The sequence below is a fragment of the Telopea speciosissima genome, unplaced genomic scaffold (assembly GCF_018873765.1).
Source record: "Telopea speciosissima isolate NSW1024214 ecotype Mountain lineage unplaced genomic scaffold, Tspe_v1 Tspe_v1.0014, whole genome shotgun sequence".
Lineage (NCBI taxonomy): Eukaryota > Viridiplantae > Streptophyta > Magnoliopsida > Proteales > Proteaceae > Telopea > Telopea speciosissima.
This window is the reverse complement of record NW_025317350.1, coordinates 550962-603049: the sequence shown is the minus strand read 5'-3', so window position 1 is coordinate 603049 and position 52088 is coordinate 550962. Positions and strand designations below refer to the sequence as shown.

Here is a 52088-nt window from a genome sequence, read left to right as displayed (position 1 = left end):
ATACACTCAATACATACTATGTTTCTTGCAATGGCAGATGCTAGGGCTGTTCTTATTAAACTGGCTGACCGTCTGCACAACATGATGACACTAGAGGCTTTGCCTTTGGACAAGCAACTGAGGTTTGCAAAGGAGACGTTGGAGATCTTTGCTCCGTTTGCCCCAGCCGACTTGGTATCTCAACTGGGAAGGAGCAGCTTGAAAACCTTTGCTTTAAACATCTCAACCCAGATCAGCATGAAGAACTTTCTTCCAAGCTTGTGAAGTCCTTCAATGATGAAATGATGACTTCATCCGTTGAGAAATTGGAGCCAGCTCTGAAAGATGGAGAGATTCCTTATCATGTCCTCTCTGGGTGACACAAGAGCTTGTACACCATTTACCGCAAGATGTTGAAGTACGTATTCTATGTATATGTGTGTGTGTGTGTGTGTGTGTGTGCACGTGCGTGTGTGCGTATGTGACAAAGAAAAACACACACAAAACGAGCATGAGCATGAGCATGGATTATGACTTGAAATGGAGAGTGAAACGTGGGGGTGGGCTGCAAAACTTTGACTTGTGGCAACTGAGTTCGCATTACAACAAGTGTCATGTATTCGTAAGCTGGTTTTCTCTTATAATCATATCTCATGTGGCAAAAAAAAATCTTAAACTGTTGTTTGTTTATGAAGATCCATGACTATTTAAGAGCGCTAGTATTTGTGGATGAGAGGTGGGGCCATGAGGCTTACAATGACTGGGGAACTGAACATGATATTGATCCAGAGGTCTCCCTGGAATTTAGATGGTCCGCACCTGCCTCATCATCACTATAGGTGGCAGAAAACATCATCAATGTAGCTTTTAGAGCCTTGGGCATGATGGAAAACCTTTGTCCATTGTAGACATTCTTTAATAACATGCTATATACTGTACTGTACAATGCAATTACAATATCAATATTGTGTAATTTAATGCTACATTAGGAATTAACTCTGTGGCTTACTTTTCAGGAAGAAGTTAACCATTGTAGAAATGAATGTATTGTCCATTAGTTCAAAGATCTCTCAATGGAGAGAATATAAAGAGGTTACAATCGTGGGATCCTTCTTAGGATACATACAAGGAAAGAGAATAAGATATGGTTACATAAAATATAGAGTAAAGTTGTACTGAACATTATGAGCTGAGTTGCCATGTTTGTATGGATCTCATATCATATGTGGATTGTTGATAAGGAGAGAATTCTCGGTTTCCATTCTAAGTGGAAACCGTGTTGCCCCATGTGCAAGTCATCCGAGAAAGACTGTTATACCCTTAATACACCCCCTCAAGGTGGAGATTCCGGAACGCGAATCTTCAAATTGTCGCGCAAAAATTAAAAACGGGCCGTACCAAGGGCTTTGGTGAATGTATTAGCCAACTGATCCTTTGTAGAGATGAACTGGACCTGAAGAAGCCTTTTTGCAACGCGGTCATGAACAAAGTGGAAATCAATTTCCACGTGTTTGGTACGTGCATGGAAAACAGGGTTGGCTGAGAGATAGGTTGCGCCAATATTGTTGCACCAAAGAATTGGCGGCCCAGACAATGGAAACCCAAGTTCCTGAAAATAGAGATTCTAGCCAGATGAGCACACCAGATGCATCTGCAAGAGCCTTGTATTCAGCCTCTGTAGAGGACCGAGCAACAGTACGTTGTTTGCGAGAGGTCCAGGAAACGAGATTTGGGCCAAGGAAAATAGCAAACCCACCAGTTGACTTGCTATCTAGGGCATCCCCAGCCCAGTCAGCATCAGAAAATGCCTGCAGGGAGTGTGATGGTGAGCGCTCAATTAGCAGTCCATGAGTGTGGGTACTCTTGAGATAGCGAAGGATACGCTTCACAAGTTGCCAGTGGTCCACTGTAGGAGAATGCATAAACTGACAGGCCCAATTTACAACAAAGGAGACATCTGGGCATGCCAATGTAACATATTGTAACGCTCCAACAATTGACCTATATTCTGTGGGGTTTGGCATTGGTGCACCCCCTGAATCCGATGCCTTGGCAGTCATTGCCATTGGTGTTTTGACAAGCTTGCAATCTGCCATTCCAGCCTTGTGCAATAAATCAGTTATATATCTTGTATGGGTCAAAAGAAAGCCTTTAGAGTGAGAAAGAACCTCAATACCCAAGAAGAAGTGTAGGGGCCCAAGGTCCTTAATGGAGAACTCATTCGAAAGCTGATGGAGAAGTGAGGTCACCACCTGTTGGTCATTACTGGTGACCAATATATCACCAACATAAACCAATATATAGCAAACCTGGCTGCCATGGCGCTGAATAAATAATGATGTATCTATTTTAGAGCCTTGAAATCCAAGACGAAGAAGAAACTCTGAAAGGCGTTGGAACCACGCCCTAGGTGCTTGCTTGAGACCATAAAGCGAGTGATGCAGCTTGCACACAAAGTCTGGATGGGCCTTGTCCACAAAACCTAGCGTCTATGACATGTAAACTTCCTCTTCCAAATGACCGTGGAGGAAGGCATTACGTACATCTAACTGACAGACAACCCAGCCTTGTGATACAGCAATAGACAAAACACTCTGAATTGTGGTGGGTTTCACAACAAGGATGAATGTTTCACCATAATCCAGCCCCTATTGTTGGTGAAAGCCCTTTGCAACCAAGTGGGCCTTGTATCGTTCAAGGCTGCCATCAGCCTTGCGTTTAATTCGAAACACCCATTTGCACCCTATTAGATTGTGATGGGGTGATGGGGGAACTACTGACCACGTGCCATTCCTGATTAAGGCGTTGATTTCTTTAGACATAGCAGTGCGCCATTCAACGGACTTAGATGCCTGCTAGAAAGATGGAAGCTCAACAGAAGCATTAGTACAATTAGTAGCAATCAAAGCACGGGGTCCTGAAGTCGGGTTTATGGGCTGGGTCTGAGCATAAATATCACTCAGAGGGCGGAGACACAGTGGTGGGGAGGTGGGAGAGGGTTCGGCCAAGGGTGAATGGGGCCGAGAAGTGGGTTCGGCTAAGGGTGATGGGTCAGCCAAAGGAATGGGAGAGGGAGGTGGTGGGTGTTGGCGTGGTAAGGGTTTGGTATGTAGGTCCGGTGCAACACGGACAGGGGCAGCAGCCCAAGGGGCCTCCATCGTAGAGAGTGGCTTAGGTGGAGGACCTAAAATGGACTTGGAGAGTGGAAAGATGGACTCATTGAAGCCAACGTGACGAGCAATTATGAACTTACCAATTTGAGGATTAAAACATCTATACCCATGATGAGAAAGACTATACCCAAGAAATACACACGGAGACGAACAGAAATCCATTTTGTGGTGGTTATAAGGACGCAAGTAAGGGAAGCATAAACAACCAAAAACACGCAAAAAATTATAATCAGGCACCTTGTGAAAAACAAGCTGATAAGGAGAAACGCCACCAGAAACAATAGATGGCATACGATTTATTAAAAAGACTACAGTTTTGAAAGCAAAATGCCAGTAAATTTGCGGGACACCACTTTAAGCAAGAAGGGTGAGCCCCGTCTCAACAATATGTCGATGACAACGCTCAACAGCCCCTTGTTGCTCATGGGTGTGCGGAGCAGATAACCTGTGCGAAATCCCAAGCTGTAAAAAATAAAAGGGAAGATTGCGATACTCCCCACCCCAATCAGTCTAAACAGATTTAATTTTTCGGTCAAAGAGACACTCAACAAGGGCATTAAAGTGAACAAAAATTTGAAAGACTTCAGATTTACGCACAATAAGATAAAACGAAATAAATTTAGAATGATCATCCATAAAAATTACATAATACCGATGTCCATTACAAGAAGGAACAGGGGAAGGTCCCCAAACATCACTGTGAACAAGATCTAATGGAAAGAGACTCCTACTATTAGTTACTGGTAAAGTGAGACGATGGGCTTTACCCTACTGGCAAGCACTACAAAGAGAACCCAAACAAGAAGAGGAGAAAGGCAAATTATTTTGGCGAAGCATTAACAGAAGGAGACGTGCATGAGGGTGGCCTAGACGACGATGCCACAAATCAAGGGAAGTGCAAACAGACGCATGAACAGATGGAGAGGATGACAAAGGAAACTCGTAGAGACCACCTTTACTCTGTCCGGACAGCAGAGTTGACTTGGTGACTTGATCCTTCACAAGAAAATGAGAAGGGTGAAACTAAAAAAAGACATTGTTATCACGAGTAAACTGATTAACAGACAATAAACGCTTAGAAATAGATGGAACGTGCAACACATTATGTAAATGAAAAGAACGATCCGAGAAAGAAGGCAAAGTTGTGTAACCCAAATGGAAGATTTGGAGACCCTTACCATTACCAACATGAAGCTGATCCAAACCTGTGTACTCATCATACTGAGACAATGAATGCAAATCTGGAGTCACATGATGTGTTGCACCGGTGTCAGGATACCAGGGGAGAGCCGTGTGTGGGTGTGGGGTCTGTAGAAGAGGTGGGTTGGCCATAGGGTGGGATGGAAGTTGGGTATGTATAGTGGGCCGTGGGATAGGGACCAGATGATGGATAGGGCTGGTTTGGGTTAGGTGGAAACCCTTGCTGTGGACGATAGTAACAATGATCAGTGCTGTGATTAGTCCTGCGGCAAATGGAGCACCAAAAATGGCCTGAAGACTGGCCAACATAACCACCACGGCCACCACAGCCACCGCAACCACCCCGATTGGAAGGGGCAGCATCACTAGTGGGAGAGGTGTGCTGAACAGTGTTGGCAGAAGGAGATGAGGCAGCAGCAGATGTATCAGTAATAGTGAGAGCGGTCATAGTGGTGCCATGAAGAAACTCATGGCTGAGAAGCATGGCGTGGAGATCATCATACACAATCGGCTCAGTGCGGGTGAGTAGAGAGGAAACCATGGCACGGAAATCCGGCTTGAGTCCTTTGTACACATGAAGATTGAATGCACTGGCACGCAAAGGCTGTCCTGCAGCCGCAAGTTCAGCAGAGATCTGTTTGGCACGCTATAAAAATTGCGAGACGGATTCATCAGATTTTTGGGTCAAATCATGCATGGCCATAATGAGGGACATGATCCGACTCTCAAATGGTGCAGAGAAGGCAGTGCAAAGAGCAGTCCATATGTCACGGCTGGTACGCTTTCCGAGTACAATAGAAAATACCTATTCAGTGAGGGAGGAGAGAAGGAGACTCTGGATCATGGAGTCCTGACGGCGCCATGTAGCAGCTTCAGTGAGATCCGCGAGGCATGGTTTAGTACCATCAAGATGACCAAAGAGGTCAAGACCATCAAGAAACGATTCAACTTGAGATTGCCAGTATAAAAAGTTCTTAGAAGTTAATTTAATGGAGATGTAATGGTTTGCATTAGGGAAGGTAGGAGACGGCATGCTCTCCGAAGACGAGGAGAGAATGCCAGAAGGGGTAGAGGAGAGAGCACTTTCAGTCATTGTAAAAAAAAATTCTATTAGGATCAAAGAGAACTCGTGGGAGTCTTTGTGGCTCTGATTACCAGGTTGAAATGAATGTATTGTCCATTAGTTCAAAGATCTCTCAATGGAGAGAATATAAAGAGGTTACAATCGTGGGATCCTTCTTAGGATACATACAAGGAAAGAGAATAAGATATGGTTATATAAAATATACATAAAATATAGAGTAAAGCTGTAGTGAATATTATGAGCTAAGTTGCCATGTTTGTATGGATCTCATATCATATGTGGATTGCTGATAAGGAGAGAATTCTCGGTTTCCATTCTAAGTGGAAACCGTGTTGCCCCATGTGCAAGTCATCCGAGAAAGACTGTTGTACCCTTAATAACCATGGATGAGATCCATGATATCCATGGCATGAGACTGATCATTAAGAATGAAGAAGCTTGTTATGCAGCACTTAGAATTGTTCATCAAATCTGGCCAGAAGTGCCTGGAAAATTATTGACAAGATTGTTGTCTTGGTTCCTTCTCTTTGTCTGACCTGGAATTTTATTCGCAGTTACCAATCTCTTCACACCATGGTAATGGGTGAAGACATGGTCCCACTGGAAGTTCAGATTTGAACAAAGGAGATGCATTTGCAGGCAGAATTTGGATTTGCAGCTCACTGGCGATAGAAGGAAGGGGACTGTAAATACTCTTCTTTTGTGCTTCAGATGGTGGAGTGGGCCAGATCGGTGGTCACCTGGCAGTGTGAGACAATGAGCAAGGACCAGACCTCATCCCATGGCAATTCCAACTCCATTAGGCCCCCATGTTCATTTCCTTCTCATACTGATGATTGTCCATATTCTTATGTACCTTGCTGTGGAGAAGATGGACCTGTTTTTGTCATCATGATGGAGAATGATAAGGTGGGTGCCTATTTATCCTTACATAGATTCACTCCTGAATTCTTTGCCTACAAGGGCATACCCACAGTGCACGAGGCTCCTGCCAGTGCGGGGTCTCGGGAGGGTCATAATGTACGCAGCCTTACCCCTGCTTTTGCAAAGAGGCTGTTTCCATACTCGAACCCATGATCACTTGGTCACAATGGAGCAACCTTTACCGTTGCACCAGGGCCCACCCTCACTCAAATCTTTGCCTGCTCAGAGGAAACAGCAGGTTTGTAATTTGTTTGGGTGTCGCTAGGACTTTCATGGCTGGTTGACTCATTTCAAGTCTTTCGAACCTCATTTAACCTTGGGAGGATGTTGGTTGTGCGGCTCTATGATGCTTCTTATTTGCCTCTAACTTGTTATTCAATACATAGAAGCTGAAGAGCTGTGGTAGCATACAACATCAGTATGTAGCACCCTTGTCTACAAATATCCAAATTTGGATGCCTAATACCCTATAGATAGTTCGAACTGTATAGGAACAATGATCAATTTTAGCTTGAATGGTCTGTAGGGGAACCCTGCCTTCTCTGATCCATTTGACACATGTAATTTGTACCTGAATTCCTTTTATATTTGTTTGTTCAGTTAATTCAATAGCCTTTTTCATTGCCTGAATATCAAGCCAGCTGCTGTCAGTGTACTCTCATTTGAACTTCACAGAGTACTCCATTATTTTATTGTGGGTGTTGATTTTGCAGATGTCTGTTCAAGAGTTTCCGGCAAACTCAACTATGATGGATCTAATGGATAGAGCTGGGCAGGGAAACTCAAAATGGTATCCATACTGGTTTTCTGTTAAGGAAGAGTTGAGACCTAGACTGAATCGCGAGCCTGTGAGTGATCCTACATGCAATTTGAAAATGGGGGATGTGGTGGAGCTGACTCCAACCATACCTGATAAATCCTTGACGGTGTACAGTGAAGAGATCCAGCAGATGTATGACCGTGACAGCAACATATCTGTCAATGTGGCTGATGCCATGCAAGCTTGCAAACTTACTACCTCTCAGAATGACCTTGAATCTTGGGACAAAAGTTTGAAGGCCTTTGAGCAACTGGGTATGAATGTTGGCTTTTTACGTACTCGACTGCACCAGCTTGTGAGCATCCTCACCTTTGACTCAGAAGAGGCAATGGACACAAAGATGTACAAAGAAACTATGTTCAAAAGGGCTTGTTTGGAAGAGGAGATAAAATAACTTGAAGTGATATTTATGGAACTAAAAGAGGCTCGTGCAAGTTATGACAAAGAAAATGAGAATCTGAAGTTGAAGGGTGTAAGATATGAGATGAAGTTTCAGTCAGAGGTTCAGGCACCTTGGTGATCTTCTTTGTGAATAGCAGTTTCTTCCTTTTTGAGTAGCCTGGCGTGTAGTTAGTTGACTTAGTTATATGTAGACAAGGAGTCTAGCACAGAGAGTAATTTTTTGGTGGGTATAATTCTAGATGTATGCTTTTACGGAATATATGTTGATCAGAAATGTAATTTCCGGTGAATCTGTCTATATGTACAGTGTCATCATGTAAATGATAAAAGATTAGGTTAAGAGGAATACAGGGTATAATGACAATGAAGATTGTAAGTGGGAACGATTTATCTATAAAGTACTTAGTTATGGAGAATGACTAAATGAATTACTGGATTGCAGAAAATGTCCTGTAATGACCCTTACATGTAACGATAAATCTTTAGTCGAAGAGGTTTATACCCTTGCAAATTGTATCCAAAGCTTTTGAATGACATTGGAGCCATTTGGGACATTCAAAAGGTCCTCTTTTCCCCATTTCACACCGTAGCAGGGCTCCAATTTAACCCAGCCAAGTCTAGGGTGTTCTTCTCTAATACATATCAGCATTTGAAACTCTCTATATATGCGCGTGACATTCTCAACATTGAACAAGGTTGTCTTCCTCTCAAATATCTGGGGTTGCCTTTGAACTCTAAGTAAATTGTGTGGCAGGAACTGTGGTCCTCTAGTTTCTAAGATTTCCAACAAATTAGGTTCTTGGAAATGTGAGAAACCTATCATTTACAGGGCAGCTGGAGCTGAATAAATCAGTCATATATGGGATTTATCCTTTTCAGGTTTAATGTCTTCCTAATCCCAAAAGAGGTCCAACATAATATTCAAGAAGTGATATCTAAATAATTATTGTGTGGACACTCAGATAGGAATTTACAAAGTGGCATGGCATGTAGTTTGCAAACCTTAAAGTGAAGGTGATCTCAGCATCAGAGACCTGGAGGAACTTTATGTTCATTTTAGGTCCCTTGTTATGTGCCTAATGGGGCCTACTCTAGTGAATGTGTGCTAGATTGGGCCAGCCTATTATGGAATAGGTTAAAGGGCTTGATTTAATATGTCCCGTCAGCTCTGGAGCCTTTGGCATATCGGTCAAGTACCTAACATTTCTTGAGAAAGAATCGATTTGGTCTCTTAAACCTTCTGCTTCATGTTATCCATGATTCAAAATTGCTATTCCCTAGTTTAGCTTTGTTAAGTGGGTTGCTCTTAATAATGATGTGACCGAGATACGGAGTTATTGGCCGAGATCACAACAAAAAATAAGAAGAAGAAAAAAACTAATTTTACTTTGGCGGGAGGTGTTGATCAATCAAAATCTGTTATTTGGTTGGAGCTTGAAGATACAAGAAGAGGTCTAATAGTGGCAGCAAAAAAGGGTTACAGAAAAGTTCTCTTTTGGGATATTCATTACTGTTTTGTGTATAGAGAAACTAACAGAGCTGCAGACCTTGTCACAAGGGTGACGTTCGATGTTGATGTTGGACAGCGGTTTTTGGACATTGGTGATTTACCTTAAGAGCTCAGCAAGAGAGTATCTAGAGATTCTTCAGGATCAATGTTTATGAGAATGTAATTCTAGTTGTGTCGCTTAATTATTTTCAATATTAATAACATTCTCTTTCCTTTCTCCAAAAAACAAAAATTAAATATATGGTTAAATGTGCAATCTCAAATTGGAGTTGAGGAAGACTGAACTACAATGAAGAAACAATCTTTTATGTTGAGATGGTCTGAAATCCATAGGCTGATGAAGTAACAACTTTTTATGTTAATATGATTGATTAATCCTGTCTCTTTCTCACCTGTTTCTTGAGGTGGTTTAGGGTTGTCACATAAACTGCCAAGTGTCTGACTTGTATATTCATCTTTTATCCATCATGGGTGGCCACTTGGCAAATATCAATTAGTCCATGTGATAGAGCCATTGAGGACCTTGTCATGACTTGCTGGTTTAACGAAGAATCTTAGGCTGTGTTTGGTATGCATTCAAGATCGATTTCGCATTCTTGCCCCCCCCCCCAAATACACACACACACACACAGAATGTTACAGGGAAAGGCCGGCCCAGGAAAATGCTACTATAGAATATAGATTCTTTAGAAAATTTTGTGGCCTTGCTGAGCTATTTGGAGCCTGTCCCTTCTCATTTCTTCATTTTTCAAGGTCCCTCATGACAAGATTAAAGTTCAAATCTTGCTAAAGAAAGATTAAAGATCACAAATGCATGATACTAACTTTCTGAATCAATAAGTGACTTTCTAGAGCATGATAAATTACACAGGCAAGAGAAGGATGCATGGCCCATTGAGCTCCATCCATGCTCAGGGCCTCCCTACTTAAACTACCACATTGAACTGTTATTCAGTAGCTAATGTTGACTAACTGAGTGGAAATGGGACCAGTATTCCCTAACAAGCCGGCCAAACAAAGATCCTTCTCTATTCATCAACGTTGTTGGTTCATCATACTCCACTACTTTACCTGAAAAAGGAAAAAATAGAAGGTTTTAAACACTCAGACAGTCAATCGAGCACTTGATAATTATTTAATTTTATGGGAGAAATTAAGTTGACTAGGTTGGCATTGGATTAATGCTTTCATCAGTAATTTCATTTTTATAAAACAGGACAAAAGGTGTACTACTTTTACCCTTTTGATGGACAAAACTAAGGAGTAAACTGGTAGTTTAGCACTCCCCCTCCGCCTCCCCTTTTTTTTTTTTTTCTTTGGAGTGAGGGGATTAGCATAATCTTAGAAGACTTTATAAAACATTGGAATATGAAGTAGAAAAAACCACTTGACATATGTACATTCATATATAATCCTTGCACATCTAGCCCACCTGCTCATTAGTCTGCACGGTGTCATAGCCCGCCCAACAAAGGCCCACGAACCTAACTTGCAAGCCCATGGACTTGGACATTGGGCTAAGACCAAGTCCATGGCCTAGAACTCTCTATACTTGAAGGGAGTTTAGATATGTTCTAGAACCTCTAGAAGCAAGGATGGTTAAGGAAAGTTCTAGAGAAGCTTCTAGAAAAGCCTTGTAAATAGCTAAGGAAGGAGGAGACTTCTAGAGTTCTCCAAGTAGCTAGAATCCTCCACAAAAGAGGTGGGAAGATTCTCGTCTCTTAGGTTAGAAATTTCCTAGCCATTGGATAGATGACACATGTAAAAATCTTAGACATTCTTTGGGTCCTTGGTTGCCTATAAATAGAGGTGGCCTCATTTGGCCAAGGCACCAAGCAAGTGAGCATTCAAGCCTTGTACTCAAAGCTTAATAGTATAATACAAGTTCCATTCTTTCAAACTCTCTTGTGTTCTCTTCTCAAGTCCCTCAAGGAGTGAAGAAAGGCTGACTTAGTGCTAGTGTGAGTGCTAAGTGCCGGCACGGTTGCTTAGAAAGGTCTAAGGCCGTGACAGCAGGCACAACAATCTGTGAGCCCCCTCTACTGTGGAGTACAAAGCAGAAACTAGATGGTGGCCTAAGCTTTCTGCCAGGAAAATATTCACCTAAAAAAGATGACTTGAAAATCTAACTAGTGGGATTGGTGAATTGCAGCTTCCCTTCCCCAGCTAAGGACCACACCCCCAAATAAAGAGGTCATATGTTCAACTCTCCTTGGGGCCTACCTATCCAAAACCCCCCCCCCTCCCAAAAAAAAAAATGAAAGGAAAAGAGTTTTCCTTCTCTGATATCTATAAAACATTTTAATAGCATTCCTTCTATATGGCAGGGACTCTTCTTTGTTGGTTGCTACATAGGCTGAAGGTGAGACTTACCATACTCATGGCGAGCACCTTTGTGCAGTCCATTACAGTTGGTATTCTGTGGGCCACCGTAATAACAGTGCAATCTGCAAATTCAATCCTAATGGTTTTCTGCAGTATTGCATCTGTTGCATTATCTATGCATGCAGTAGCTTCATCAAGCACCAATATCCGACTTCTTTTTAAAAGAGCACGGTCCAAACAGAATAACTGCCGCTGTCCCATGCTCCAATTTGATCCATCTTTAATTCCTGTAATTTCAGGTTGTTAAATGATTCATAGCTGATAAAAATGATAGAGAGAAAGAAAAGGCAGTCCATATATGAAACTTACCTGCAGCATCCATGGGGAATGATTCATAGCTGATAAAAATGAAAGAGAGAAAAAAAAAAGGCAGTCCATGTATGAAACTTACCTGCAGCATCCATGGGGAATAGGAGATGATGGTCTTCTTACATTTTGCAATGATGGAGAGCATTGCATTTTCTTTGCGTGTAGAAGGGAGGAAAAAAAACCAGACATGTTGGACTTGGTAGCCAAGGAAGGGGAGATCAAAACTCTTCAATATTGCAACTCTCCCCTTATCACTCATTTATAAAGTATTCACACTGTAGCAGGGCTCCAATTTAACCCAGTTTAGTTGCAAGGGTGTTCTTCTCTAATACATATCAGCATTTGAAACTCTATATATGTGACATTCTCAACATTGAACAAGGTTGTCTTCCTATCAAATATCTGGGGTTGCCTTGGAACTCTAAGTAAATTGAGTGGCAGGGACTGTGATCCTCTGGTTTCTAAGATTTCCAACAAATTGACATGGTGTGGAATCCATTAATAAAGATTCACTATTCTTGTAGATGGGCATGACAATTGACATATGACACTCAAATTCTTCCAAAAACCTGAAATGACAATTTAGGCACTGTATTGGATCTTACAAAAGTTTGGTTTTTCTATTCTTTTTTTCTCATTGCCTAGTGCATAGGGCATTTAATGAAGTAATAATAAAAAGATGTTGTGCAGCCTAAAATCTTCTTCAGCCAACAAACTTTGAAGTATGATTTTATCTTTTCAAAACTCTGCAGATCAGCAGCCCACAGTCCTCTCAGAAAATTTGTAAGTATGATTGATTAAAGCCATGAAACAATGAGAAGGTGTGGGACTGTGTTCCCCAGTCTTCTCTCTCTCTATCTCTCACTATGCAACTCACTAGAGATTATAAAAAGAGAAAGAGCAGCAATAGATTTTAGCTACAATCAGATGTTTCTTCTTCAACATTTAAGACTTCAACCATTGGGGAAAGAATCACTTGTAACAATTTCACTCTTTCTATCTTTAAGTTTATACAAAATTTCAGTTAAAATCTGATAAAATCCATTGGCAGTGTTGATCATATTCTTTATGAAGCCCTGAGATGTTCAAAAAGCAATTTGCCAATAATGCCATTTCTTGCTTTTAGAGACCATGAAGCTAGCCTCTAATTTATACAAGGTCATTACATTAAATCAAAACGATCCTATTACAATACAATATCCCATCTTCCTGGGGCCTCAAATAAAAAAGCTGCTTATGTCCACTTAACCCACCCCAAAGAAAAGACCTAAAAAACTGATCCAGCAATTGTATAAGAAGAGAACAAAGGGAGCAGATTATAATGAGCAAATGTTGCCATTCCTCCTGACTCCACCACTGGAAATGAGAGCCCCACCACCCATCAAGACTCCACCTCGGATGGTCTGTTTAGTTTCCTCCTCTTAGCATCTGGAGTAGTATGAGAAGCATTTGCACATGACCTAACTGTTTAATCTGTTTTATAGCTCAAGCATGCAGCAGCATCCAGCACCCCAATTGGGTTCTGGGGAACTGATGGAGCTGAAGCACTTGGAATTTTAAAATACCCACTAATCAATGATACATCTTGGATTAGTTCAAGACACTTCAACACTCTCTCCTGCAAAACCAAACATTAAAGACCCACTTAATGAAATTGTTCAGATTGCTAAAAAATGGAAATAATTGCAATTTGCAAAAGCAATAGACACTCTTTTTGAACATGTAATGAAAAGTGATCAGTGTGCTCCACCACCTACTTTATCTTTTTAACATGTAAGAAACAAGATACAGCCTTATCAATGTCCACTGTTTTGTTTTCTGAGTATACAGATATAGCCACTGCTACTGCAAGCCTGCAACCTCTGATGGTCTAAAATCTAAGAAGTCAATCCCTGCATTTTATTCCCACCAAAACCTGTTTGGAATCCCCGATCTCATATTAAATACCCATATCACCAAAACCATCAATTCCAAAAGAAAAACAATTTTCAGTAATCTCTCAGTTAAGCAGAATGGTTCTCCAAATAATACAATGTAAGATTGATATGGTTTTTCACCGGTAAATCTAGGGGCAGAGGCACTTCTTTCTCATCCATTTTGGATGCCAAAGATAAACAAGCCACAGCCAACAACTGCATCATCCAAGATTTCCCTATCTACAACAAATAACAAAGATTAGGTTAATAATACTGAACTTATAGGAAGTTCATAGGCTGAAAGGAACCGATCCAAGTAATTTATTGATACATAAGCACTCAGAGGTCCAAAGCTGTAATAGGCACAAACTTGCTTAAGACCAAAATAATAACATTAGAGATCAATGAAAATGACAAATCAAATTCAATCTAAAAACAATAAATCGGAAAATAGAAAAATTCCTCCAGGAGGATAAAAGATGTGGAAGAATTAATGGCAGTAACCACTCATAGCAACCATGCTAAGCCATCCTTCATGCGTACAATATGTGAACAGAATAGATATTTTAAATTTAAAAATATAGAGTAAAATACAACTCATGCTCCTCCAGCAATAACAAAGACAAGACAGTAAATAAATTAAACTACAAGGATCATTCAAACTTCAAATTCTTTGTTCCTCCCAATTTACATCCGGACAACGTCAACATTAAGTCTAAATTAAGATCAAATCAAATGCATGATAAATGTACTAAGGAAAAGCAAAATAAAAAAATCTAAATAGACTAAATAACTATCCCTATATTCATAGCCATTCACATGCTACATTTTTTCTATTTTGACTGCCAGTAGCCCCTTGAATTTAACATTCTCCTCTTTCAGCTTCATCTTCCGTTCACCTTCACTGTTGAAATTATCGTTGTCATCAATTATTAAAATTGGATTTCTTTGAGAATCATCGACTCTACCCAAACTATCGTTGTCATCAACTAAGATTGGATTTTGAAGAGAGTCACCGACTCTACCCAAACTGTCGTTGTCATCAACTAAGATTGGGTTTTGAGGAGAGTCACCGACTCTACCCAAAATAAAACCCGCTGCATTCGATGGAGCATTCGAAGGAGAGGCATCCTGCCACCTCTTGTAGTCAGCCAAGAGTTGCTTGAGAGTACTTTTCTTCTTCTTTCCCCTGTTGCTGGACGACGGATACCATTCACTCCGGCCATTCTTCGATCAATCAAACCTACAAAGATAAAACTATTAGACGACTATTAAAGATTTGTAAAATGGAACAAAGATCCTCCATTTATAATGAAAGAGAGCTGCAGTGGTGGAGGGAACCATGATCCCCTCTCACTCTCTATAATCCAAATAATGGGTAGTCGGCAGTTCGACTGTTGTACTTATGCTCCCTTTTCCCACTCCTTATCTCCCTCTCTCATAGAGTCCCGATCCTCTCCAACAACATGTAACAAGTTTTCTTTCCGTGAATTTGAAGGTGGCATAAGAAGAAGGTAGTTGGAGAGGATCCAAACTCCTCTCTCTTCTCTCTCTATAATCCAATTATACAAAACGTGGTATAGGAAGAAGCTATTACTTGGAGAGAAATCCTCATTGGAGAGGATCTTCTCTCTCTTCTCTCTCTATACTCCCATTCCTATTACGGTTTACCAAAAAAAAAAAAAAGGGAAAATCCTATTACGGAATTGGCATTTCCTAATGGCATAAATCTGCAATTTCGGTTAATAAATTCTTGGGTAGCTTTGCTGCCCTCCCTTGATAATATATATATATATATTTTTTTTTGTGAAACCTATGTACTTATTTCCTTAGTTTAATATACGTTTCTCTTTTGATCCGGTTCTTGTACTTATTTTATACTAAATATATAGTATGATATATATTATACCATAATATAGTAGTATTATAAAATCTATATTAATACTAGTAAAATATATATTATAATATAGTAGCAGTATAGTGTATTGATATACTATAATATGTTAGTATTATTATAATTTAATATATTGGTACCCAAATTTGGTTCAGTTCGATTCCATTTATTGATTCGTATGTTGGATCCGGAAAATAATCAAGTCCAGCCTAGGTTCTATTCCTTAGTTCCGTAGTATAACCAAATTCTATTTGGTTGCGTTCATTCAGATTATTCGGTCCAGATCCGGTCTCGATTTTCGATTTCGGTTCCAAATTGACACCCTTACGCACAACCACCCTAGGTTAGCGATCACAATAAGTTGGTTCAATCCAATTTCCGTAACATTTGGGTGTACTAATTTCTCATCACTCGGCGGTGGCAATCGGTTCATTCTTCTAATTTCTTCCATAAGATTACTCAGAAAAAAGATCATCTGTTACTTTTTCCTAACAGTTAGGGTTGTCAATTGGTCGGTTCGGTCCAATATCGGTCTAATATTTATCCAAACACAAATAAATCTAATAGAACAAGTTTTGTTCAATTCAATCTTTATCGGGTTTTCCTAACGTTCTCTAATCGGTCCAATGATTGGTTAATTACATATGGGCGAGGCCAATAATTCTTAGATCTCAATTGCACTTGAACCTAACTGTGTAAATCGGACTGAAACTAGGTATTCAAACTAAAACAGTTTTGAAAATCGATATTCAAACCGAACCTGGATTCAGTTATGATATTTGATTTTCAGAACTAATTCGGTTCTCAGATCGATTCCATATCACGTAAACTATAAGCCCAACTGAACTGAACCAAATATTTGGTTTTGGAGCGATTTACACCCTTAAGTTCAAGTGCAATTGAGATCTAAGAATTATTGCCCGAGCCCATATGTAATAAACCAATTATTGGATTGATTATTTTGGTTTCGGTGCTTGTACTCAATTCATATCCTATAATATATTAGTATTACAAAATATTTATTATTTTAATATACAATATATAGTATACTATATTATACTATAATATATTTTTTTGGGTAATAGTACTTTTAGATTGTTAATAGTTTAGTTTTGGTTTTTCAGATATACACGTTTCAATTCGTCCACTTTTCTTTGCTACTTGTTTTATAAAAGTCCAGATAGATAAAGATTTGGTTTGATCCGATTGTTTTTTGATCAATTGATTGGTGGTTGTAAGGGTTGTCCAAAATCATTGAAGCAACTGGCTGAGCCTTGTCAGGTCTAGTTTTGGGTTAGTTTCACCAGTTTCGGTGTGAGAATGAGTGAGTCCAAAACACAATCCAATAAGGGTTCACTACTTTTGGTTTGGTTTGGATTTGGGTTTAGTTGCCACATGAGCCGACTTGTTGAAAAGGTTTATAGATCAAATGCCTCAACCCGAGTGGATCATACGATGCGTGCTCTGTTATTGTGGTAAACTTTTTAATAAATTAAACACCGATGGATTTGTTAATGCAAACAATGTGACATAGTTTGTTGGATTTTTTTTCCTACCACTTGTCACAAGTGTCATGTTGATTAGGGGACCTAATCCAAATGCCGATCCAATGATTTTATATTGCATTCTCTATGATTTCATTAAAATAAAACAAGTACTAAAAAATCAATGGATTTCTTTTGTGAGAAAACTGTGGCCTCGTGCTTTGCTTCTTTTTTTCCTACCACTTGTCACTAGGGGACCTGATCCAAATCCTGACCCAACCTAAATAATCTCATCAAAATGAAAAATGTAATAAGCACCAATGGCCTATTTAGGGGAAATCATTTGACCTATATGATTTTTTTGGCGACTTGTCACATAAATCTACGTGTACACAAGGATAACCAAGCAAAATGCCCGATTGGAGTGGATCTTACTACGATTCCTTTATTATTATCCATGAAAGCTAAAAAATATATAATAACCATCAATATTGTTTTTAGGGGAAATTGTTTTTTGGTCACTAGTCACATGCACCAACATGTTGAATTGGGGAACTAATCCAAATGAACCCAAATGGATCCTACGATACTCCCTCCTTTATTAAAAAAAAAAAACGAAAAGCACCAATGACTTATCAACATTTTCCCATATTTTCAATACAATTGTCATTTGCAGTCATGCCATTAGAATATATAACATTAGCCATAAAAAAATTCAATGAGTCTTGACGGATTCGAACCACCATCTCTTGGGGAATCCCCAAGTGCTCTACCAGTTTAGCTTGAGCTAAAGACTCACAAATAAGGAAAGCAAATGAGAATTTAAGACTACAGGTTACAAGCAAGAGATTTTAGCTACAATCAGATGTTTCTTCTTCAACATTTAAGACTTCAACCATTGGGGAAAGAATCACTTGTAACAAAAATTTTTTTTTAACTACAAAGAAAATTCAAATTCATGCCTTAAGCAATCAAACGGAATCTATACATCAACTCAATTCCTAAAAAACAAATCTGAAGTGTTATTTGAGTTAGAAAAGATCTCCACCTCCACCAGCATGTGGAGGCCTTGGAATCTTAAATCTCTAAACTACCTTCTTTTGAACCGATACTCAACTTCATAACCCTCTCTGTAACACTAGATCTTACTTGTTAGCTTGGGATACTAAAACCATCCAATCAAAATTTTGCATGTACACCACCTCTCTATATCATGCAGTTGTCTCCTACATTCAGGACATTGGATCCACAATAGATAAAGCTTCATGCTCCAACACATTTTTGTATGATGTAACTTGATTCTTTGAACTCACAACAGAACTATACTAAGAAAAACAAAGCACCCCAGATCTGTGGATCAGCACTGCTACCATTGTCCATGGAAATAATTGGGTCATCTACACTGGAATGTTGTCCATGAAATATCCATCAAAGTTATACTCGCTTTCAACCGGCCCAACTCCTTGCTGCTGTTAAAAGAAAATATGGGAATAGTTTTTTTTTTTTTTGGTAACGAAAATATGGGAATAGTGAGACTGGTGATTAGAGTGTCGTCCAAAAATAAGAAACTATAACTGAAGGTATGGAAAATACACTGCAATTAGGTAGCCACAGAAAACTGATCTGCTGGAGCTCAGATTTGAGGCATTCCTCTTCTTTTGTGGCTGCTCTGATGTTGCAATTGGGAAAAACTACTAGTTCATATACCTTCCTTCAATCTTTCTCATTCTTCACCATGGGGTTTAGTTATGTAGGCACATTTTGTCCCCAACTCATAGAGGGATTGGTTAGCTGAATACATTCATGTTGGTATATGTCATGCCATGCCTCTCTCTCCCTCTCCCTCTTCTCTAATGTCATCGGTATGGAATTTCTCAGCAGCATTTTTTGCAGTTGTTACTGTTTCATAGCTCATAAGAAGAAGGGCCGGTCAAGACTCCAATTAACACCTACTACAAGAAATATGACTTTTCACGACGGTAATAAACCTTCGCCAAAAATAGATATCCGTCGCTGAAAATATAGGCGACGGTAAATTTAACCGTCGCCAGTCCGTCGGCTAACTGTCGTTGGGGAAAATCGCGACTATAAAACTGCTTCCGTCTAGCAAAATCATTTATGGCGACATTTTATATTACCGTCGCTAAAAATATATTTTTCACGACGATTTATGTTTCCGTCGCTAAAAATATATTTATGGCGACATTTTATGCTTTCATCACCAAAAATATATTTTTCGCGACGGTATATTTTTCCCTCGCTAAAAATTTATGTTTTACGACGGTTTTAATCGTCACTATAAATGTAAATATTAGACGACGGTCTTTTGTATACCATCAGGGAAAATCTAATTTATACGACGAACATTTAAATAACCGTCAGTAAAAATAAATCTTTAGCGACGGTATTATATTTACCGTCGGCAAAAATTCTTTTTTTTTTTTTTTTTCTCATTTATATGGTATTCATTGTTTGTAATTCAGAAAATGAAATTTTCACCTGCAATTTACATCCATATATAATATTCATTTCATAAAAGAAAAACTATTAACTACAAAATCCATATAAACATTGCATTAATGCATTGCTTTCCATTAACACAAAAAACTCAAAACGATTCCTTTAAAATTCACTATCAATCAACTCTCCACCAATGTTGTTAACTAATACACTAATAAAAAAAAAACCCAGAGAGAAAAAGTTTCTAGCCAAAGGAACATCATAATCTAGTACTCCTTCCAATAAAATACTTCATTACCGTTGCTCTGGACATTGCAGATCAGGAACATCATAATCTAGTCCTCCTTCCAATTTCCATCATTTCGAATTTCATAGTTGAAACTTTCTAGCTTTTAACTTCATTGCACCTGAAGGAAACATAGATGAACAAATTACACAAAGTTAAAATCCTTTGAAGGGCTAAAAGAAACAAAAAGGGATCATCTTGACAAGTCATCATCTTCACACTAAGAAGTAGCAAACGATATCCAACCTGCCAAGTCATCATCTTGACACCTTAATTTCATTGATAATGCCAAACCAAACTACCATTTTTAATCACTAACACCACATTTAAGTAAATATAGGTTGTATTTTCGACATCAATTCCATAAAGTTCAAACAACATGACCAGAAAAATGAAAAAAAAGGAATCATGATATATATTCCAACAGTAAAAAGGAAACAAACACTTCTATACAAGTGCGAAAATCTACTTACCAAGGAAGACTCCAAGGAGTGAGATTCAAAACCTACTTACCAAGGAAGACTCCAATAGCTGCTGAGATAGCTATTGCATCCCATTCAAAACCTACTTACCAAGTAAGATCTAATAATATCTTAACCTGTCTCAAGCTGACTCAGTGGGTACTAAGGCTGTTAAGGAGAATATGAAATGTTGAATAAAAACTAAAGTAGGCCTACAAAGATACTGATACTCAATTTCACTTTCTCAAACGGATTTAGTGCATGGATTTATACCCCAATTGAAAGCTTTCCAACTCACATTCCCCCACTTGGATCCCATAAAAAGAAACTAATGGGGGAGAAGGGGAGCATGGCTGTCTTCTTTTCACTTTCAGATAGTGCCATTGCAAGCTTGCATCCTCCATCCAAGGAGTGGAGATCACAAAAGGGTCATATGTTTAATCATCAAGGAAAAATTTAAAATTTTCATATTAATCTCTTTCTTTCTTCCTCTTTCATGTGATAATCAATTATATAATGCCAAATCCATGCACTATTAATGTCAATTGCTTAAAACTGTTAAAGAACTCATTTATGGATTTCAAGAAGGGTGAGGAACCCTCTTAATTAAAGTAGTATTAGATTTTCTAAGCCAATCAATTCCTTGTTGGGAAGATGAGAGAACAGGTAGGACCCCAAGAAATGGGAGTGCTACTAAGCCCTACAACTGAGCACACTCCCCCCCCCTTTGCCGCCCAATACCTGAGCACACACACCCCTTGCTACCCAATTTGACCTGAACACACATCCCCCCTTGCTGCCCTACCTAAGTTCTCAATTCACAAATGGTTTGAAGTCTTTTACTTAGTACAGGCCCGTAAGCAGCCTGCATAATCTTGAATTCTGAGGATTTAAGCTTCAATGGGGCCGAGGGTGTAAAGTTCCAGGAAAAGCTACAACTCCAAACAATGAAGGTATACTACAAGAGTACAAGTTAAAAAAAAAAAAAAATACTAAAGCAGTGCAATCATTAAAACTACATGACATCCATATTTCGTCCTTTTCCCACAAGGTTTTACTTTCCCCTCTTCCCAATTATAATTTCCTTTGTATATCTCAAGAAAACCTTCAAAATTGAAAGCCTTAATTATGAAACCTTTTATGTGAATATAATAATGACTGATAAAACTTATGATGGTTGCAGAAAGGTTTTACTTTAAAGAATTTGTTCCTATAAAAGTTGGAACTTTGAAGGAGAGGAATCATTGGTCTTTTCAAGAAAAAGTCACTCTACTTTTGAATCAAGGGATCAATAATGACATCAATAATGACGTGAGGAGGAACTGGGATTACATCAATGTGAATAATTGCTTGGATGAGAGATTCAATTGTATGGTTGTGATTCTACACATATCAATATTGTCTGACCAAGTAACTTCCATATATGGGGCATGTAATTAATCCTTCCCTCAGTGAAAGGAGAATGATAATAGAGCATCAAACTATTGCGAAGGTAAAAGACAAAAGCTTACAAGTTTTATGTACTTGGTGTTATCATCCAAAGTGCGATCCAGCGGAAGCGACTACAAGATCATGGATATCGATGGGAGATGTCATTCAATAACAGAACAATACAGAGATCAATCATTACCTAGAGCCTCACAGTTACAAGACCTCCAGTCGACAATAGCCCTTTCTCGATCGTTCCACACACCACGCGAAGCTTTGCGTTCCCCGCACGGTCAAGCTAACTCCTCCACACTTCCAAGAGCGCAAGAGCTTGGACTATCTCTAAGATCAAACACTAAGAGAAGGAGAAGGAGAAAACGGCTTTAGGAGGGAGAGGGAGAGCTCCACGATTGGGTGCCTTGTATGTTCTCTTGAGTTTTTGACAATCTTTAGTAATGTATAAGATATGCCCAACTCTCTTCCCAAATTGGCAGCTCACATAGGCGAGGCATATTGAGTTTCCAATTGGGATTCAATTGCTAGCCCATCAAATCTTTTCCAACAAGGAAAGATATACATTGCTAGGGGAATCAAATATTGGGTTGAATATCCAATATTCGCCCAATAAGTTTCTTTTTCTAACAATCTCCTCCATCCTACTGTAAGATCCGATCTTACAAGAGGTTCCACCTCATGATCCTCCTCTATGAGAAGGTTCAAACGAGTTGGTGGCCGGATAGACCTCCCACTCCATCTAGGCTCTTGAGGTTGTTCTAGGTGGTTTTGGAGCTTTGCAAAGGCCATTTGCCAAATTTTTAATAATAGTTGAAAGGAATATGGTAACCTGGTGATTGGTAATATAATTGATGAACTTTTGGAGTCCAGTATCTTTTGTGGGAGCTATTTAATTGTGAATCCAGACCCTTGCATGACTTGTATGGTTGCACAATTGATACTTCTCACTTCAGATTGATGAGAAAATAGATTTCCATGTGCCATAAGTGATGCTTCTATATTGACTTCATTTGCTTTTGAATGAAATCTGTATATTTCTTGTACCCACAAGATTTGCTTTAACATATAATGTCTTTTTTTCTTTTTCTTTTTTACCAGGGGTCTTTTGGTGAGATTGTGAAGGCCTCTTGATGTGGAACACCTGTAGCTATGAAACGCATTCTTCCTTCTCTTTCAGATGATAGATTGGTGATGTAATATCCTCTGTATACCTTGGTTGTTCCCTAGAGCAAGTTAAAGTATTTTGGTTCTATAGGGCTTAGTTGATCCATGATTTATGTTTCATCTATCATTTCTTTTTCGTTTGTTCCGAGAATATTATTTCCTTTGTAAAGCAAAGCCATCGACACCACAAATTCACCAGAAGGAGATAATTTTCTATGCCACTTGGAAGTGGCTTTACCTGGCATACTCATGCCATATGGCAATTCCATAGATGTTTACAGTTAATCTCCAAGAACATTTGATTTTAACAGGTTGAAATGGGATTTATGAGAGATTATTGGATTAATCCTTTTTATCCACCATGGAAGAGATGGTGTTGCTTTAATTAAAAACTACTGCATCAATCATTCAATTCCAAGAAACAATGATTTTCCATTGAAATTGAAACTAATTTATAGTTCACATTTTAAATTAATTGGATTAACTGTTATAATAATGGGTTTTACAGGCGTATGTTTCCTAGTTTATTTATTTCTGCTTTTAAAGTACAAGTTCCTTATTTGTTCTATGCTCTGTTGATTCAGCCAGGATTTCAGGCATGAGGTGAATTTGCTAGTGAAGCTGCGCCACCCCAATATTGTCCAATTCCTTGGAGCAGTCACTGATAAGAAGCCGCTGATGTTGATCACTGAGTATCTACGAGGGGTAACATTGATTCTTAATTCTAGTTGATATTCCAGTTTCCCCTTTTTTTCCTTATAGCTGATTTTTAGATAACCGGGCCAAGTTTTTTGCTCAACTACCCGCTTTTCAAAATTATAGTTACAATTATATGCTGTGTTAGGGTGATCTTTACCAATACCTCAAGCAAAGGGATCACTAAGTCCATCTACAACTGTTAACTTTGCTTTAGATATAGCCAAGTGTTAGAAAAGGAAACTTATTGGGTGAATATTGGATATTCAACCCAATATTTGATTCCCCTAGCAATGTATATCTTTCCTTGTTGGAAAAGATTTGATGGGCTAGCAATTGAGTCCCAATAGGAAACTCAATATGCCTCGCCTATGTGAGCTGCCAATTTGGGAAGAGAGTTGGGCATATCTTATATATTACTAGAGATTGCCAAAAACTCAAGAGAACATACAAGGCACCCAATCGTGGATCTCTCCCTCTCCCTCTCCCTCCTAAAATCGTTTTCACCTTCTCCTTCTCTTAGTGTTTGATCTTAGAGATAGTCCAAGCTCTTGTGCTCTTGGAAGTATGGAGGAGTTAACTTGACCGTGCGGGGAACGCAAAGCTTCGCGTGGTGTGTGGAATGATAGAGAAAGGGCTATCATCGACTGGAGGTCTTGCAACTGTGAGGCTCTAGGTAATGATTTGATCCCTGTATTATTTTGTATTGTTCTAGGTTTTCGACTTGCAGTGCATCAAGATCATGGATATCGATGGGAGTAACCATCACTGTTGATTACTCTCATTATGGTTACATATACTTGATGCACCGCAAGTCGGAAACCTTTGAGAAATTCAAGGAGTTCTTAGCGGAGGTTGAAAAATAGTTGGGTAATAGCATTAGGTGCCTCCGATCCGATCGAGGAGAAGAGTATTTATCAGATGAGTTCAAGGATTATCTGAAAGAAGCTAGGATTATAACTCAGTGACCACCCCAGGAACACCTCAACTGGACAGAGTTTCAGAAAGGAGGAACCGAACCTTGTTGGACATGGTTCGGTCCATGTTGAATTATTTAGAGCTGCCATTGAGTTTTTGGGGTTTCGCACTGGAAACTGCCATCTATATACTGAATAGGGTACCAACAAAGTCTGTGACCAAAAACACCTTTTGAATTGTGTTATCGGTGCAAGTGTAGTCTCCAACATCTTGGCTTTGCTTTACAAAGGAAATAATATTCTCGGAACAAACGAAAAAGAAATGATAGATGAAACATAAATCATGGATCAACTAAGCCCTATAGAACCAAAATACTTTAACTTGCTCTAGGGAACAACCGAGGTATACAGAGGATATTACATCACCAATCTATCGTCTGAAAGAGAAGGAAGAATGCGTTTCACAGCTACAGGTGTTCCACATCAAGAGGCCTTCACAATCTCACCAAAAGACCCTGGTAAAAAAGAAAAAGAAAAAAAGACATTATATGTTAAAGCAAATCTTGTGGGTACAAGAAATATACAGATTTCATTCAAAAGCAAATGAAGTCAATATAGAAGCATCACTTATGGCACAAGGAAATCTATTTTCTCATCAATCTTAAGTGAGAAGTATCAATTGTGCAACCATACAAGTCATGCAAGGGTCTGGATTCACAATTAAATAGCTCCCACAAAAGATCCTGGACTCCAAAAGTTCATCAATTATATTACCAATCACCAGGTTACCATATTCCTTTCAACTATTATTAAAAATTTGGCAAATGGCCTTTGCAAAGCTCTAAAACCACCTAGAAGTTACGTTAGTTTAATCTCTCTCTCTCTTTATCTTTATCTTTTTTTTTTTTTGGGGGGAGGGAGGGAGGGGGGGGAGGGGAGTTACCACAGGAGTATAAACTTAAAGCATCTTAAATATGAACACTAGGGTGTTTCCTAGAAGTGAAGTGCTACATAATGCTCAAATTCAAAACGTAGAAGGTCTGCCCACCGAAGGCTTAAAATTAAGTGAAATTACAAGAAAATATTTGTGTACCCAACCCAAGGTAGTTAGGGACAGTGAACAAGCCTTTGAGTGCTTGACTCATTCAAGAAGTACTAATTGGTCAAGTATCTTCTAGGTGAATCTAGTTTGATTAGGAACTTGTGGGTCATGGAATTCTAAGGGTTATTCAATGTTTGCATGTCTTCAAAAAATCTATACGAAGGGGAACTCATCCTTATTTGTAAGCACAACGGTTAATTGAATGAATTTATGTTTTCCAGTGGATCTGTAGCAGTTTCCCCGCAGATAGATCTCCTTTACCTAGGTGGATCCCCAGGCCCCTTGGCTCTCCCTTCTTGATAGACCCCAAAAGGCAAGTAACTCATATTCCTTTCCTGTTTTCATACCTTCAAACTATTTCACTTGGTACAGTTCATAGGCCATGCAGTCTTATTTTCTCTTTAATTAATGGACTCCAGAACTTTATTTTCTGGAACATTATTCATACCAGTTCCAGTACTCGTTTCTGTCTGGCCTGTAGGAACGCCTAACCCATGCTAACATTGAAACAAATCTCATCACATATGAAATGCATTCTGCAGACACATGTTGAGAACCTAGGTACAACAAACTTGTTAGTTTTCACATGATATCTAACACAATATAGAGATGAAGCACCATATGAGGTCACCATAATATGAGATTACTGAGTTAGTATCAGTTGAAAGCTTAAAGAAGACTGACTGACTGTGTTAGGACACACATGATTGAGTTGAAATTCCTTGGATTACCTTGTATTGCATGAGGTTTAAATAATGCATGGGCACCCCAATCGGTTGGGTGATCTCTACAAATCTTTACAAATCTTTACACCTATTATCACATGTGACAATAGAATATTATACAAAGATATTGCACACATGGCTTGCCTTAAATTTATTCAATCACAGCTCCAATGATCTTCAATTTGTCTTCAATCAAATCCAATCAAATCTTCAATTTGTCTTCAATCAAATCCACTGGGTTTCTATATTTGTCTTCAATCACATCCTTAGGGAGTTGAATACTCATATACGTCCATACACCCCCTCAAGTTGGAGGGGAGAGATAATGGACCTTCAACTTGTCACGCAAGAATTGGAACTTGGCCGTAGGCTAGTGCCTTGGTTAAAACATCAGCTATTTGATCAGCGGTGGAGATGAACTACAAAGATAGTTGTCGTTTAGCGACTCGATCCCGAACAAAGTGGAAGTCAATTTCCACATGCTTGGTTCTAGCATGAAACACTGGGTTTGCAGACAAATAAGTGGCTCCAATATTGTCGCACCATAAAATTGGAGGACCACTTATGGAATGACCAAGCTCACAGAGCAAAGATTCCAACCATACAAGTTCCGTAGAGGCATCGACTATGGCCTTATACTCTGATTCGGTAGAGGAGCGTGCCATAGTGCGCTGCTTTCTGGAGTTCCAAGACACTAAATTTGGGCCTAGATAAACTGCATATCCTCCTGTAGACTTACAGTCCTCAGAGCTGCCTGCCCAATCTGCATCAGAGAATGCTTGTAGGGTGTTATCAGCGGACCGTTCTATAAGTAGACCATGAGTCCATGTGGCTTTGAGGTAGCGCAAAATGCATTTTACCAGTGCCCAATGGCCCTCTGTGGGAGCATGCATGTACTGACACACTTTATTGACCGAAGAGGCCACATCCGGTCTAGTGAGGGTGACCTACTGAAGAGCCCCAACAATGGACCGATACTGAGTATCATCTCTGAAGGACTCACCCCCTGACTTAGATGATGTTACTGTGGTTGATATAGGTTTTAGGAGGGGTTTGCAATCATCCATCCAAGATCTATTTAGGAGGTCATCAATACACCTCATTTGACAAAGCAAGATTCCTTTAGGATGTTGATGAGCCTCAATCCCAAGAAAAAAAATGTAAAGGTCCCAAATCTTTGAGACTGAATTCTGTGCCCAACTATTCAATCATGGTAGTAACCTGTCCCATATGGTTGCCGTTGACCAATATGTCATCAACATAGACCAAGACATACATTCTAGTGGAGCCACTGCTGTATATGAACAGGGATGGGTCAGTCTTGGAGGCATTGAATCCCACTTTTTCAAGGAATTGGGATAACCTTTGGAACCAAGTCTGAGGGGCTTGTTTGAGACCGTATAGGGAGCGATGTAGTCGACATACATGAGTGGGGTAATTGGGATCTGTGAAGCCTTGAGGTTGGGTCATGTATACCTCCTCTTTGAGGACACCATGGAGGAATGCATTTCGAACATCTAATTGACGAATGCCCCAGCCCTGTGAAACTGCTATCACAAGAATGGTGCAAATTGTTGTGGGTTTCACAATAGGGCTAAAAGTCTTAGTATAGTCAATTTCTTGCTGTTGGTGATATCCTTTGGCTACCAACCGGGCCTTAAACCTTTCCAAACTGCCATCTGCCTTTCGTTTAATACGATAAACCCATTTTGAACCAACTATATTTAGTCCAGGTGTATGTGGGACTAAACTCCATGTTCCATTTTGAACCAAGGCATTGAATTCTTCTGCCATTACAGCTCTCCATTCTAGGATTTTTTTGGCTTGGGTGTAGCAAGTGGGTTCAGCCATTTGGACAGATGAGGTGAGGGCTGTGGGCGCACCATGCTTAGATCACAGCCTCATTGGGTGGGGACGTGGTGGCGGGTTCCAAGGTTGTTGTGTATTGATATAGGTCAGTGAGGGACCGAGTCGCTGAGGTGGTGGTGTCGGGCTGCCACTATCAAGGGTGATAGGACTGTGTTGGTCATGGTGGATGGAAGCAGGGTCGATTGGTTATTGGGCATTGGTGAATTTGCAGCTGGCGTGGTAGGGTGGGGGATGGTGCAAGGGTGAGGAGAATTGAGATTGTGGACACACATGATTGGGTTGAAATTCCTTGGATTACCTTGTATTGCATGATGTTTAAATAATACATGGGCACCCCAATCGGTTGGGTGATCTCTACAAATCTTTACAAATCTTTACACCTATTATCACATGTGATAATAGAATATTATACAAAGATATTGCACACATGGCTTGCCTTAAATATATTCAATCACAGCTCCAATGATCTTCAATTTGTCTTCAATCAAATTCAATCAAATCTTCAATTTGTCTTCAATCAAATCCACTGGGTTTCTATATTTGTCTTCAATCACATCCTTAGGGAGTTGAATACTCATATACGTCCATAGACTGACTGCAGCACAGTGGTTGGCAATCAAAGACAATTTGTCCTAAAAAGAATGGCATTGTGGAAGTTGTGATATGATGTTACACACTCTACAATAACTCAAATATATCTGGAATTATAAATATATTGAAGTTAGGAGGTAAACATTCTCATGGTGCTTCAAGCTAGAGATTAAAAAAAGTCATTCTGCAGTTGCTTCATAATGACACATAAATGGTATTCCCTAATCATACACATATTGACATTCACAAAGAGTCTGCTCCCATCTAATTGAGAACAAATTGGTGAACGTACAACAGTTGCTACTAATGTTGCATTAGTTAAATACTTAAATCAAAGGAAGTCTCACAGATAATCCTATAGCATGATATCCTATACAGTATCATTGCAGTGAATGTTGTAACCATGAAACAAGATAATCCATTGCAGCATACAGTAATATCTTCCAAACATGTGACATCCATTTCCAAATTCTATGTCAGAAGATGGTGAACACTTTCCACAAGTAATGTATTAGGAACAAAGTGTAAAGGAGTACTAAATTTATTATGTATACTTTGGCTATGCATAAAAACAATAAGAGGTGGGTCACCTTAATACCTTGCTTACCTATTGATGAAAAAAACTCAAAAGAGAGTCATGAAAATTTTATAATCAGAAAAAAAAAGAAAACAAAAATAATTCGTTAAAAAACAAAATGGAGTAGTAATGTTATATAATGCTAGACAGACATAAATGACGAATGGGGAAAAAAAACTCAAAAGAGAATCATGAATATTTATAATCACCAAAAAAGAAAACAAAACTAATTTGTTTAAAAAAAAATTACAAAATCCGTACTACAGCACATGCACCCAAAATGTGAAGTCTACCGGTTACATCCCTTTTAAGCTCCAGATCACCCTTGGAACAAGGAAAAAGATGAATCAGGGAACATGCTTGATGATAGATGATAATATCGGTAGCACTTACCTCCTTTGTTAATGCACAAGTACCAACATCATTAAACACACCTTACACTACTAAGCCACAAAAATTAAAGCCATTAAATACTTCCAGCGTCTGTCGACAGGCATAGATTGTAGTTCCATAGTTGCATTACTCTTTAGTGACCAAAATTTATTTCAGTCAAGACCAACATGTTAATTAGTGACCAAAAAATGGTCAATGACTGAAGACAATCAAAAAACGGTCAGTGACCAAAAACGGTCAGAAGACGATGATCAGTGACCAAAAACGGTCAAAAAATAGTCAGTGATAAAAAATGGTCAATGACCGATAAACTGTCAAACCCTACTCCTAACTGGCTGGAATTTTGATTGAAGGACAGGAACCCTTGACCAGGCAACCAAGAACACTGTGGAGTATCACTCCAATGATTTGGTTTAATGAGGAAACCCTGTGCATGTCTTCCTACATACCTGTTAGAAGATGGATAGCTGACCCCTGTAGCTACACAGCTCATAGCATTATGTACGGCCTGGACTCCAGGTAATCTCTTTCCTCTCCAAAACTGTGGGACCCACCCTTGGAAATATGTTTAAAAACCCTAAGTGGCATGTGGGGACAATGCCCTAACCATGGGTCAAACCCCTGTGCAAGCCCCACTGTGTTTCAGCCTTGCTGGAACCATTGGTCGATGCACTGGGCGATGCAGACAAGGCCCAGAGACATCACCCAGTGTGCAAAACAGCATATTAAATTGATTTTAAATTATGGGGACCACTCATAATGGACATGGGCACCCTCCATAGATAGAGGGGAGTCTGAGGGATCACCTCATACCCTTGGTTCACTGTGGACCCCACCAGTGTGCCCAAAATCACTGAGAAGCAATCCAAAAACTCATTTTGAAAAAGGGCCTTAGCAGCCAAACAAACTCTAGTATGGGTTGGGCCTATAAATAGATGAGTCTTGGGCTCATTTAGAGCCTTTGGTACTGCTCATTTCATGGGAGAGAAAAGAAGAGAAAGAAGAGAGAAAGAAGAGACGAAGAAGAAGAAGAAAGAGAGGAAGGAAGGAAGAGGGGGAGCTGCTCACACCTGAGCCCAGATTTTGTAGCACCCAAGCTCAGCTCAGGTATACACATCTGTACCCAAACCTGCTGCTCCTTTTGATGCCTGTGTTTTGGATGGATTTCTGCTCTCTGGCAGCCCAGAACAACTGGGAACTACCTAGAACTGCTCCAGATCTGCCATGCAAGTGTGAAGCATGGAAGATCTGAGATTTTTGAGTAAAAATACAGGGTTGTTATGCTGGTCTTGGAGTCAAAATTTGGCTATGCATAGCTGCACTGCCAGATGCATAGTTATTTGACTGATTGGAGCCCTAGATGCAAACCCTGGCTGCATGGGACCAAGCCCTAGGTGATAGCAGCCTAGGATCATCATTTTACATCTGTTTACAGCCTTGCATGTGACCAAAATGCAGATCTGTAACTGGAGAAAACCCTGTGACACTATTCATTGGGCTATCTGGGCAGCCTCTGGCAGCCAAGTAGTGGGCCCAGTGGAGAATCCATATGGACCAAAATAAAGATCACCCCTAGGGGTACCTAACACCCTAACATGCATGGGGAGATGTTTTGGTCACTTCCCATAAGCAGCAACCTAGGGATCTCAGCCAAATCTCGGTTTACAGACTCTGGGCGATGCACCCAATACCCAGAGCCATCGCCCAGTGAGTGAAACACTGCTGTTTTGGCATTCTAGCTTGGGGGACCTCACCCATTGGCCATGGTACTGTGTGGGAAGGTGAAAAATGACGTAAAAGTCCCTCCCCACATTTGTCCTTATGAAGGATTGGCTTAGGAACCCAAGTGGGCCCCGCAGGTGATGGAAACCCTGCCTGTGCTTGGTCCTGTAGCACTGTCAAGCTGAGGGCAGCACAGTAAACCTACTATGACCTAGGGTCAAGTAGTAACATTGAGAATGACCATTTTACCCCTAGGCCACCATCTCTGGATGATGCACCAGAACATAGACCTAAGGCCCAGTGCAAGAGATAGATTGGAATATTAAAATAACAATTTCTGATTTATATCTAGGATTTGATCCCGTGCTCGAGGCCTACAACCAAACTGTTGTTGGAACTAAAATTGCAATCGAGTTCCTAGAACCAGACCCAGGTGAGTGAAATATTATAGTGTATGTACATGTAACTGTGATGCTATGCCAGGTAATTAAATTCAAATTATAAATGCTGTGTTATTTAAATTCTATTCAATTATTCAAACTATTACACATCGATTGTCTGTTGATCAACACTATGAATTTTATCTGATGATTGTGATTGTTAGACTAGATGCCATAGTCGGCTTGGAAATGAGGCCTGTGGTAGCCCGTAGTATGGGAAGCGGTTGACACCACCTGACTCATACGATGCCATATAGACATGGGGTTAGAGTTTCATCACCTGTGCTACGCACCCTTGCCAACAGGGGTTAAGGTGTTGGATGCCTGTGAAGGTGACCATATGTATATATGAGAAAAGAAAAGAAATGTGTTTGCACCGGAATGGTGATTATGGGCTATAAGCTAGAAATGAAAGGGAAAGAGAAATGTGATGGATTTCCCTATAGGTTAATCACAGAGGGCTGGTCGGGCTGACCTTGGTGAACGAATGTGGGAGCTGACTAGTCCTCTCCGACAACTCAATGGGTGTATTGCGGGAAGGGGTAACCAAGCCTGCACCAGGGATACATATATTGGGGATTGGAGTAGCACTGACCTAACTTAGTTGTAATGCTAGGTGGCTAATAAATAATCTGGACTTGCATATCATATAGGAACATGTGGATTGTGGTTGCACGTGCATGCATGATGATATGTTTTGCTCACGAGCTTAGTGGGGCTCACACTCTGTTATATATGTTTTTCTTTAAATGATTTTGCAAATTGATGCCGCTGTGGCATGGAGGCTCATTACGAGGAGGAGAACCCTGGTTATTATGATGATATTGGTGTGGACCCCGACGGAGGTCGTGCCGATGATGCGTGCATTCTCGGTGGTCATTGATGAAGACCGTTGAAGAGTGCACTTGATGCTTTTTGTCTTGGGGACTCCTTTTTGTTTTTGTTAGGAGTTTATCCCCGTTCTACTTAAGATTCTACTATAGTTTTCTTACTTTCTTTTTGGAGTTGAGTTATCTCACCCTATATATATATATATATATATATATATGTATGTTTTTCTTCCTTTCTTTTAGCTTTTGTCAGCTTAGTTTCTCTTTGTGGGTTGTATCTGGGTGGGAATGTTTCAGAACACTTTGTATATATATATATATTATATTACCATCATTCCCGTATCGCTACGCTTTCTCTTTTGCTATCATAATTGTAGTATATCTGCAGCACTCTGATCTTGCTTATGGCAAAGTGATGGATGTGGGACTGTGAATGTAATAACTGCTTCTAGATCTGTGGGATTTGGCGGATTGCTGTTACGCAATTTGGATCACCTACCTAATCCTCCCAGGGGGTGGTTTGGGGTGTGATAGAGCTTGGTATCAGAGCGTGAGGCTCTTCTTACAATCATGGGATGTAGATTAGGATTAATAAGCTACCAACACTAAAACAAGTAATAATTAAAAGCTACAGGGGAGGTAGATGCAATTAAATAAAAGATGCATAATTTCTATTAAATTTAAAGAAAACTGTGGCTGAGCCACTACATCAGTTTGATTGAAAGTATTACTTCAATATTTACATCAGCTGACAAAAAAAAAAACTAAAACTAAATACATCCCGAACAAAGGCTGGTCAGAAGAACTACTCCGGAGGAGGCAAGTCGCCCAATGGAGGCTATGACTGGCGCAAGTCTACTCGGTAGAACCTGTCCCAAAAGTCCAAGAGCTGCTCAATAAAAATTCTACCCTGCTCTCCAATGATGTGAAGCCCCGATCCATCCTAGTCGCCATGTTAGAAAGCTGGGTACTGAGGCCCTGAAAATGTGACATCATATATGCCCACTCGAAAGGCTCTAGAACCTGAGAACTGGTGGCACCCGTCGCCTCATAAGCAGGCAAGTCTATAAACTGTGCATCGATGCCCTCAATGTCATCATGTCCATCACCCTGCTCCTCTCCATGCTTGCTCTGGATGTCACCCTGCACCTCCTCATCATGCTCATCACCAGCCAGCACCTCATCCAGCTCCTCATCCCTCTGCTGCTCATCTCCTGGCATCCCCATCTCCTCATCCTCCGGTGGATCACCCCCTGGCACCTTCATCTTCAGTATTGAGGTCTTGTCAATGGGCCTGGATCTATCCTTCTCCATGTACTCACCTGCCAAAGGAACCTCGAAATGCCGAAAGACTAAGGTAAGGCCCAGAGAATTCCAAGTGAAAAGCAACTAAACACCGGGTCAATCCAGTGAGCTCAGGTTAACCCTAGGATCACCAGAGATAGATTGGAATATTAAAATAACAATTTCTGATTTATATCTAGGATTTGATCCCGCGCTCGAGGCCTACAACCAGATTATTGTTGGAACTGAAATTGCAACCGAGTTCCTAGAACCAAACCTAGGGGAGTGAAATATTATCGTGTATGTACATGTAGCTGTGATGCTATGCCGGAAATTAAATTCAAATTATAAATGTTGTGTTATTTAAATTCTGTTCAATTATTCAAACTATTACACATTGATTGTCTGTTGATCAACACTATGAATTTTATTTGATGATTGTGATTGTTAGACTAGATGCAGTAGTTAGCTTGGAAATGAAGCTTGTGGTAGCCCGTAGTATGGGATGCGGTTGACACCACCTGACTCATACGATGCCATATAGATATGGGGTTAGAGTTTCATCACCCTTGCTACGCACCCTTGCCAATAGGGGTTAAGGTGTTGGATGCCTGTGAGGGTAACCATATGTCTATAATGAAATGAAAAGAAATGAAAAGAAATGTGTTTGCACCGGAATGGTGATTATGGGCTATAAGCCAGAAATGAAAGGGAAAGAGAAATGTGATGGATTGCCCTATAGGTTAATCACAGAGGGCTGGTCGGGCTGACCTTGGTGAACGAATGCGGGAGCTGACTGGTCCTCTCCGAAAACTCAATGGGTGTATCACGGGAAGGGGAAACCAAGCCCGCACCAGGGATACATGTATTGGGGATTGTAGTAGCACTGACCTGACTTAGTTGTGATGCTAGGTGGCTAATAAATAATCTGAACTTGCATATCATCTAGGATCATGTGGATTGTGGTTGCACGTTCATACATGATGATATGTTTTGCTCACAAGCTCAGTGGGGCTCACACTTTGTTATATATGTTTTTCTTTAGATGATTTTGCAGATCGATGCTACTATGGCATGGAGGCTCATTACGAGGAGGAGAGCCCTGGTTATTATGATGATATTGGTGTGGACCTCGACGGAGGTCGTGCCGATGATGCGTGCATTCTCGGTGGTCATTGATGAAGATCGCTAAAGAGTGCACTTGAAGCTTTTTGTCTTAGGGATTCCTTTTTGTTTTTGTTAGGAGTTTATCCCCGTTCTGCTTGAGATTCTGCTATAGTTTTCTTACTTTCATTTTGGGGTTGAGTTATCTCACCCTGTATATATATATATATATGTATGTTTTTCTTCTTTTCTTTTAGCTTTTGTCAGCTTAGTTTCTCTTTGTGGGTTGTCTCTGGGTGGGAATGTTTCAGAACACTTTGTATATATATATATATATATATACCATCATTCTCGTATCAGGCTTTCTCTTTTGCTATCATAATTATAGTATATCTGCAGCACTCTGATCTTGCTTATGGTAAAGTGATGAATGTGGGACCGTGATTGATGAACCGATAAACAGTCAACGACCAACGAACAGTCAGCAAGGTGGTGACAACCAACTCTAAAAAGAGTGGGTAGTTGTGAAACTACCTCTCAAAGAAGTGGGTAGTTATGAAACTACCTGATAACTATAGAAACCGCCTGAGCTGTCAAAGATGCCTAAAAAAAGAAAAATTCAAAACAAAGGAAGGCATCCACAAATCAAATCAAACAAGTCTTTACTTTTATTTTTTATTTTCTTTTTCTTAGTTGTAAATGGTTTCTGTTCTTTTCCTTAAAAGAACTTGTTGGGGTTACTTTCCAATGGTACTATTAGATGCAATGATGCAACCTTCCAATTCAAATTGAAGATCTCTGTAGTCCTTCATTTTACCAAAGATGTATCTGGAGAGAAAATTAATTTGATTGCTTCTTTTTCTTGTTCTTGGCGTTGCAATCTTTGCATTTTTTTTTGAAAAGTCCTTGGATTAAGGCACTGGTAGAACCCACTCTTTGATTCAATTCACTTTATGAAATAGTTTCCACATCCAACAACGGTCTCCAGAGAAATTGGGGGGAATCAGACTCATACTAAACGGGTAAATGAACCCATTCAAGGTGGTGGTCGATCTTTTCATATTGGTTATTGGTTGATTCACTGATATTAGAGTTGACCGAATGGTCCAATCAACGGTTTAAAAGACAACCATAAGTCCCATGTATTAAATATTAGTGCATGGGCACATGGGCTCCACATTTTCAAATTTTATTTTTATTTTGGGTAAATTATATTGTGATCCCCTTACTTTTGCTCTAAATACAGGGCAACCCCTTATGTTTTGAAAATATACACCTGGCACCCCTGAGTTTTGGGTAGTTGTTACACTCAGCCCCCATCCGTTAGAGCATTCCCATTAGTTGCTGATGTGTTGGCTATTAAAATGACAAATATACCCCTAATGGGGTATGAGTGTACCATTTTGCCCTTAGGGAAGCCCGAATTTCACACCCCGTTCCCCTTCCCTCCCTTCCCTTCCCTTCCCTTCCCCTCCCTTCCAGGGAGTCGTTGCAGTGAGGTGCAGTGACCTTCACTTAAGAAATCTTCACAGGTCAGATAGAAGAAACATCATAAAGGACATTTATCATGGAAATAAAAAACAAACAAGAATAACAAAGATACGTGAGAAGAGAGAATCATTCAATGATTTATTGCATGAATCAAATTAAAGCCTAAAAAGAGATATACCCAAAAAAGGGGTACAGTACACAGATAAAAAGAAGAGGAAAGTTTTCTACTAGCGGATATGACTTAAGAATGGACTTTCATTCCAGCTTACTCAAATTAAATCTCCATATAATGGAACTGATAAAACCCCTTAAAAAGAAGACAACAACAATAAGAAGAAGAGAGAGAGAGAGAGAGAGAGCAACTAACAAGAAATTAATGAGGGAGTTTAACAAGTGGGTTCTGTTTACACCTAGATTTCGCTCAACCCCTTCATGGTCGAATGGAAGTACTTGGCCATAGTTTGACTCGACCAAGGGGCCATGAACGAGACACCATTGCACTTTCCGATCAGACGGAGCAAGGCTGGATTCATCGACCAGGAATCAGTCGGTTAACGTCAACGACAGTTTTCAGCAGTTAAGACGTGGGTGATACACTAACCCGAACGTGGTTGGGATAGTGGCCGACAAATAAAGAGACCAATCTCATGGTTACTTCTACCATATAAAATAAGCAGGCGAAGCAAAAGAAGAGCATCAATCAAACATACATCAAACTTGCATTTAGTTATTTTTACTTTCTTGCACTATTTTATTTTTCCTCACAATGGTGTGAACTTAAGGTTTTTCTTTTTGCTTTATGCACCCTTATGCTTTGCACTATAGATTGTTCACTTCGAGTAATTTAAAGTGCAATTATCATCCATTTTCAGTTCTTTTCGTTCTGCTGTCTTTGAGAAGTTCTCGGATTACTGGGGCATGAGTAGAGCTCTAGATCACCGTAACGTAACAGGGTGTTCTGTCCTCATTCCGGCCATAACTTGTCAGCCGAAGGAAATTTGACACAACATTTTTGGCATACCCGGTTGGACACTTGATAGTAATGGTGGATACCAGAGCTAGTCTACGTAACAAAGATAGTGGAACCGATGCATCTAACGGTGGAAATGCTGATCAGTTGGTCACACAAGGAGAACGGCTGGACACTGTTGTTCCTCCTTATGGGGATGTGGTCTTGCAGGGGCAGGCCCGTACGGCCGCTGAAACGCAAGGGTACCTACAAACGGGAATGGAAGACATGAAAGCAATTGTTGCTTCCATGGCTCAAGTCTATAACAGTAGCCAAGTTCGGTTTGAAGAGTTGATCTTGGTGTTCTTGGCCCAACAACGGCCAGTGCAGGCCAGCCAACTTCGTATAGGCCAGACCCCGGTGGTACAGACGGGTAGTGCGGTAGGGACCAGAAACTGCTTGCCGTTTGCTCAGACTGGGTATCCTGGCGTCTATAGTCAGGCCGATTGTGCTAGTTCATCCAGCCAGCCAGTACGTCCAAATGGTGCAACCAGGACCACACTTCCTCAGAACGGAGTCCCTACAGTGGTAGTGCAAGTTGGGAACCCAACTATGTCGGTCACCACATCAAGCCCAACAACAGACCACAAGCCATTGGAGGGGAGAGTGCTGGGCATGATTGAAGTAGATCATACAGCAAAGACAAATAGGAGCCACCCTATCAATGGAGGTACAGTCTTCCTAGAGAGAGAGAGAGATTGTTTTCATTGGAAGCCCACCCTATCGAAAGTTCCATCAGCTATACCAATTCGAGGATCATGCATTTGAAGGTGATGAATGATAGGAGATAGATAGGTAACAGTCTTGCCAGTGTCAGTAGTCGCATTAACAAATCTAGAAATTTCGTCAAAGAACAGCAAACCTTACCATCTAAAAGAAAATGAGATAAACACAAAAATGGGAATGTTCACAAAATCGGATAAAAAATCTAGACCATTAACTCAGATGAATTAATAAATCTTTTAGGGGAATAAGAGCAGGAATTTTTTTTTTTTGGGGGTAGGGGGTGGGAGTGGGGATCGGTTAAGAGAGCAGGATTTTATTTTGATGAAATACATGTCGCAGATTCTCACTTCTCACTATAATTACTTTAGAATAATGAGTAACCAGTTCAGAGCAAAAACGAGAGAGAGAGAGAGAGAGCAAAACCTCGGAGTTCTTTGCATAACGAGGATTGAAGTCCGAGAGAGGAGCAAGAAGCGAACATTGCATTCTCCCCATGATTCTTGGTCATTTCTTCTTCTTTTTATTCAGTGTGTCAAAAGTGATTTGGGGTTTCTGCTAGTGCTCAGAGAAGATCGCTCCTCATTAGGGTTTTAAGACTCGCGTGATAAATTGACCATTTGACCTTAGGGTAGACCAGAGAAGAGAGAGGGATTGAAATGAGATTTCTGCACTGCAATCGCCGATCAGAGAGAGAGAGAGAGAGAGCAGGGAAGGGGACTGCGGGAGAGAAATGGAGATCGCAGAAAGAGAGATAGAGAGATGTCCCACTCTCCCTAAGATTCCGGAAGGGAAGAGACTTCCGCGGGATTCAGCCACATAGCCGTTGATAGGGATTTCAAATAATGACCTGTTGTCGCCGGTTTTCGGTTGAACTGGGGAAAGACGTTCAACGACTTAGATTGCGCTAGGTGAAATCAATGGTCACCAGAAAAGAACGTCCCACAAACTTATTTGACACGTACATACCGCGACCACTTACTCTTTTATTTATTTATTTATTTCTGATTAGTACTGATAAACTTGATCAATTGAACTATAGGAGCTTTCATTAAAACTTGATCCAGTATAGTTTAGCGGCTGGTCATAGATTTCAGTGGGTCGGGCAATCTTGTTGTTTGATCGGATTAACCCACCTTGGACCCGGTCCATAAAATCAGGAAGCCTATATTGGAGACCAGGCCGGGTTTAAGAACATTGCACTTGGAGTTGCCCAAGGCCACACAAATTAGCTGTTGCAACATGAAGCAACAGAGAAAGAAGAAGAAGAAGAAAAAATCCAACCGACAGGAGAAGAAGAGTTAGAGATAGTAAAGATGCAGGGGCTACCATTTGAAATAATAAAAGAAATCCTCTCCAGATTACCTGTTAAGTCTCTCTTGCGATTCAGGTGCGTCTCCAAAGACTGGTGCTGTGTAATTAGTGATCCTTTTTTCATTTCCCAACACCTCAATCTATCATCTGAGTACAAAATAGGTCTCTGCCTCACTAATGGCCGTCTCTTTACTATAACTTTTGATGGGTTATCATCTACTGCAACAATGGTTGATATTCCGTTTAAGGGTCTGGAGGATAGTGTTGAAATCTTGGGTTCTTGTAATGGATTGTTATGTTTATTTGTTTCTAAGCGTTTATCTTCCTGGTTTCGTCACATTAGCCCTATATATTTGTGGAATCCCGCTATAAGTGAATACAAGAAGCTTCCTGATGCTCCAATTGGGTCCCCAAGAATTTGGGGAATTAATAATACTGTGTTAGGGTTTGGTTATGATCCCATTAATAATGAATACAAAGTTGTAAGAATTATTTACTTCTGCGAGAGAGGAACTGATCGCCTTATTTATAAGTCTGATGTAAGGGTGTATTCCCTGGGGACTGGGAAATGGAAGAAACTAGGAGATGCCCCTTTTGACAGCAGGGACTGTTACGATCCCATTTATCCCACATCGGTTATATGAGAAACTTGATGTGGGTTGATAAGTTCTTGGGTTCTCTCACCTTATAAGCTGGTTTTATGGGGTTGAGGTCTTCCAAGCTCATATCAGTGGTTCCCACATCGGTTATATGAGAAACTTGATGTGGGTTGATAAGTTCTTGGGTTCCCTCACCTTATAAGCCGATTTTATGGGGTTGAGTTCTTCCAAGCTCGTATCAGGTACACTTCATCAAAGGTTGTAGTGAATGGATATATTCATTGGCTAGCAACCCGGGAGATCAAATCAGTAATTTCAGAGTTCATAATATCTTTTGATGTGCGAAATGAGGTGTTTGAAGAGATACAACATCCTGATTGTGGAGAAGGAGATGAAACGCATTGCAATTTTGTTGCATTTCTGGGAGGATGTCTATCTTTGGTTGGGTGCATATTTGGTAGATGTGTTGAGATATGGGTAATGAAGGATTCTGGTGTGAATGAGTCTTGGACTAAATAGTTCACCATTGAATGGTCATATGGGTATGGAGTCCCTACAGAAATTTTGAAGAGTGGTGAGATTCTAAATAAGAAGGATTCCCAAAAGCTGGTTTTGTATAACCTTGAAAGCAAAGAGGAGAGAGACCTTGGAATTTATGGGCTTCCAAATCAGTTTAACTTGTTTATATTCATGGAGAGTCTTGTTCCACTTTCTGTTGGAAGTAGACATGAGGAGCATCAATAGGGGAAAAAAAAAGGGGAAGAGGGGGGGGATTGATGAAGTAAAAATAAAAGCTTTTGTGAATAGGTGCCCTGTTCTTTAATGCCATCTTCTACTTTTGTATAACCCTGAAAGCAAAGGAGAGAGGGACTTTGGAATTCATGGACTTCGGAACCTGTCTGAGTTGTTTATTTTCATGGAGAATCTTGTTACTTTGTGTGGGAAGCAGACGGGAAGAGCAAACAGTTAGGGGAAAGAAATGGGGATGAAGAATTATAAATATTGAGTAATGATGAATAGGAGTCCTTTTCTTTAATGCCATCTTCTACTTCTTCATGTGCAAATCATTTTGTGTAGAGTTTATTAACTTAATTTAACTATTTTTAGCAGTATACTCATTGGCATGTGCTATATCAACTTATGGTGTATGTAATTGTGGTTCTCTTTCAACTATGGTTTCCTTTAGGAAGTTCATCTCTTTTGCATCAGCCTAGTTTGTCGGCTTATCATGTAATATTGTTTTGTTTGTTAAAGTAGCCAGCCTGCTAGGAGTGATTTTTGTTGAGCAATTAGTTATTTCAGGTATTTAAGTCTTGAAGTCTAGATACAAATTAAGGAGAAATATAAGGCTCCAAAATGTGGGATACATTAAGAAAGTTAGTTTATGTTACAAGTTAATGGATTCTTGATTGCTTATTACTAGTTTGTTGTTTTTTCCTAAGCCTGTGATGGTGGTGTTATGCTTTATGGCTCTAAAAGTGTTTCTTACACAATATTAGATGTTCTACTAAGTTTTTCTCAGCCCCTGCTTTTGACTTTTTTTTTTTTTTCTCACTTTCAGAACAATGGGATAGAATATCCTTTGATGTTACAATTTCCCTGGAAAACAGTTGTGGCAATTAATATTACATCTAATGAAAAGTGTTTTCCACTTTATCTCAAAATGTTTTTTTTGTTATAATATGACATTATGTACTATATTATGTATAGATCTATCACATTCAAGAAGATTATATATTTACCCTAAAATCTATCACAATAGTCACTCCTATTGTTGAAGACCCTTCTGAGACATGACTTTGATCCACCCGGCATTCTTCATGGCAATTGGTGACTTTACATGTAAGAAATTTCATCTTTTAATCTTTTATAACAATTTCAATGTGCCGCACTTGTTCAGTTATTGATTATTCAGAATTCTTAGTATATATGCATGATATATGACACAAATTGCTTGTTTATATTGTTTTTATTGTCCAAAAGTGTATTTCCATGTGTATTTTGATCATTTTCATGCGTTTACGCACCGATCGATCGTATCTCCGTACACGATACGATCTGATACGATACATCTCTTAAAATCGCTGCCGAATCGATGCCGATACCGATACTTAAATCCTTGCATCACACTCTTAAAATTGTGTTATTTGCAACTCTGTTCTTCTGGGTCTTTCAATTAGGGAAGAATAGTGCATATAGTCAATTTTATTTGGTGGTTTGTTATCTTTGTTAGTGCCAGTTAATGTCACGTCCCTATCCCAATAAGAAATATAATACAATAAAAGGGGTGACTAGGATGACACACATCATCCCATTAAGCTACCAGGATCACAAATACAGTGTCCCAATCTACAGTCATTAATCAATATTAAAATGCATTAACATTAGCATGCGGAGAAGGAAATATTACAATCCATAATCATCAGAAATAAAGCGGAAGCGTACAAATAAATAGTTACAAGATGTTCACTGACTAAATGATATATAGTACCATAGTTACACATTTTTCTATGATCATTAGGTAACTACAAAAAATGGTATAACAATAATATTTATACACGGACATTAAGCCCCAAAAGAATCAAAAGGGAACAAGTCCCAAGTAATCAAGGTGCTCCGTAAGCACAATCATCGCATAGGCATCCATTGCCGTGCTGCTCAGTATAGCCTCTCGATCCTCAGCGTCAATATCATCATATCCCGAGGTTTCAACCTTGAGTCCATCAAAGTAGCCACCACCTGTATCATCATCTGAAAAGAATGTATACACGGGAGTTAGCTCCACCGAGCTAGTCAAGGGATGGGGATGCATATACGGACACAAAAGCACAAATAATCCATGGTGCATGCTATTATTAACCATTTGCCACCTAACACATAATACTAAGTCAAGAGTATATGCTACTGCAATAACTCAAGAAATACTGTGGGTCCTTCCATTCTCGCCACAGAGAACCTCAATTATTACCGTGGGGACTGCGCCGACCGTAGCCTCATACCACTCAGAGGCATACCTTGATAACCATTACTACCTTGGCCTGGCTGGCCTCTTTAACTCTCCATAGGCGGCAGGTGCTCTGGTTACCCAACACCTAAACCCCTGTTGGTAAGGATCATAGCATAGGGAACTGAACCCAACCACAAATATACGATAGATCCTATCTTGTCGAAAGGTACTCCAAGTGTATCAACATCTCATTCAATCTAACATCCGGGTACCAACACAACACGGCGCATACAAGCAAGAATGACATGTAAGTTACAAGTTCACATAATCTGGGGTTTCGAAACTGGTACTTCCCTACACCATAACCCAACATAGTCTACATCATCATATTCATCATTATCAACAATAAGAAGTAAATGCAAGTATGCAAACATGCTCATAATGATGCAAACAATCATATACACGTATAACTACAATTAAACAAACCCAATCAAGTACCCAAGACCCACTCACCAAGTATTCACGTACAATTAGTCGTGTCTAGTATTGGTTGCTTCGGTACACATTCCCTCGTACTATTTAGATAGCCTAGGGATGCGTGAATAAGGTATTAGAAGAGTATAGGTGGGTCCCACAAATGGTCCCCAAGTGCTGTCATTCAGAACATCACAAGGAACTTGAATGGATTCTCGAACAGAGGAACACCCAGTGGATTCATTGGTGAATCCGTTCTCAGTAATGAAAACCCGAGAGAAAAGGAGTTAAATGGGCTACACGGATTCTCGAACAGAGGGAGGACCCTGGGTCCGTTGGTGAATCCGTTCAGGCCAAATTTCAGATTTTAAATCTTTCAAAGCTTAACAGATTCTCGAACGGAGGCCCGATGCCTAGGTCTATTCGTAAATCCGTTCGAACCAGTATACAAATTTCTTAAGTTATTTGATTCCCAATCCAATCCTTAGATGTATTTTTGGTCTTAGGACTTAGAAGGGTAAATACAAGGTTCAACATGGTCATGAGGACCTAGCCCTAGCTTGGCCTTAGCGGTTCAAGGATTGGAATCCTTCCAAGGTTTTCATTTCTAGGTTTAGAGTTGTTAATGGTCAAGAATCAAATGGGGAGGTCAAAATAAGTTAGTAATGGTCCAAGGGTAATCATTAACTCACCCATGAGCTAAGGTAAGAGCCCCATTAGTAACATTGGGTTCCAAGGGAACCCTAGGTTAGAATCAATCCAAGAGGGGGTTCAAAATTAGCTTAAGAAAGGGACGAGGAGATGGGGTGCACTTACTTGTAAGATGGCCCCTAATGGATGAGCTCCACCTTGATCCCCCCCCCCTACCAACTCCTTCTCCTCCTTCACTCTCTCTTCTTCTCTCACTCTCTTAACTCCCACGATTCTGGTTGGTGTAGCTTAGTAAATGAGCCAATGACTGGCTTAGAGGTGTATTTATAGTAAGTGGCCCTTAGGTGCTGTTTGGATTGGGCCTCCTTAGTCTAAATCACATTAAAACAGATTTTGGGTCTTGTGGGTCCATATTCAAGGTCTAACCAAGTGAGAGGGTTTAAGAGTGGGGGCCACCATGTTCAGGGACATGGCCATTGTGTTCGGAACACGGGAACGCGGGTCCCACCCAAGGAAACATAAAAACAAGCCTAACAGCATGAACGGATTATCGAACGGGCTCACTTGCAGTGGGTCCGTTCGTAAATCCGTTGTAGCTAAAAGGATTGAAACACAAGGAAAAGGTCTCGGGGCTTAAGCCCGCACTTATAGGTCGTGGAGGGGAGTACAAACAATCACATCGAGAGGTTAGTGACTTACCCCTAGTCACTCATAGGACTAGTGCTAGGAGGATAGTCGACGAAGTCACCATCAATGAAGTTTCCTCACTCCCGATTGAGGAACCTTTCCTCGACTGGCAAACCCGTGACGAAGTCGACGATCTTGTAGCTAGGCTTGGCCCTCATCGTGAACAGCTCATTGGCATACAAGGCAGCACCATCTACATGTCACAAGAATAACAATAAAATGTTAGGGTCTCAGGTGCTTGTATAACATCCCCCCCTCCTTACAAGAAATTTCGTCCCTAAAATTTGCAGTACCTTGTAAGTAACCTAGGGAAGGGTACTTCGTCCGCATCTCAACTTCTGCTTCCCAAGATGCTTCTTTCTCTGGATGATTGCATCATTTCACCTTCACATAGTGGATAGGTCAGTTGCGAAGGTGGACAATCTTGCAGTCCAGAATCTTTTCGGGCTGTTCCTTGTAAGACATATCGGCTACGAGCTCTGGTGGTTCTTGTGATAAAACATGACTTGGATCATGAACGTACTTCCGCAACATGGACACATGGAAGACGTCATGTACGCCCTCTAAGGATGGAGGGAGTGCCAATCGATAGGCCACCGGCCCGATTTCGTCAGGATCTCATAAGGTCCAATAAACACCCTTTGTATTTGCAAGTCACATGGTCATCGAAGGCGATCTTGCACATAGTGAGCCCCTTTTTTTCAAGTGTCACAAAGTATTTATTTATTATTTTTTTGATGGTACAAAGTATTTATTTTGTCACGTAGACAGATCACAGAATATGTCTATTCCTACCATTGGATAGAAAAGACATGGTCTAGATTAAAACACTGCCTTAAGTAGTATCTGAACTATATGATATCTATTCTTCCAAAAAAAAAAAACTATATGATTATCTGTTGCACGAACTCTGGTTCTCAATTCCACTCTATTCAAAGCATGGTTTTGGTGCACGGTATCAGATCGGGTATCGGTCACCTTCAAAACCGATATGATACTAAAATGATATCGATACGGATCGACCGTATCAGACAAGTTTATCATTGAATTTTTTTAAAAACTATTTTACCTCATTTTCCGTATTGTTTCACCAATATGGTATTGGCCAGGTTATGGTATCGCTAACCTTCAAAACCATGCAATATCAACTGTATTGGGCAATCTGATACTAGTAACTCAAACCATGATCCAAAGCATTGTCAGTTGTTAATTCATAAGCAATCACTATGAAAAATAATGCAGAGAAGTCTAACAACATATGCAACCTCAAATTAATATAATGGAATAGAGATAGAGTATCTGTATCGCTACCCACAAGTTGGTAATGAATGGCACTGCCAAGATAACATATAATCCTTGTGCTATTATATGTATGGCTAATGGTTGGGATCTAAAAGAGAAGGAAGAAAATTCCTGCAAATTTATGAAATAAGCAAAGTTATTTTGGGTAATAGAAAATATATATTAAATTGAACTGCTGCAATTAAAATTTTTTTTTTTTTTGGTAGAACTGGTGCAACTAACATCATAATTATGTAAAGGGTAAGGAGTAAAGTTCTAAAAACAATTCAAAATAAGAAAAATGTAATTGGCATCCAAAAGACATGGAATGAAGTATTAAACAGAGCTTATTAGAGCAACAATCTAGAGAAAGAGGGCGGTACCTCTGTTATTTTATTAATAAAAGAAATATTTAATTACAACCTAAGAAGGGGGACATAAAAGCCTTACCTTCATCAGAAAATCTGTACATACTGGAAAAAAAAAAAAACCAAAATGAAACAAAATGAGCTAGGAATTAAACATTAATTATCAAATCAAAACTCATTGTTTTTGTTCATTTGAGTATTCGAGCCCATATGTTGACATGATGGCCTAAACGAATGCGTACTTGACATGCAAGTGGTCCAACTTGGTCAGCTCAGAATCCATCCTCTTTGCAACCATGAAAAGAAATTGGACCACTTTACGTGTAACTTGGGAGATATGGTGCCCGATAGTCCAACATAGCATAAAATGACCTAAAACCTGTATAACACAGAAAAATACCCGAGTAGTTCTGTTCAATGAGGTAAAATTCATGCTTTATGTCCTAAGATTTCACACATAAATGTGCTCATCAGATTCCTCTCACACTTGAACTTTGCTTGCCCTCAAGTAAACAAAATAAAACCTATACTAAAGTGCAAAAATCCTAACTCACTTTCATAGGAGTCACGGTTGCACTTAGCACGTGCAAGAAGCCTTTAAACCCCTAGGTTACCCCTTGTGGACGAGTTTAGTCTCATGGGTGTTTGCAGTGAATATACACCCAACATTCAATTGTAAATCCTTACTATGGCCTAGGAAAAGAGTGAGCCGCTTAAAATTGAAAACAATTTACTATGACATTTTCAGATATTCCCCCACACGTGAACTTTATTATCCCACTCCCAGTTGGAAAATTGTCATACATCTCACATAGGGAGGTTTGGGGTAAGGTGAGTCACACTGTTTTTCCTTAAGATTAGATCGAGTAGGTCATCTAGGCTACAAAAGATTTCATCTCGGAACCTTGGTAGAACCTTTAAACACATGCACAATTTCAATTTCACTTTGATTTTACTTGCCATATTTTTCCAAGCATTGAACTCAAATATCCCTCCACTACAATTGGCTTGAATAACATGCATGGCTTGCACCAGATACCCAAGTTACTAAGTAGTGTTGGAATAGATTCTCAGTGCATATATCATTTGATTGTCACATTGTGGCTTTAGACATTGATGTAGTATGAGTTCAAACTTTTAATTTATTTTATTTTTATTTTTTTCTTTTATTCTACTCCAATCCAAGTATTTAACTTAAATGTCCCTCTACTACAATTGGCTTGAATTGAATGACATGCAGGGCTTGCACTAGACACCCAAGCTACTAAGTAGTATTGGAATAGATTCTCAATGCATATATCATTTGATTGTCACATTGTAGCTTTAGACATTGATGCAGTATGAGTTCAAACTTTTAATTTATTTTATTTTTATTTTTTTCTTTTATTCTACTCCAATCCAAGTATTGAACTCAAATGTCTCTCCACTACAATTGGCTTGAATGACATGCAGGGCTTGCACCAGACACCCAAGTTACTAAGTAGTGTTGGAATAGATTCTCAGTGCATATATCGTTTGATTGTCACATTGTGGCTTTAGACATTGAAATGCAGTATGAGTTCAAACTTTTAATTTATTTTATTTTTATTCTTTTCTTTTATTCTACTCCAATCCGTGCAATGTCTTGACCTCTTAAGCTTTCTAGGTGGCTCTTGTAGCGAGCTTTAGGCCAGTTACTCTCAAACCAGACGGCTTTAAGTAATTAGGTGTAAAACACCCCTCGGGCTTACTTACTCAAACCAAATAGGCTGCAAGCCAAGACTGGATCAAAGAGCAAATAATTTTTTTTTGCCAATCAACTATATCATGCAAGTGTATCATGGTTCAACCTTAGTACCTAACCAAAACTCGTGTAAACAGGATGATTAACAAAATCGACTCTCTCAGTAGACAGTGTACTTTAAAGAAATTTAAAATCCTTTGGATCGGTAAATTCCAATTCCCTCCTCAGTGCGGAAGTTTTATTACTTCAAAGTGCCGAATATTTGGATGCTCTCAAAGTCTTCAGAAAAATAAACTAAAAATGCTACACACTCGCTCTCGAACCAAAGTAAAGACTACCCCCATACTTAAATTATACAGTGTCCTCAATGCATGCAGAAAATAAAGTATAAGGACCGAGATGAGGGGGTTTACCAGATATAATCAACAAAGAGGATCACAAAGCTGTTGTCTTGCGTTTCTTTATTTTGTAAACCACCATTACTGAAGATTGTTACACAACACAGAACATTTGGGTTAGTTAAAATCTGATCATATAATATCAAAAAACATAGACAAGATGAAATCATTAATTAATTAAAGTAAAGCAAGATTAGAAAGAAACATCAAGGCAATTAATTATAATATGAACCTTTGTATGCCTGTACTCGTGCATTATCCATTCGGTCTTCTTACTATCTTTGCATGACTGTTTGCCATGATCATCATCAAACATGTGATACGTCAATTACTTGACGTAACCTATCGTGCTCTTTTGCTGCTCAAGTGTGTCTGTAATAGAGTTGTCACCTGTACTAGCCCTCCAAAAGCCATTACCGGTTGTACGATGAGGTCTTGACCCACCTTTTGCAGAGATTAATCTCAAGGTTACAAAGAAATAGAGTGATTTCTTGGCACCACTACTAACCATTTCGGCTCCTGTTAAGAAAAACCGATACATGAACGTAAATGTAAATCATTAATAGCTAAGAGGAATGCAATGGGATGGATAAATAGAAAAAGTAGCTAATTAAAGGGTATTTTAAGAAAGACAAAAAAGAAGAAGAAAAAGGAAAATGATTCCATAAAGTACCTGGTAGTAACCATGGCTCTATGGTGTAAACATCAAATTCCTTGACCATATTTGAAGGAATATTTCCACCGTTCAACTTGTTACCTAGATAATCAATAATGATCTCTTTATCCGTAGGACAAAAATGGTACCCCGATGGAACTTCCTCCTCCATCTCTTCTTCTGTTGTTAGCAGCTGCAATCTTGGTTTCTCACTGCAGGGAACTTGGAAGTTCGTCTCTATATCTGAAACTGAAAGTAGCTGCTGCTGTTCATCGATGATCTTCGAAATAGATGGAAACCCCACTAACATTTCCATCTCTTCATTTTCTGGTGGGAAATCAAACCATGATGCGTGACAAAGAAATTTACAAAAGGGTATCAGCTCACCCTCAGAAGTCAGAGATGGCTTAAGAAATCCATCCTTAATTGGTTCCATCATCTCTTTTCCTTGTACTAAACTTGACTCTGTGGTACTGTTAACAACAAAATTGCAAGCAATAGCCAAAGTGAGCAACATTTCACTGCTCATCTCTTCTTCAAGTGGTGGTATTTCTCTGCTCATCTCTTCTTCCAGTAGTGGTAGCATTTCACTGCGCATCTCTTCTTCCACTAGTGGTGGCATTTCAAAACACATCTTCTTCCACTAGTGGTGGCAGTTCAGAACTTATGTCTTCTTCTAGTGGTGGTGGTGTCTTCTTACTGCTGGAAACTTCAAAGTTGTGTATAACATCTGAAATGGATATGTCATCATCATACATGGGAATAGATGGAAGCCCCATTGTTGGAAATTTCATCGCTTCATTATCATCTTCTTCCAGTGGTGGTATTTCGCTGCTCATCTCTTCTTCCAGTAGTGGTGGCATTTTAGAACTCATCTCTTCTTCCACTAGTGGTTGCATTTTAGAACTTATATCTTCTTCTAGTGGTGGTGGTGGCTTCTTATTGCTGGAAACTTCAAAGTCGTGTATAACATCTGAAATCGATATGTCATCATCATACATGGGAATAGATGGAAGCCCCATTATTGGAAATTTATTCATCTCTTCATTATCATCTTCTTCAAGTGCCAAATATCATCTTCTTCAGGTGCCAAATCCAACCACCATGTGTCAAAATGAAGTCCGCCGCCAAAGAGTAGCTGCTCTTCATCTGAAGTCAGGCAAGTCTGATGTCCATCGTCCCTTGATCGTTTCATCTCTTCTTCTTCTTCTTCTTCTATTTCTGACCATAATAAAATAAAATAAAAATGGTGAACTCTACTGAATGAAGAAAAATATAAATTGATACCCAAACAATTGATAAACACGCGTAAGACTTGAATGAAATATTACAAAGAGTTCAGAAACAAAACTATTTACAATTGGAAAAAAAAAAAAAAAACACCAATGAAACATGAAATACATAAACATTAATTAATGGGATGCAAGTGCAGCAACAAATTAAGAAACGCTACACCAAAAACTTAATGGCCAAGTCTTGATCATCAACGATGGTGCAAGGGGGGGCTTGCCGGGTGGGAATATGGTAGAGATCCAACCGGGTTTTCTACCCGGTTCTGTATCTCAACCCGATAACCAAAACGGGTCTGGGTTCCAAGAACTAAACCCATCTATCATTCCACGTATGTACCAATCGACTGCAATCTTCTTACTACGTGACGAGGTCTGAGTTCTAGTGGGAGGAAGCAATCCCCATCAGTACTACAACTTCGCCGGCGTTCTTTATCCGATGGGATTAAGCTTAGAGGCATTCTCACCAGCTTATTTGGGTTCGGAATTTTTGGGATTACGGCCAACGATCGTCACTCACTCCGGTGTCATATACGACTCAGGTAACAATAATTTCTGCTACCTACAGTTTTCGGTGTCGAATCAGGTGAACGAAAGCATGATAGAGGTGACAATGGTGGCTCCGGTGTCAAACTCTGGAGAGAAAGAGAGAGAGAAAGAAAGAAAGAAAGATGGAAAGAGAAGCGGAACGTACGTACCTCGATCTCGATCTTCTTGGTGTTCACGTTGATGATTTCGATGATGCCGTAGTAACTGTTTCCCTTCTTCCTGCGATTGATCACAAGAAATATTTATTTATTGTGCAAACTCAGTGAACCATAGGGTTTAAAAGAAGAAGAAGAAGGAAAAAGATTGCATACCTCTTTGAAGCAGCACGCTCTGTTCTGTTCTGTTCTGTTCTCACAGATTATTTGAGAATAGAGATGATGACTATGGTGGAGTTCTTCCCAACTGTAAAGTTAAAAGCCACTGTCCTTGGACCTTGGAGATGCATTGGCTGTCGTATGGGTAATTAACTAATAACGGTTGTCTCTTACCTACCAAACAACCAGAATAACGGTTGTACGTGTTGTAAAAATATAGGAAAAACAAAGGTTGCGTGTAGCTTTTGTAACAGCGTAGGGGGTGGAGGGCAATGAGGGGATTTACAAGGGCATCGATCTGAGAGAGATTTTTTCATTTTATAGGGGTGGGGTGGTCATTTCAGGGGTTATTACTTGCCACAGAAGGTTCTCTTGTGATTAATTATAAATAAATAAATAAATAAAAAATCTCAGCAGGAACATGGGGCAAAAAAATTCACTTAAAACTAGGGTTTTTGATGTTGTTGGTTTC

The 52088-nt window shown here is 39.7% G+C and overlaps 2 protein-coding genes, 2 long non-coding RNA genes and 1 pseudogene across 4 annotated transcripts; 3 read left to right on the top strand and 2 right to left on the bottom strand.

Moving 5' to 3' along the window:
* Positions 1 to 5990: 5990 nt before the first annotated feature.
* On the top strand, positions 5991 to 7574 carry LOC122647220 (probable GTP diphosphokinase RSH2, chloroplastic). Its single transcript, XM_043840670.1, has 2 exons — positions 5991 to 6345; positions 7074 to 7574. Exons 1-2 carry the CDS (start codon positions 6148 to 6150, stop codon positions 7572 to 7574), a joined length of 699 nt encoding a protein of 232 aa, XP_043696605.1. The 5' UTR covers positions 5991 to 6147.
* A 2200-nt stretch (positions 7575 to 9774) lies between these two features.
* LOC122647203 lies at positions 9775 to 11792 on the bottom strand. Its single transcript, XR_006330820.1, has 2 exons — positions 11466 to 11792; positions 9775 to 10163 (listed from the first exon to the last, which is right to left on the bottom strand). It is a non-coding gene; the product is annotated as an uncharacterized LOC122647203 (long non-coding RNA).
* Positions 11793 to 13167: 1375 nt separating this feature from the next.
* On the bottom strand, positions 13168 to 14928 carry LOC122647219 (annotated as a pseudogene).
* A 7898-nt stretch (positions 14929 to 22826) lies between these two features.
* LOC122647204 lies at positions 22827 to 23768 on the top strand. Its single transcript, XR_006330821.1, has 3 exons — positions 22827 to 22923; positions 23479 to 23599; positions 23739 to 23768. It is a non-coding gene; the product is annotated as an uncharacterized LOC122647204 (long non-coding RNA).
* Positions 23769 to 39683: 15915 nt separating this feature from the next.
* LOC122647218 (F-box protein At3g07870-like) lies at positions 39684 to 41025 on the top strand. Its single transcript, XM_043840669.1, has 2 exons — positions 39684 to 40293; positions 40528 to 41025. Exons 1-2 carry the CDS (start codon positions 39684 to 39686, stop codon positions 40797 to 40799), a joined length of 882 nt encoding a protein of 293 aa, XP_043696604.1. The 3' UTR covers positions 40800 to 41025.
* The last annotated feature ends 11063 nt before the right edge of the window (positions 41026 to 52088 follow it).

What these genes read in the sequence shown, in the direction of transcription:
- LOC122647220 (XM_043840670.1), top strand. Translation starts at nt 6,148, where the DNA reads ATGGTGGAGTGGGCCAGATCGGTGGTCACCTGGCAGTGTGAGACAATG. An exon ending in TCATGATGGAGAATGATAAG is followed by an intron (nt 6,346 to 7,073) that starts GTGGGTGCCTAT and finishes TTGATTTTGCAG; the next exon opens with ATGTCTGTTCAAGAGTTTCC.
- LOC122647218 (XM_043840669.1), top strand. Translation starts at nt 39,684, where the DNA reads ATGCAGGGGCTACCATTTGAAATAATAAAAGAAATCCTCTCCAGATTA. An exon ending in TTTTGACAGCAGGGACTGTT is followed by an intron (nt 40,294 to 40,527) that starts ACGATCCCATTT and finishes GTATCAGGTACA; the next exon opens with CTTCATCAAAGGTTGTAGTG.